Consider the following 72089-nt stretch of genomic DNA (forward strand, 5'->3'; position numbering starts at 1 on the left):
GGAAGCCCAGGAGCCATGGAGAGCTTTAGAACTTGTTGTGCGTCGAGGTCATTTGATAGTATTTTTGCTTGTTTGGTTAAAAGATTCGATTTCGCTTCAATGGGCAGCGAAATTGACCATATGTCCTTTGCTTTAAGGGATTCAAGGGAGAAGGTCAAATATTTATTCCACGATGTTTTGGGGTTGCTGAGTAATGACCATATGCAGCTCTTTAAAGTGTGGGGGCTAGCTTGTTTTGTTTTTAGGCAGTAGGCGATGTATCTTGCGCTCATGATCCATCCCTGGTAAAATAAGGAAAATTATTTTTTCGGATTTGGTCAAGGGAGGTCGAATTTGGCAATTGGAAGACCATACAGAAGCAAGATGATTGCGCTATATCTAACCAATTAATCATTTTGTCTTTAAAGATTATAGCGCCGAAAGAGATTGTAGGAAGGAATTTTGCACTAATCAATTTTATTAGCGGGGCAAAGTCCTGGGAGTGAAGAGCACTCTTTGTTCTTATGAAAGCCCCCTCCAAGCTACGAGCAACTGCCTGCCTTTCAGTTGTATGCACAGATGGTCTCCCTTTATGATCGATCCAAACACCCAAATACTTATATGCGGTAACAGTTTCCAATGGCTTCCCTTCAATAAACCATGTGTTCTTTTTTGTTTTCCAGGAAGATATTACCATTACTTTGGACTTAGAGGCATTTATCTCTAACATATTGATGTTGCAGTACGAGGCAAGGGAGTCAAGCAGTCTTTGGAGGCCGATCTGGGTTTGGTCTAGGAGAATGGTGTCGTCTGCGTATTGCAGGGTTTGGATTTTTCTTTGGTCAATTCCTGGGGGAAAGGCTCGAGAGCGGGACAGCCATTCAGGGAGGTCTGCGAGGTACAAGTTGAAGAGTAGAGGTGCAAGAACGCAACCTTGCTTTTGATCTCTGCTGGTATAGATTTCATTAGAAGAGGACCATCTCGATGTAACTCTTACCTTGACCCAAGTGTCTGTATGTAGGGCTATTAGTGCTTTCAGTAACGTCCGAGGAATACCCCATCGTGCCAATTTTTCCCAGAGTTTAGCCCGGATCACGCTATTGAAAGCTTTGCGAAAGTCTATGAATCCCAGGTGTAGCGCTTTACCTTTTGCGGCTAAGGTGGTTTCCATCAAGTGGGCTGTGCAGATCAAGTTGTCTTCAATATGACAGCCTCTTGATGATGATGAGGATGATTGATGATTCATGTGGTGGCAGACGCAGAGTGAGTTTGTTGAAATGTAATGTGGGTACATGCTTGATTTGCTGTGGTTGGACCTGAGTGATGGGCGATAATATTTTCCCTGGAGTTGATTTGCCTGCACAAACTTAATTAGCAAAAATGAATTAACCTGTATGGTCCATTTCTATGGCCCTTCTTTTTTTTCATGGTTGGCTGCCCCAGACAATTGTTTGATTTCCAAGACTGCCAAATTCTTTTCTGTTGCTTGTATTAAAGAGAAGCTAGTGTACCTTACCTACCACTCTGCTTGGATTGGAACAGGTAACCATTGCACCAATAAGTGATTATATTATCGTGTGACTGTGAGTGATGATTGATGTGGAGGCTGACAGTGAGGGAGGGTGTGTTGAACTTTAATATGGGAAATTTCTTGAGATGATTATTAATTTGCAATGTTTGGGGCGTTAGTGGTGGGTAATCCTTTTTTTTCTGGGGTGATTGTCTTTTTCACTCTTAGCCAGATTTATTTGCAGGTTCCTCTCCTTTTTTTCTGGTTCTTCAGAGACCAGAACAGTCACTTTAGCTAACAAACAAAAACCTATGCAAAATACTGCAATTCTGTTTCTCTACTTGTTCTTCAACAGCAGTGTACTACACATCTATCTTGCGCAGGTCATGATGATGAATGATCTGGGATGGAGCTGATCGGAGTCAGGACTCAGGAGGAGGATGGAAAAACTCAGGTCAGAAGCTTCAGGACTACCTCATCAACAGCTATAAGCAAGATGTTAACAAATTCAGTTCAAATTGAAACCGAGAGTATGATCCCTTGTACGTAGCTATGTGTGACATGTTGCTCAGTGTGTGTGTTGGACTTGTGGCAAAAGTTAAACCCTGACTCCCCCTCTTGATTTTTTTGCTCTGACTGGGTCTTCTTGATACACTCCTCATGAAGCTTACCTTCCTACTGTCCTTCTCCTTGACTCTAAAATACAGTTTCTCTTTCACAATCCACAGGCCTTCTTCTAGTCTCCATCACAAAAGAAAGATGAAAGCTGAGCTCAACAGCACTCCTGCTTACCTACTGGACCAGTCAAGACTGGCGCCCAAAGAGTGAATGTTTCCCAAGCAGAAGGCAGATGCACCACCTAAATTTGAAATACAGTATAATTTTTCATTTAACAATCATATTTGAAGAACTGGATGGATGGGTTCACTCCCCAACCTAGAAGAAAGAACATTTAGATATCTGATAACTTGGGTCTTGGAGGTAGAAGGACTATTTGCAATGCATTTATCCGTACTTTGTCATACTCATGCCTTTGTTTTCTTTCACAACAGATTGATGATACATGTTTGCTGCTCATTTCCCAGATGGATGTTGTCCTTGTGTATTGTTTGTCTTTGTCAAACCTTTCTCAAATCCCCCTTCCTACCATTCATCAAACCCCTAACACTCTTTCTCCGGGCTGTGTGATTTATTGAGATGTGGCTTTGTTTACACCATCAATGGATCACAAATTCAGTGGGACAGATATTTTAAAAGCAACAGCATCTCTCTGAAGATCTTCTAAGCAATAGCTCACACTGTCCCCATTTACCCACTCGTACATGAAAAGTTATCCATATTTTAGATATAGAATAAAGAACATCAGTCATCAGCATCATCATTAAGGCCTTGTATTGCAAAACCCTAAACGCTTAACCTAAGCTTGTCCACTCCAAACTTTGAGTCAATTTTTTACAACTGGAGGATTTCATTAATAATAATACTACTAGCACCCCATTAGCCCAAGCTTACTAGTATTGCTATTTTTTTGTATTGAGGCGCTATCAAGCATTCTTGTTCTGTCATCATGTAGTACTCAGGTGTAATGTGTTGATAAAATATACCCAACTAACTCAGTCTTTTTAATTCCATTTTGTTGCCTATAATGGATAATCAATCATTCAGATTAATCCTGCAGTTGGAGCTTATCTGGGGAAACTGGGAGTGGGATCTCACTTGTAATTCCTTTCCTGTCATTGCTTCATCTATATTCAGGAAAGACAAATAGTATGGAGTGAACTGAACTAGTTAACTTAGTAAGTAAGTGAGTAACTGCTACTATTGATTATCTAGGTTGTTGTAGACAATATAGGTCATGGTGGCATTCACTCCAATAGTCAAGATAGATAGTGAAATATAACTCTATAAGTGATACATTCTCTCTTTCAAGCATATAAACAGGCTGTGCAAAAGCTGAAGGCAGTGGTGTAAAGTAAAACTAAAACAAACTCCAAAGAAACCCACCATCTCCTCTCACACAGCATGCCCATTTCTCACCCAAAACAAAACTAAAACTGACTGAAGCCTTGAAGTTCCAAAAGTCAAAAGGTTCAAAGAAAGTCACTCCCAACTCCCTTCCTACCCTCTCCACCCAGCTCTAACAAACAAGTCCCTCCCACCAAAACAAAATGTTTTAAAAAGTGCTAGTAGAGGGCATTGTGAATGTCGGTCCGGAGCTGGTCCATGATCTGCTTCATTGTGGTAAGCCGGCTCTCAATGGTGTCCATCTGTTGTAGGATGCAGTGCAGCAGTTGACTGGTGGTGGTGTTAGTATGGGAGGCAGCAGTTGATGGAGGCTGGTGCCGGCGATGGGGTAGCCCGGAAGCTGGATGCTAAGGGGTACCATCTGCACTTAGGCCCGGCTGGGAGGCATTTCTTTACTCCTCCTCTTCCAGGACCACCAGCCACAGGTACTGTTGCTGGATATGCTTCAGCTTCTCCTGCCGCAAATGGGCCACTATCTCCTGCCTTTTTGGTGGACTGGCTGGAACAACAGGAGTAGCTATAATGAGAAAAACGAAAAGGACAAATCGTAAATAATGCTCTGTGCCCCAAAAATTTTAATTACCGGGTGGCGCAATAGCAGTAGATTGCTGGTCCCCTAGGGCCATTGAAATTTGATGTTATTATGATTAGGTGTGTCACAAGGCCACTTTTATAATTATCCACATATGCCTTTCATAAAAAGCACTGACTGTGTGGCAGAAAAATATTATAAGGTAGAATAACATGGATAAAAAACAACCTGCATGTTCCCTCTGGAGCAAACCCTTTTGAAAATTCAATACCGTCTAGTCATTTTTACTTTCTCTCACCAGTTGACATGAAAATAAAATGCATTGTGAATAAGACTACTGATTTGTTGCACTTTGTTATATTTGTTTGAATAACGTATTAAGTACTGGGAACTTATTAATCAGAATCAGAATCAGAAAAACTTTATTCGATTTTAACAGTAGATAAAAATCATAAGGGAGATGGTGGGATTGCAAAGAACCTAGGAGTCTGGTTTGGTGCCGATCTATGTTACCGTGACCAGATTTCCAGACTGGCGGGGACCTGTTTTGGCTCCCTGACTATCCTTCGAAGATTCTTTCCCCTTCTCCCCCAATCGGCCAAAGAAACGGTAGCCAGAGCACTCGTGCTCTCCCGCCTGGACTATGCGAATGCCCTTTACATCGGGGCGCCTGACTTTCTGATTAGAAAGCTACAGGTAGTCCAGAATGCGACGGTGAGACTCCTTTATACCATTCCCAGGAGGCTCAGCGTTCGTAAGCAACTGAGAGAGCTACACTGGCTTCCAGTGGCCCAAAGAGTGTGTTTTAAGGCTCTGGTACTCGTTCATAAAGCCCTGCATGAACCTTGTCCGCCCTACCTCGCAAAAATATTTGCCTTTTACCAACCGACCCGTCAGCTGCGATCTGCCTCCCGAAGGCAGGGGGTTGTCCCCAGATTTAAGAGAGTTAGCCTGGGGGGGCAATCTCGGACGGTACGGGGAGCTCAGATGTGGAACACCCTTCCTGATGCTCTAAGATATTCCCCCAACCTGACCAATTTAAAAAAATTGTTAAAAACCCACCTTTTCACACATTCTGAATACCTGTCTCGTCGCTCACTCTGAGACCGTTTCCTCACCGCGCCAGGACAGTCCCGACAAACAGAGCGCGATACAAATCAACATATAACATAACATAACATAAAAGCGGCAAATATATGAACACAACATTACACAATTAATGACAACCATATTATTTTAAGAACATTTAAAATATTATTAAATTGATACACTGTTAAACTGAAATATTTAAAAGAATTAATTGATCATAGAATTCCGTTTCCTCAGGATACTTTTTTAAAAAAACAATCATGATCATAATGCATTTTTCGTTTTCCAATTGCTGTAGGTTTAAATACGCTGGTTGGCATTGCTGTCAATAACCCTGTCTCAAGTAATTTGTAATCCACTTTTTACGTTTGTTCTCATAGTGCTTACAGAATAGAATTACATGAAATTTACATTTTGTTGATAAATTATCACATGGGCATAATTCCCGATTCCTAGTCCAATCGTTTTTTATCGGGAAAGTTACTAGGCGATGGAATAAATTGAATCTGAACCTAGTTAAAATAAAACGATCAAAACCTACAGTACAAAGAGATAAATAAGGTTGGATCACATAACAGACCAGGGACATTTGGTGTTGGATTACTGTTTTTTTGTTTAGTTCGCCTGAACATCTTAACATCTCAAAGTGGTTCATACACAACCTTTTTAATTCTTTTCTGGACATCCTAATAATTAGTTCTGGTTTATTAAACAAATCCGGCTTTTGCAGATCCATAAACGTTTTCCTAATATACTCTAGCCATGGAATTTGTTTTACATTGTCCAGGGCCATAGCGTCCTTAATAATTTCCCTATTTAGGGACAACGCTTCTGAAGCCCATACTCTCTGCCAGAGTAGGATTGGTTGCAATTTTATGATATCGTAAAGGAAGTCAATACATAACTCTGCGTAGCAGTTAAAAACTGCCGTGCCCTGAGGAAGCGTTAACAAATATCTTAAAAAGCAGTTTTCTGCTATTTGAATCGGCGCTACGTTATAAAAAACCCATATACCCGCCCCATGAAGTGCAATACTTCTACATTTTGCTATATATATTTTTAAGAGAATATCAGGAGGTCTTTTCCCTAGTTTTTTAGCAAAATTCATTAGTGCCGCAATGGAACGTTTGAACAATAGAGTCCTATTCTTAATCGCTGGGCCCCACGAGCCAGAGCCATCTAGTAGGACCCCCAAAATAAGAGAAAGTTTTGGTATGTTCAATAGAGAGGCCATCCACCTTAATGGCCCTACATTTCGCCCGCCCTTTCCCACACACCATCCCAAAAGATTTTTTTGCATTCATTTTTAGACCCCTTGCTTCCATGAATTCTGTATATTTAACGAGTGCCTTCTGGGCACCCATCCTAGTTCGGGCCATTAGCACTGCGTCGTCCGCATAGAGAAGGGAGACAGCCTACTTTTTTCCGTACCTTGGGGAATCAACTATGCTGGCCTCCAGTTCCCCCTCCAAAGCGTTCGTATATATGGAGAAGAGGAATGGAGCCAAGACACAGCCCTGTCTAACGCCCTTCTCTATGCGGAAATATCCAGTGCATTCTCCCCTCAGGCCATATCTCACCTTTGCAGTTGCACCCGAGTACAACTGTCAAAGGAAGTGCACTATAGGAGGTTCCACCCTGATTTCTTCCAATATTTGCCACAGCTTACCATGGTCCACACAGTCGAAAGCGGCTGTGAGGTCGACAAATATGGCATAAAGGCATCCTCTTTTTGCTCGGGTGTATTTCCCTTGTATTATCACAAAGTTAAGAACCTGCTCCAGAGTACCCATCCCCTCCCTGAATCCATACTGGACCTGGCTAAGGATGTTATTTTCACTTGCCCAAGTTTGTAATTTATTTAAGATCACCCTGCCTGCAATCTTCATGAGAGAGTCCAAAACAGATATAGGCCTGTAATTTGCTGGACTCACACTGTCCCCTTTTTTATAAATAGGTACAATTACCGATTCGGACCAGGTTTTAATAAATCCTTTAGCACAACAAGCCACAAGGACACGTGTGCAAATTGGGGCCCAAAGTTCAGTGGTCATCTTAAAAATATCATGTGGGATCCCATCCAGGCCCGGAGCTTTACCTCCTTTACTATTATTTATTGCAAGTAAGACTTCCTCATATAGGATTTCTATGGGTATCGGAAAGTGATCCTGCTCTTGTATGCCCAGAATTTTAGCCTCTACATGCGTCCCCACTTCCCCTTTCTCTTTTTTGAATACATTAGAAAAGAAGTCTATCCACGTGGTTTCATCAATGGCGACATCTATTCTTGCAATATCTTTTTTAGTGAAGTAGGGAGCATTTACGGCCTGCCAGAACAATTTACAGTCTTTGAGTTGCGAAGCCTTTAGCAGATTTTGCCAAGCCATCTCTTTTATTTCCTTTTTCCGAAGGGTCCGTGCTAAACTATAAGTCTTTCTACAGGCTCTAATTAACCCATAATCCTTAGGTTTAGTTGTGTGCAACTTTAAGGTATGTATAAGCTTTTGTACATTGGCAATCAATCCAACCATTGCTCTTCTCATGTTTCTTTGTGTTTGGTTTGGTAAGGGAATCTTGAATGACAGCGGTGACCTGTCCAAAGGCATCCAAGATTTCATTATTAGTGGATTCCTCATCTAAGCAGACCAGGATAGGTGACAGGGCTTTAGATATAATATCCGCATTCATTTTCGTTAGGTCCATTTTACACCATTTTAATGCGAAACCATTTTGGCCGGCCAGTACTATTTCTTGCGACCATACCAGAGACTCAATGGTAGCAGAGTTATTGTAGTCAGGTAGATTTATATTCAAACTTATGGACAAATAATCGCTAAGGCCATTTGGGTGAATCATACATTTTTCCACCCAATTGGCGTATCTGGTAGGTACAATAATAAAGTTGATAACAGATTGGAAACCCCTTGCTATAAAGGTGGAGCTAAACTTAACTTTCGGGGAGCACATCATGTTAGCGAAGCGAAGATCAAATGTGGCCATTATATCTTTTATTTTTTCCCCTCTATGTGTGTGTACAAGGTGGTTCATGTCACTCCTCTCTTCCCAATCATTTTCCAGTGATCTACATACGTTCGAATTGCATATACTAATATTAAAATTCCCTACCCATACCAAAATTACATCTCTTCCTTTTGCTTCATTTAAGTAGTTCAAATTGTCCACAAACTTTTTCATCTCTTCTGTAAAATCAGCATTTTTGATATTATTATATAAATTTACTACCAGTAATTCTATGCCCCAGTATAATTTAATAGATACCAGCTGATAATAAGGGGAATATTTAATCATTTTGACTCTCTGGACCTTCAGCAAGTTTGACACATATAAACAGATACCCCCTGTATGTCTACCATGTATAGAGCGCACCGCTCGGATATGAAAGGTCTTATAGCCATCCAGGTGTTTTTCATTCAAAAGCCAGGTTTCCTGAATGCATAATATATCAAAGTTCTGTAGGAACTCCCCCCAGATAGTATTTGAAACTTTGCTCTCCAGGCCACAGACATTCCAAAAGACTATCCTTACAAGTCCTCGGGATGATAGTGGTTTAGCCAACGGAGCAGAAACATTATCAATATGGGGCAAAGATATTTCCCTTTTATCAAGAGCTTCCACACGTGCTACATCATTCTCATCTATACGATCATCGGCTTCAATGCTTATTTGAGTAGAACTGGGGCTTATCAAATATACATGAATATTTCTATCTGTCTCACAGTCTAGAGTTTTACTAAAGAGCAAGGAAACTTTCTCCGGCACTGAGTTAGGCGCAATTTGGGCTTCAATTGGGGCATTTTCTACCTGATTATCTCGTTCTATTTTCACTTTCTGTGTTATGCTCTGGTTTTGCAATGGACCAAATTTAATATTATGAGCTTTGGCAACTACATTATTATTACCATGAAGTCAGTCACACTCATTAAGACCAGAAAGTGCTGCAAATCTATTTGGCCCTTCCAACAATGTGTGTAGTGAGTGTGAACCCTGTCCACCCCAGGTGGGTTCACCTGTTGGCCTCGACCATGATCTTCCCAGGCCAGGCTGTCTTCTATGATAAGATGTCCTAACGTGTTGCAAACCATTCCAATTCTCAGGTCGTACTCGGTTTGGTGCCCCATAGAAAAAACCCAATGGTAAAATCTCAATGTCCGATCCCCTAACCCCCCCCGCCATACAGAGCTTCCTTCAATATCCTTTCGACTGGCACTGGATTATTGAAATTAATCACAATACAATCGCCAGTTTTAGTTTTTCCCGACCTGCATAGCCAAGACAGCCGGCGGGCCATTATAACACTATGCCCTAACATGTTACCTTCTAAAGTGTTAGATGACAGCCAGTGTACAACCTTGTTTCTTAATTGGTTGTACTCCTCCTTAACTTCTTCAATGAGGGGCGGCACATTTCCTAATACCAGCACCAAAGGTGAGGATTGGGGAGGTAAATCAATAACAGGGTGAATAACCACCTTATTGGTGAATTCGACCGGTTGTCTTACCCCTTCAGCCTGTATTGGTGGTGGAATTAACGAGGGGGTATTCTGTCTAAAAGTTATATTATTGTTCCCGGTGACAACTTTGTTGTATAAGCCTCTCTTTATCGCATCCTCATTACTTTTTTGCGGCCTCAGTTCATCAGGTATGCTAGTTAAATGCGTGCAAGAGGTGATTGGAATAGTTTCTGCCTGTTGGGATAAATCTTTGGAGATACCCCCAGTTTTTGAGCTAGATGCAAAGTTTGCCAAAATGTGGGTATTCTCTGCAGTTACTTTGTAGAGTTTATCCATTTTATCGTTTATTACTATTAGTCTCTCAATAAGAGGGAGCGTGAATGACTTAGGCAACTGCTCCACTTGAGATATAGTGCATGCTGCATCCCTGGGTGCAGCTATAGTGTTAATTCAGGGCTTGGGTCTAATACTGGGTATAGGATTAGTTGGTTTAAACAAACATGTGGCAGGGATTTTAGTTGTTACATTTACTTCTTTACAATTAGGCTTTATTGATTTTTTGGTTAGTTTTGGTACTTTCGGTTTCTTTCCTAATTGATGATCCCCAGCCCTCTTTCTTTTACCCATTTGCTTATGACATATATCTTTATCTTTAGATGTAACAACAGTTTGAGCATTTTTAGTAGTCAGTACAATAGGATGAAAGTCCTCCGAAGATAGGCTGCCACAAGATGAAATGTTTACAAAAGTATTCTCAAGAGTTGTTGGAAAACACCCATCTAGACCTTTACCCAATATGCTTGAGTTATTTGCACTTGTCTTAAGCTATCGGTGCGATCTGGTGTAACAGCGTTCTTTATGTTGCCCAGGGAAGATCGCTTGTAGAGTTTAAGTTCCGTGGATAGCCGCTTCTCTGTTAAAGCGATTTCTCGTTCCACCACAACAGCTACTCTTGTGATAAAGTTATCAAGAGTGCCTGTGATACTCCCCCCCGTTATGCTGGTAGCAGGTTTCCTCCCTTTCCCAGATTGAAGGGCCATTTCCAAACACAATTTATATATAGGGCGGTAGAATTATTAAGGCACCCTGAGTCAAGCGATTAAATTCCGAGTTCCGCTATAGTCTTACCAGATTGAAGTACGACGTTAGGGGGGTGGCCCAGTCCAGTCTTATCCGGTCTTGGACGGCCGTAGACGGGCTTCTCCCGGGACGCTCCCTCAACGCGGGGAATGGTGCGGATATTAATGCGCCTCCTAGCGCGATTTCCCGGTGTGCGGCTTCCGGCCGCGGGTGCTGCTGGGGAGTGTAGTTTCCCAGGCTCTAGGGTTGCGGCGGCGGGGGGTGAGCGGGCATGGCAGCACTGGACAGCGGGCAGCGGGTCCTGAAAAAGGGATGCAAGCTCAAGGTACGGGCTCCAATATTCGCCCAAAGTTTCTATGTTAACTCCGCTCTGCCGGGAATGGTGTGGATATTAATGCGCCTCCTGGCACGATTTCCCGGTGTGCAGCTTCCGGCCGCAGGTGCTGCTGGGGAGTGTAGTTTCCCAGGCTCTCCCCCACACAGCGGCCGCAACGGTGACTCTAGGGATGCGATCTCAAGGTACGGGCTCCAATGTTCGCCCAAAGTTTCTATGTTAACCTATTAATCATTTCTCTTCATGAAGCTCAGGAATCTATTTACTAAATGAACTAAATAGGAATCTCTGATTTATCTTGTGTATGATTAAGGTCTAGGACCATTGTTTTTTGTATCGCAGCTGGTAATGCTGGCGGGGGTTCAGGGTCACGTGTAAGCATGAGCGGAAAATTTGTTCTGCTCGCGGAATTTGCGGATTTTGACAATTTCGCAGTCCGCGAATCGCGCGAAATTGGCCAAAAATCTGCAATTCGCTAGTTGGTGAATTTTTTTTGCTTAGTCGCGCTTCAAAAATACAATCGCGCGTGTGGCGTTGACTTACCGTGATTCTGAGTTTGCCGAGTTGTTTTCCTCCTGGTTTGCGTACGCTGCGCCATTTTGGATCTGGCTGCGTGATCGCGCGAGACTTTTCTACCGCGAGTACGTCATGGAGTCCCGCCATTTTGCACTGCGAGACTTTGAGAACGCGAATACGTCCTAGGGGCCCGCGATCACGCATCGCGAGAGTAAACAATTGCGAATACATAGATGCAACGTGCAGCTGACATCCGGCGGGAGATTTGAACAGCTCACTTTCCCGAAGTCACAAAAATTTAAATTCTGCACAAGAAATCTATCGCTGGCAGCATTTAACCTTCTGAAAATTATGATTTGGATCAGTATAACTCCTCAGATTGACATTTGGCTGCACTTTTTTGTGCAAGGAGTCTATTTCTAGGGGGGTGGGAAGAAGGAAGTGCCCCAGAGTCTCCAACTTCCTGTTCCTGTCCAGCAGGCTCCTCCCAGTGCTTTGTCCATGTCCTGGTCACTTTTCATTTGGATCTGGAGCTGGAAGGATTACTCTTTGTGGCTGCTGCTGGATATTTGTATTGGAGGACTTTTAGGGGGTCATTAGGATGGCGTATTTCCCGCATACTCCGGGCCGGCGGAAGCCACCGCCGGCCCGGAGTATGCGGGAAATCCGCAGAGGAGGCCTGAAAGACCCACCGCCAAATCAGGATGGCTGGTGGGTCTCCCAATCCGTCCGCTGCTTTTCCGCCGCGGTCGGAAGGCGACCACGGCGGAAAAGCAATAACATGGCTGGCGGTGTCTATCAGACACCGCCAGCCATATTAGGATGCAGGGTGAGTCATGCTTTTCCGCGGCGGCTTTACGGCCGTGGAAAAGCATACGGACAGTCACTTTGGGGGCCTGAAAAAGGTGCCTGCCTCTTTGTGCATGCAAATGCACACCTTTCGTTTTTTGCATTGCGGCGGATGCTGCTTCAAGCAGCATCCGCCGCAATGTAAAACATACAGGATGTGACCGCCAGGGTGGCGGTCACATCCTAATTGCTATGGAGGGACCGCCGCTGCCCATGCGGACGGTCCCTCCAACTCAGGGGTGGCGGACGGATGCAAGTCCGTCCGCCATCCTAATCGGCCCCAAGTTTGGATCACTTTTGGATTTGAGATTTTACAAGTAAGTTGGTGTTGTTTGTTTGGGGCATTGCAGTTGCTGCAACTACAATTTATAAACGTTTTCACAACTTTAAAAAAATATATTGTGGGTTGCCACAGTATCCAGTAGGCCCAGGGTTAGTCATGGGTGCATGATTTCTGTGAGTTTTGTTCAACTTAAATATCATTTACGGCAGGTATGGCATGGAATTGAATAGCTCACTGTTATATGTGGAGGTTTTTTTTAATTTTGGGGTGCGTGTTAAAGCGACACTAGCCAGTAGGCCCAGGGGTAGTCAGTGGTGCATGGACCAAATCTTTCTGTGGGGTCTCTTGAATTTAAACATCATTTAGGGCATGGATGGCATTGGATTGTGGTGATTTGTGTGTGTATTTCGATTTGTTGGGTGTTGTTGGGGCCTGGTCCAGGGCCTGGCCATGTGGGTGGGGGGCCATTTTGATGCCTGGTCCAGGGCCTGGCCATGTGGGTGGGGGTATAGGGGCCATTTTGAAACCAGGCAGTGTACTTTGTGTCATAGGCCTGCACCCAGTCTGCCTTGCTTTCATCCATTATGCCCAGGCGTACTTAGTGGTGCATGGACCAAGTCTTTCTGTGGGGTCTCTTGACATCATTTAGGGCATGGATGGCATTGGATTGGGGTGATTTTTGTGTGTATTTCGATTTATTTGGGTGTTGTTGGGGCCTGCTCCAGGGCTTGGCCATGTAGGTGGGGGGGCATATTGAGGCCAGGCAGTTTTTCCCATAGGCCGGCAAGCTTGCGGTTGCGGGCCAGTAGGCCTAGGCTTATATGATGAATGGGTGCATGAAACAATTCTCTCTGTGTGGTATCTCTTCTATTAATTTAAACATCCATTTTTGATTAGAATTTCAATTTTTATTTTGGGTCTTTCTGTTTCTGGGTGTGTTGTGTTAATAATAATAAATGCCTAGTTACAATAGTATTAATTGAAGCACGACATATGCAACATTTATTTAACTGATGTTCCTCTGGCTTCTTTGCTTTAAGTGCACAAAGACTGAGAACCAGGAATCATCCTCATCATCATCACTTGTTGTAGTGCCAGGAAGAAGTCCTGCTGCGGTGTGTGCACAACGTCATGTGATGTCACATGTGGCCACAGACAACTCTGCAACTCGTGCAACTGCGTTCTGCAGTTCTGACATCTGAAGAAGATGGGCCCAAAGAAAGGTGGCCGTAGCTCCTCTGCCAAGAAAGTTGCCAGTGCCACTGCCAGTAGGAAGGAGCAGAAGAAGCGAGTGGTGCCACTTACCAAGGAGACTGGTGTGCCGACAACATTTTTTTGGGGAAAAATAAACTACGCCTGCAGCAGCGGTGTCCGCCGGGGACCAAGCTTGGAGCTGCACCTCCGCTTCATTGGTTTCAGTGCCACCATGCCAAGTTAGGCCCAAGCCCATGAGTGCGGCAGAGGCAGCCACTTTAATTGCCCTTTCACCATCGACCAGTGATGTTGGCGTTGACTCATCGCAAAGTAGCATCCAATCAATGCAGGGTGTAACTCATCTGACGAGTGTTCAACCACAGCCGCAACGACAACCACAGGTGCAACAAGGAGAGGCGCAAGGAAAGGCGCAAGGAGAGGCGCAAGGAGAGGCGCAAGTACAGGCACAAGGGGAGGCACAAGGAGAGGCACAAGGAGAGGTGCAAGGAGAGGCCCAAGGAGAGGCATACCTGCCCACAATGCTTGTTCCTCCAGAAATAGCGGCACATGAGGAAATCGAGATTCATGCAGAGGTATCAGCCGAGCAAGCCACTCCTGATGATCCATTGTCTTCCAGATCCCCAGCAAGGAAAAGGAGGGCTACTAGTACAACTGCTTCTTCAATCCCCATTCCTTCTGATGATCTAGATCTTGATTGGCACCCACCAATTCAGGCTGAGAGGGGGGCACGCCATGAGCCGACAAAGCTAGGTAAAAGGAAGGCTTTCAGTTATGGGTGATGACGAAGAAGAAGTTGAAGTGGTGTATTCTGCTGCTGATGAAGAGTCTGACGATGACGACCCTGTCATCACAGTCGTTACTCCAGCCCCAGCGGGCATGCAGCAGACAGACATTTTTACCCTATCCCGAAATGCTGCGCGGGATGTCGGCGGCGTGGCACTGGTACCACCACCAACACAGGTAACTACTACACCAACACAACCTACAGCTTCCATATTTTCTCTTCAGGAGGGCCGGCAGGGACCTCCATCCAGCTCGACCTCAATTACCTCAAGTAGTGGTGCTGTAAGTGCACAACAGAGACAAATTCCGCCACGCCCATCATCCACTTCATCTTGCATTGAAAGTGGCCTCTCCACCACCACCACCAGAAATCTCAACTCCCCAGTTTGGGACTTCTTTAGTATTAGCAAAAAGCAGAAAACCACGTGTTTTGTTCAATTTGTAAACAAGTAGTTAGTCGGGGTAATCTTAGTACCAACTATGGTACCGGAGGCCAGAGAGGCGATCTCCAAAAACACCACAGCATCCAGTGGGAGGCACACCTAAGTAACATCCGGAAAGCTAAAAGTAAAATCCAAATGTAGCCATTGATATTGCATCTGATGACGAGGAGCTGATCGTGCTGGGGGGAGGTGAAGAAGCAAGAGACATTTTTTCTGGTACACATATTACCCCTGGCAGCAGCACTGCAGTGGTAGCGCCCACACCCTCTACCCCAGCAACATCTAGGAGGCACAGTAAGAGTCTGGTAGAGACACCAGTGCAAAAAACTACATCAATGAGCCTAACTTGGTTAAAGAAGTCTGGATCATCATCACATATGAAAACGGTCCAGACCACCATTAAAAGCATGTTTTGGTCAGAGGCGCCATTTGAACGCAAACACCCAACGGCACGTCTATATAATGCAATGCTGGCTAAAATGTTAGCGCTGGACCTTCTCCCTTTTTCTTTCGTGGAAGGGGTGGGTTTTCTAGAATTTGTGGCAACAGTCTGCCCTGAATGGAAGGTTCCTAGCCGGTCCTATTTTGCCAGAGTTGCGGTTCCAGCACTACATCTAGACGTGATTGGGGCAGCTTTGCAGAAGAGTGCTGTTCACACTATCTACCTCACAACAGACATGTGGACCAGTTGCCAAGCTGTTGATTACATGTGCATCACTGCACACTGGGTCTATTTTGCGGGAGATAGAGAGCAGATAGCTACAGGTGTTGACAGTGTCACAATTTTTCAAGCTTCTCGGAAACATGCAACAGTAGCCATGTTTGCCATGGAGAAATCTCATACTGCAGTAAACATTTTGGAGGAGTTTAACAGTAAGGTCTTTGAATGGCTGCATCCAAGAAAACGCATGATTGGTTATGTTTCCACGGATAATGGCAGTAATATAGTTAAGGCCATGGCTGATGATGGCTATTTCAGAGTGCCGTGTTTGGCGCACAGCATTAAAATTATTGTTCAAGATTTCTTGAAAAAAGTAAACACAGTCAGCCAGTTACTGACCACCTGCCGAAAAATATGCACACATTTCAGCCATTCTTTTAAGGCCCGGAAGTAGCTGAGGATCATTCATCATGACCGTAGAGTGCCAGTCAGAGGACTCATCCAGGAGGTGGCAACACGTTGGAACTCAACCTTCTACATGCTTGAGCGTCTGTTTGAGCAGTACTTGGTAATCAATGAGTGTGTCTTTCACGCACGGGCTGCATCTATGAAAGACATGAGGCTAGAGGTGGAGGAAGGGGACCTAGTTATAAGGCTGACAGACATGCTTCGTCCTTTTGAGGTCTTCACCCGTGAAGTCAGCAGGGAGTACTGTATTTTGGGCAAAGCTATCCCATTGTTGCGCATGCTAGAGCACCAACTGAAGGCGGTGTCTTCAACGTTCCGAGTTGATGCTGAAAAACAAGACGCATATCGGTTGGCGGAGAGATTATTAAGCCGCCTAGTTGACAATACAAGGCTTAAAGCAATACATTCAGAACAACATTACATTTGTGCCACTATTCTGGATCCACGGTGCAAAAAGGCACTGGCCAGCAATACATTCATTCCTTTTTCTGAAGCAGATGTTTCCAAGTACAAACATTGGCTAGCTCTGTCAGCCACTTGGTTCGAAAAAGAGCGGCAGGAAATTGAAGGAACCACCACAAGTACTACTGAAGCAGCAGGCCATCCGCCGTCAAGGTCCACTTCTGTGGCCGAAGGCAGTCACTTTCCCTCAGAGCCGTTAACGACACCAGCAACCGTATCATCGCCTGCACCTGGCACAGTCATAATATTGTCGGAAGCGAATTGGATAACTCATCAAGGATTTGCTCATTCCAGTGTTGATCCAAAGGCAACAGATGGTACACAAAGTAGAGCACCCCTGGAGGACCTTGAGTGGATGTGTAGGCCTATCTGGATGACCCAACAGAGGTCTCCTTTGATCAGAACCCATTGGTGTATTGGTATGGGAAAAGGCCTCAATGGCCACTGATCACCAAGCTGGCTATAAATTATTTGTCTTTCCCACTCGCAAGTGTGTCTTCTGAACGTGTTTTCAGTGCTGCTGGTGCCATTGTAACTTCACCCAAAAATGTGGAGAGGTTATCAATGATCAAGATGAATCAGTACTTCATACCACCAGGTTACAAAATACGTGAATCCATGCAGTAAGAAGAGGACACCGACTTAGGTGACGGAAGTTCTTCTCTGTTAGCTGACCTACTCCCAGTGCAATTCACAGAGTTTGAGGACGAGCTCTACTTCCCTGACACATAGGGGCCCATTAGGATGGCGGGCAGATTGCCCCCGCCATCCGCACCTAAATTCCCCCCCGCCATATTAGGATGGCGGGGGGGACCGCGGCGGACGGAAAGACCGTCCACCGGTTTTCCGCCCCAGTCGCCTTGCGGCCGGGGTGGAAAAGGTTTAATATGGTGGCGGTGTCTATGAGACACTGCCAACCATATTAGCATGGGCATGTACAAATGCCTTTCCGTGGCGGGCATGCGGAGACACCCTGCGGGGGCCCGTTGCGGGCCCCCAGGGACTCCGGGGAAGTGGGGGGTACACATGGGGGGTACCTATGGTACCCACCAGCATTACAAAGTATGACGTGGCAGGCACTGCGCGGTGCCTGTCACGTTGTGCTTTGTAATGCATTGCATGTATCTTCAGCATTGCGGCGGGCAGTGAATTCAGCACCGCCCGCCGCAATGCTGAAGACACAGGATGCGCCCGCCACTGTGGCGGGCGGATCCTAATGCCCCCAACGGGACCCCCTCCCTTATTGGCGGGCAATCCCTAGACACGACAGGATGATGGACGGACAAAGTCCGCCCATCATCCTAATGGGCCCCCTAGACTTGAAATACTTCATTTTTTTGTCCTTATTCACTTTTATTTCTGTGTGTATTTCTTTGTTTTGCAACTTTTAGCACAACAAAACTCGAATCACAACAAATCCATCAGCAGCACTGTCTTCGTCTTATTTCATATTGAAGGTGCCGATGTCTGCATTCCTGAAGTTCACAAGTTCACAACTCAGTCATGCTCCTCTATCCTCCTCCTCCAGACTCCCCCTATCCATTTCCCTCAAGGTAGATGGCCGGATTACGCAGAATCAAGAAACTGTCGCTTCGTAGACGAGTCCCCTCAAAAGCAGTGGGACTGGAATTACTGACTATGCTGACTGTTACTTCTGAAATTGACCCAAGAGGCTGCCCTGTGGCCCTTCACTTTAGAATAACATGCTGCCAAAAAGTGGAACAGGTAATGAATGATGAGATGGCATGCAGTGGACCACACTGGCTGTCTGGCCCTGATGAAAGCAATTGTTGTTTGTTTGTTGTGCATGAAATGAAACCTATGTCTTCTGTATTATTTAATCTTTTACACACTAAATGTAACTCAAGTCTACTCTGTTTACCTTGTTTAATGCAAATTGTACTTCTACTGCAGGGGCCACTACGTTGCATTTTTTAATATGGAAAATGTCTTTGGACTCACTGTGTGTAGACTGTGACTGCATGAACAACATTGAGTTTGCCAACACCATGATGATGATGAGTCATGATGACCAAAGTTACATAATATCTTCACAGTCACTCCCTGGGATGGATGGATCATCATCGTCGATTTACGGATGAACTATGGCCATTTCGTGAGTGGCAAACAGGTAAACAAGTCAATAACAACCACAGAAGAACTACATGTCTGTCTAGTTGTGGTATGGAGTGGTCGATCCAGTGCAGTGTTATGACAGAGTCCAGACAGCGGTTCATGTAAAATTGCGGCTATGTGGCTTGCTGTATAAAATTAGATCTGCTTTGTCAGTCTGTGTCAAAGAGGTATGCTACATGGAGGTTGGTTCACTCAGTGGAGCCTGCCTTGACCGTCTGCATGGCCCTGGCCTGCTGTGTGCTAATTATTATCCTGGAAACAGAGACTCAGAGTAGGCACTTTAGAAATGATGCATGTATGTAATACTGTCGCCTCTGAAAGTGAAAGTGTTATTTTTGCACTACACACCGTACCTTATATTTTTCCTCTGGGGTGTTTTAATATCCCTTTCCGTCACTTACCCTGTGTGATGGGAAAAACATTAACTCAGGCTTATCATAGCAATACACAATTCCGCATCCGCCAGGCAGGCATTGGACAGTGTGGTCATCAAGATTGAGCGACGGAGCGCCCGATGGAATGGAGGAGTACCGCGAATAAGAGGAATGGCTGGATGCATGCAACTTCCCAATTTGACCAGGACAACTACAACATACAGTTACAGTATCCACTTCACTTGTCCTTATCTTTTAAATAATGTTATTGTTGTGAAATTCTATGAGTGAGACTCTGTGCGTTTGCTCTCTGCTTCAAATTCCTCCCTACAGCTACTTGATAAGTTTCTTTGCTATTTTAAAGCTAATGACTGTACTACTAAGTGTTTATTCTCTCTGAGGGCAGATAGGCAAGTGAAATTGCGTAATTACTTCAGCCCTGTACTGTCTAATTGTTTAGTACTAGTTAGTAAGTTGTAGTATAAGTACTACTTTTCAGTAACCTAACCATCCATTTAGCAAACAACTTCATGCATGCACTTCCTTTATGTCCCTTAAAAGATTTATGGATATGTTCGTATCCAAAGATTTGTTTTTCTTCATTTGTTGTTTGTCCATGCTGTTTTTTTTCTCTCCAAAAAACTTTCCCAAAAACCCCCATCCCCATCCATTTTTCAAACCCTAACCCTCTTCCCCTGGGCTGTGTGGTTTTCATTGAGGTGTGACTAAATGACACCAATAATTCCACACGCTTGCTGGGTAGGATAAGGTCAAAAGCAACAGAAAATCAATGTCAAGGCTGTTCAAGGATCCGAGGATATATTCTTATTCTGCTTGACACACACCCATGAGTTTTTGCAAATCAATTCAGAACTTTTATGTCCACCATTGAGTGGATTCATCAACAACAACATCCTTCTACACGTGACAAAAGTTACGCTGCTGTGTCCTTCAGTACTAATTCTTGTAGTAGCCATAATCCACGCAACTAGTAGTTAACTTTTGATTGAATACTTTAGCATTGCTTAGGCAACAATTTATGGCACTGTTCTTGTGTACTGTACTATGTACTATCGTACTGTTCTAATGCTCCTCAGGCCACTCAATGTCTCATTTCCTTTTTTTTCATATGCTGCTACTGCCAGTATGTACCACTACTACTACCACCACAGCGATGCCATTTCATCCGTACCGGTTTCCATAGCCAACCTTAATCGCCATTTGCCAAGCAGCCAGCCCTGTGCCTAGTCCAATTCTCAAACACGAATCATAAGTAAGATAAGCATTTGGGGGGAGGAAGAATAATGGAGTAGGAGGAGAGGAGAGACTGACGGTAGTACTAGTAAAGTAGTAGGACAATTGAATTCACTAACTCCGTCAGTAGCACTTTTGTACAAATTTGGGCGATTACTTAGACAATTTGAATCAACCAGCCAGTTAAGTTTCAGGAAAACAAACGTACAGTTAACCCCCCCTGCCTCCCCCACAAAACAGTAAAAACGCGCATGCTATGTTTAAGTGGAAAATAAATAATTATTTCGACCCTAACAGAAATAAACTATCCCACAAGACCCGACACGCCCCCCTCCCTAACCCCAACCAATGTCCATGAAATGTCCCCAAAAGTTCAAAACCCCCAACACCCAATTCCCACCCCCCCAAAAGTCTTTAAAAACGGGGCAAGGGACAGTCTCTCTCTACTTTGGCCTGCGGTGTCCTGTGGCCAGGTGGTCACGCAGCTCTCTCCGGAGGGCCTTGAACAGGGCTTTCTGCCTCTCTACCTCATGCTCAAGGTAGGCCACTCGCACGGTTAGTCAGTGCACATGAGCCTTGCAGGTACTGTGGGGGGCAGCTGTTGGTTTCGCTGCTCAGCGGCGGCGGGGGGCTGCGGGACCACGGCGCCGTACCGCTGGAGGACTGCGCTGGCTGTATGACCCAGGGGCAGCGGAGGAGGATGCAGCTGTTGTTGTTGATGTTGACTGAGAGTCATCCTCCTCCTCCTGAGCCACCAGTCACCGATATTCGGCGACAATTGCCTCCAGCTTCAGTTGCCTGGCCCGGATAGCCAACTCCTTCCTTGATAGTTTAGAAGGAGTATCTATATGAAGAAAGAAAAAAAATCCTGTAACCAATACTCTTTAAGATTAACACAAAATAATTCAACAGAAAGTTGTGTCATAGTAGCACTAGCAACTTGCAAGCACAGTGCATAACATTTGTGGCATGTATCTATCTAACCTCCCACTTCGTCGGCCTCTGCTCTAACATTAGTGGGAGTTTTAGGAATTCTACTAGCACTATATGGACTCACTACATTAGACTCAGACAGTACACCATTCTTCTGCTTCTCTCTTGTTTAGCGAAATTAGTACGTAAACTTGTGGAAGCCTGCATAATGCCAGCGCAGTCAGCTGGCACCCAAGAAAAACAGACGCAAGCCATGATGACGCAGACTCGCGTTACTGTTACCAGTCCAGTACATGCAGGTGGGAAAGCTCTTACTTTTCTATTACGGGTGGCACTGGCCATACTCTGTTACAAGGGCTACTGCTTAATTAATTTAACTTTCACCCTGCCCTGCCACTGACTACTACAAAAGGAAAATGAAGAAGATAATATGATCATCTATCCCTTCACAGGATATTTGCTTATATAAGGGATGACTTTAGGTGCTTGGGGCCTCATTTATGAGGCCTTGCGTGAGTTTTGCGCTTCCGATGCATCACTTTTAGTGATGCATCGGCGGCGTAAAACATGCCTCCTGATGCGCACTATTTACAAAGTGACGCATCTAAGCAGATGCGTCACTTTGTAAACCCCTGCGCTACATTATACCTGCGTCAGGTATAATGTATGCAGAGGGGGCGTTCACCCGCAAAAAGCCTCGTAATAGTGACGCAGTGAAATCTGTGAGATTTCACTGCGTCACTTTTAGGACGCTGTTGCGTCAAAATCTTGCGCCTGCCTCACAGCAGGCGTAAGACTGACGCAAGCCCTTTCACATGGGGCTTTCCCCATGTGAAAGGAAGCATTGCTGCAGTTGCGTCACTTTTGTGACACACTCCAGCAATGCGTCACTTTTGCGCCTACAGATACGTCAGAAATACTGACGTATCTGTAACTCCTTGCGACATGATGCGTCATATTATAAATATGACGCATCAATCCTGTCGCAGGGAGAGCGCAGTGAAAAGTGACACATCGCTGTTTTCACGCAGCGATGCGTCACTTTTCATAAATGAGGCCCTTTGTTTTTATTGATTGAGTGAACACCCATAGACCACACATGATTGACAGAGGTAAAAAAAAATTATTAGCATTGGGAGTGAGTGGTCCCCGTAATCGCCGGAGGAAAGCACTTGTGACTTGACTTGATAATGTGAACTATACAATACAGATACGCAATATATGCTGTTCTTGCAAACTACTGTTAGTCAAGGGAGTATTCTGAAAAATTACAACTTCTACTTTCCTCGGCTTTGCTACTCTGGCACAGACGTGCGGTGTTACATGCTCTTCAAAGTAACACTCTTCATCCAGTGACCATTTACTCTGTCTACTCTACATACACCTATGCTATCTATGAGGAAGATACCATCCAGGCATCCATCCATTCAAAGTAAATGTCAATCATTCTTCTTAATGTCTCAACTGGACAAATATTACTTTTTCTCACCAAAAAACATCCTTTTTATTTTATTTTGTAAACCGCCACCCATGCATCCGTGCTTGACTTGCATTTGAACTTGATCCAAAGGATATATTGCGCACACATACAGTTTCTGTTTCACCTACGCAAGTACTCCTCCTCTCTTTCTCCTTCTACACATCCTTGCTTCAACCTTCAACCGGCCATGCATCAGATTCACAGCCACCAGTGTCCACATTCAAAAACACGTATCATTCTTTGCCAGTCATTAATTTAACTCGCTCGTCCTTCACAGCTGAGTTGAAGTCAAATTTAGAGGAGGCCATTGGTTACTCATCAACTCCCGCCGCTAATGCTATTGCTAATGCAAAGTCAAGGGTGACTGTCTTCTACCTGGTTGACAAAAACTTAGTTCTAAATTTGTAAGTCTTCTTAACAGTAAAGTGTACTTGTACTGTACAACATATATACCCCTGTAGCGAGCCTACTATGCAATCTCAATTAGTAAGGAATATAATAGCTTACCACTGCCCGCCACTACCGAGGCATCCCCTACAGCAGTTCCTGCTGGCCCCGCATCTGCCCCTGGAGTGGTCACCTCCACACTGGCTCCAGCACTGGTGGGGGGCTGTGCCAATGGTGTTCCGCCTAGAAAATACATTTCATATTTTTATATGCCATATACACCACTCCCTATTTTGTCTAGGAATGAAAAAAAAATGTTACTACATAAACAAATTTAATTATTTGTGACTCTCTAGTCTAAACTAAAAATTCCCCTTTCGGAAGGGGAGGGTGTTTTTATTTATGCCATAACATGCTACACTTTTTGGCACAACTGATGAATGCTTGCTTTTTAACGGGCACCTTTTTTCTCTTAACAGACAGAAGATTCCCTTCTACGAACAATAGCAATATGTTACTCATCATCATCACCACTAGTACTTTAAGTTCCAACCAGGTGAGGGGTCACCCACAATTAATGTGTAAATCAGCCACTGTTCAGTTTTCATGAGTTCACCGTTTCTCTTCTATGAAGTTGATTTTAATAAATGTTTTTATATCATGCACAATTGAAAATTATTATACAGAGTACACACAGAGCTAGTTGTTTTACTTTTAATAAAGCTTTGAAACTTACATAGACTCTGTGGTTTTTGGTCATGAGTGAGTGAGCGAAAGGGTTTGCAATTTGCAAGCATGATTCCGTGACTCTGAGAGGTTGGGACTCTGACTCCGTAGTCTTATGTTCTGGGTTGGCTAATCATTGGGGATCATTGCTGCATTCGGGAGCTAAATAATGACTCTGACACACTAGCTAGTCAGTAAGGAGATTGGGGGTTCAACTTCTGTTATGACTGAGGTATGTGGAAAGTCTAACTGCGCCTTTTATCACCAATGCCCTGTTTCTTGTCCATAGTTCTGTATGTGCAGAATAGTCCCTGCAACTGTAGTAGTATGTCCTCCTATCGAATCAAAAAGTAAACTAGTATCTTATTCTTGGTGGCCATTGACATTTTATTGTTGGGAATTGTCAAAGCATAAACATTAAGAAGACTTCAATAGACATTATGGACAACCTGGAGGACTGCAGTCAGTGCCTAGAGCTATTGCTGAATAGGAGTTTTGTTTAACACCTTTTGCCAACTGTGCAAGCTTAGCTAGCTACATAGACAGACAAATAATAATAAATAGTAGTAGCACAGAGAGTCATAGTAGAGGCAGGATAAGAATTTAGAAACAGTCTACAAGAAGATCAAAGACGATTTAGGAAAAAATGGAATTATGATGTACATTTGGAATAAATAGTTGCTGTAAAAGTTAGGGAAGTATAATTATTAATATTAACAGGAAAACTTACTGGGGCCAGCAGAAGAGCCCTTGGCGGACTGATCCTGGCCTTCCTGCCCCGCCGGCACCGCCACCGCCACCTCTGTCCTCTTGCCCCTGGGAGGAGCTGATGTACATGAAAGAAAGACACAAACATGGATGATTGTTGTCAACGAAATCAAACATTTCAAAAAAACAACAACAAATTATTTCGGGGAAATAAACAAAAATTGCACTAAATTTTTTGACCTATCTGATGTGGTCTACTAGGATATTAGTATTGCTGGATTCGCGGACCGTCTACTTGGAAAGTTACGTAACTCACTAAACTAACTACAAAAAGGTTCTACTAGGACTGGCAGCACTCAGCAGCACGCGAAGTGACAGACACAGTCGATCATGATTGCAGACCTATCCTCTGAGCAGTTGCCAATGATGTTGGTAAATCTGTTGATTGGAAGGCCACTACCACCGGAGCCTCACAGGATTGTGGCCATCTTGGTGGCGGATGTGGCCACGACTCCACAATATATATTTTTTATAAAATAAAACCGGTGGGTCTTTCCCAGACTAGCATCAGCCCCACCCTCACCCCTAAAATCTCAACAATCTATTTTCTCCCCTGTGGTCTAAAGCATTCCATCCTGATGGCAAGCAAAAGAACATTTAATTATTTTGGGTGTTGTTTTTACAAATGGGCCAGGAGAGTTTGGCTAACTACCAGTATCATCACACTTGCAATGGTGAATGGCTGCACTTTTTGGTCTTTTGTAGGCTGCCAATTGGAAAAATCTACTAGATTAGGCAGTTCTGAAGACTTGACATCTGAGGCAGTTCAGTGTAGTGTGCTTTGCATGCATTCCACACCTGTTTCTTACCCACAATGCACTGCAAACCTCTAACTTTGACTAAAAACATATATATCCTCCGAATCGACTATATCCTTCTGGATACCCAGTCATGGGTTAGCCTAGTTGACATGAAGGTTAGGCAATCAACAGATAGTGACCATAATCCATTATGTATGGAAATCCACTGGGCAAATGGGATCAGCAAAAGTGGAAATCCAGAGTTTATCACTAAAGAGGTTTCCCCCTCCAATTGTAACCGGAAGTTAAAGTGGAATGTGGTTAGGTACGAAGAGGGGAAACTTAATAGTATTAAAGAGCTAGTTTTGGCTGAAACCCGCAGCTTAGCAACTGTTGCTCTAGCAGCACCTCATCCTCCTGGATCAAACTTGCCTGTTATGTATAAGAACCTAACAGATAAAATAGGAGAGTTCTTTTCCAAGAGGTCACAGGGGACGTCCACGGTTCACCAAAAACCTATTAAGGGTAACCCCTGGTACACGGTAAACTGCAGGAATAAGAGGAAAGCTATTACGCTAGCCATAAAAAGTAAGGATCCCACAGCAGTGAGACTAGCCAGAAAAGAGTACCATAGAAGCATAACATCAGCTAAGAAGGATTGGGAGGAGGAGCACTGGCAGCAGCTTAAGGCTGCCGCCTGTTGGAAAAATTCCATCATTATTTGGAAACTGATCAATGCTCTTGACAGAAGGGGGGCAGAGCAGATCTTAAATCACATTAATGAACACCAATGGTACTCCCATTTTTTAAGTTTGTATTGAGAGGTCAGTGCCGAAGGTCACCGAAAATCCCCAGTTATGGTAATCGAGAGTGAGCCCAGCATAGAGGTAGGCATCAAGGAAGAGTCTTTCTCCCCCCGAGAAGTCCAGGACGCAATCTTAAAAATACTTCCAGGGAAGGCGGCTGGCCCAGATGGCCTGCCGGGGGACCTACTACTGCATGACCCCAAACTATGGGCAGACCTTATAGCCTGTTTAATGAATCTAATCCAGTCCGGCCACCCTGTACCTGAATCCTGGAAGGGTGCGGAGGTCATCACCATATACAAGAAAGGCGACAGAGAGGACCCTGCCAACTACAGACCAATAAGTCTAATTGACACCATCCAAAAAGTAGTTGGCAGGGTCATCATAAACCGGACAGAGATATGGTTAATGGAAGAGGACATCTTGACCCACTTCCAGGCGGGGTTTAGGCGCAATGTAGGCGCCATGGACCAGGTTTTTCGGTTCTGTGCAGTCTATTGGAAGTCAGTGTCTATTACCAAGGGTAGTCTGTACCTGGCTTTCATAGACTTGAAAACAGCTTTCGATTTCATCCCACGTGCTAAACTTTGGGAGGTCCTCGTGGATATGGGTGTCCCTAGTTATCTGTTGCAGTTTATTATTAAACTCCATGAATAAAATTATGCAAGGATTCAGTGGGGGAATCAGGGTCAACTGACATGGAGGGTCCCAGTCAATAGAGGGGTGCGGCAGGGATGTGTGATGGCTCCAACTCTGTTCTCCCTCTTTATAAATGGGGTGGTGGACCATTTGAGGGAGGACCCAGCGGATGCCCCTGTCCTTGCCGGGGAGAAAACCCCCACACTCCTCTTTGCGGATGATACCCTCCTGATGTCTAAAACCCCTAAGGGCCTGCAAAAATTGCTTGATCGCTTCAGTGTTTTCTGTTAAGACCGTTGGCTAACGGTCAACACTGTGAAAACGAAGCAGATGGTATTGTCTGCCAAAAGAAACCGTAGGAAGGCGTATCTCTCTTTGAATGGGTCCCCTCTAGAGGTAGTGGACGAATTTGATTATCGTGGGGTTAAGCTCTGTAACAACATGAGCTAGGACTCCCATTTGTCCAAAATGGTTTTAAATCTCAAAAGGGTCTCTGGAGCAATACTAAAGAATCAGCGCCTTTCCATTAGTAGACCAATAGCCCCTGCCCTGGCAGTTTATGAGGGGAAAGCTTTAGCTTCGGCAGTTTACGGCTCTGAATTATGGGGCGCTGAGAACATCAAGGCATTGGTAGTGACAGAGAATAAGTTCATGAGAGGCATAGTCTCGCTTCCTCCCTCGACCCATCTGAAACCACTATTTCTCGACATGGGCAAAAGATCGATCTCTGATATAGTTCAACTCCGACCCTTGCTATTCTGGGTGCGCCTCAGAAGAACCCCTGAACTAGCAAAATATTCTTTAGTGTTGGATGAGCTAATTAGTTTGAATGTTTCCAATAAAATAAAGTGGCTCAACAATCTAAAGAAGCTTGTGTCATCTATAGGTTTGGGCGGATCCTGGGCCTCACAATCCCCCCCACCCAAACAATCTGTTAAAAAACTATATTGGGATTTGGTAGAGGCCAAGGCCCTGCACAATCCAAACTGGGGTCCCTTAACGAACACATTTCTTGAACACAAGCTCCTTGGAAAGTTAGAGCCATTCTTGGACTTCATCCAGACTCCTCGAGATAGAACTTTGTTCCTGAAATTCAGATATGGTATCCTTCCCCTCAAAAAATATATGGAAGGGTGGAAGGTCAGGAGGGGACATGATCTAAAATGCCCAGGTTGCCCATGTCTGGAAGAATCACTTTTTGTTTGCATGTAAAGCTTACAAGCAGGCTAGAGTAAAATGGTTGAAACCACTGTGTAGGGAGTTAGGAGTCAGGGACCATAGATCAGCTCTCTGCATTATTTTAACCAACACTACCTCCATGTTCATTGCTTGTGGGGTCGCTAAGTACTTGGCGAGTGCCTGGATTATTCGGTCAAAGCTGTTATCCAATGCCTGTACAGATCCCTTCCAAGAATGAATTTTAAATATGTTGAGACCCCCCCTCATCTTTTTAACTGTTTGTAATGATGATATGTTTTTAGAAGAAATTGTAATACTCGACAATTTTTTTTATGTATTTTGTATGTTTGCACTTTTATGATACATCTATCGAATAAAGTATTACCATAGACATAGATATATTTTCCTCTCATTTCTGTGAGGAACATTTCTGTAATTCTTTGGGAGCTACACATTCCGTATCACATAGCATTCCCCAAGTCTCCTGATAAAAACTGTACTTCACTTGTGCGGATGGGCCAGGAGACCTTGACACAAAAGGCCCTAAATTGCTATGTGGAGAAAACATCAGTAGGGGTAGATGGGGGATTTGGGGCCATGCTTAGCCATCACCCATGGAAACTTACCAACCACAAATATTTTTTTTAAGTAGACAACCAGGGAATTCCATTTTCCTTGTTTTCTGTAATGAAAACTTCCAGTTTTCACAGGAATGCACAAAATTCCTGCCACCCAGCATTACCCCACTTGTGCCAATAAAAATGCTCTGCCTACTTGTGTGGTTGGACCTAGTGCCAGCGACAGGAATAGATGTTGAAGTTATTCCCAGGATCAAAAGATGTGTGGAATGTGTGAGTTATTTCAATTTCCAGGTGGAACATATTTCTGGGAGGGAAAATAGTGCTGTGGACTGTCTTTCCAGACTTCCCATTGATAGTCAGGTTGATGTTCCGGGTTGTTTGGAGATGAACCAGGTGTGCTGGGTTTGTCAGGATGCTATTCAGAAAGAGGAGTGGAGAAAGGCAAGGGAGGAAGACACTGAAGGGGATTTCTCAGAGAGTTTATTATGAAAGGGTGGCCTGCATATAAGTCAATTCCAGAAATTATATTTTGGGTTACTGGAATGTTTTAGAGGAACTGAACTGAACTAGTAATTAGATTTTCAGGGGTGAAAGGGTTATACCTTGCAGGACCTTGAGAGAGAAGGTTGTAAACTTGAAGCGTGAGGGTCACCTAGGCTGGGAGCCTCACTAAAGCCGGAATAAGGAAGATGTATTTGTGGCCAGGTTTAGACCAACAGGTCAAGGAAGTGCACCCTCATCCCCAGTAACGGTTCTTAACGAACCTTGTAAATAACTGGGATTAGATATTGCGGGTCCTTTGCATCTCTTGCCAGACAATGAATGGTGTGTCATATTGTTGGTGGACTGTTAGAATTGAAATTGTTTATGCTTACGCAGTTTTTATTGAAAGTTAGTATACGCTGTGTCATTTTGTATTTGGGTGCTATTTTAGGCTGTTTGAAACTGAACTAGTTAAATTCTGAGAAATGCTCCTCTCTGAGTTTTATTTCCTCACGTGGGTTTCGTTTCAGTAATGAGCACACTGTTCATGTTAGCACATAGCTTTCTCACTAGATAGAGGCCCTCTCCCCCTTGTCTGGTGGCAGGCTCTGGATGGAACAACCTTACACTATGTTACTTTGTGTAAGATATGAGCTCTGAAACCTTTTTTTTCGGTATTCCTGTTTAATTTCACCTTCTTGGAAAATTCCACTGTAGGCGTGTTTTCGCCCGGTTACGAAATGTACATAATTTATCTTTATGATTGTCGATTTCGATTCCCTCTTCTGCACTCCTAGCGACTGGGCAGATGGGGCTCCACTCTGAGTGTATATGAATAAACAGTTTTGGTTAGTATTCTCTATTGTCTGACCGACTCTTCATTTAGCACAGAAGGCTGAGAGGTGGTCATTAGTGACACAGTGGCCCTAAACAGGTTACTTCCTTCAGGACTACATGGCTAAATGGGTGGTCATGAAATGTGTGTGAAGGCAGTTGATACCAGGGTTGTGATTGAGTACCTGAACGCAGAATTCACAAGTGAAGGAATACCTAATTACTTGATAACTGAAAATGGGGTTCAATTAACCTCACAACAAATTCAATAATGTTTTAGGGGACTTTCCATTGTATATCTCAAAACAGCATTATAATCACCACAGGCCAATGATTTGGTGGAAAGGATGTATGGTTTTGTGATGTCATTTGTTCAGAAAGAGGTTGATTACAGAATGCCTTTACCAAGAGTTTTGGATGAATTGTGGTGGGCTCATCACAATGCTTCCAATTTCGTCAATTCGAAATCTCCCTTTTTTTGGATGAATGGTAAAGTAGAGAACATGAAATGGAACCCTGCTTGAAATAATAGGGGACTCCATGAACCTGTATGACCACATGATGAGGCATATCTCAGTGGGTGCATGGCTCAAAGTGAGATTTTGAGGAAGACTTTGAACAAGTTTGGTAAAATGATTTGATGAAATGTGCAAAAAGGGTACCATGGATTGTTGGTGAATTAGCTCTGGAAAAGGAACTGGGGATTGTGACGAAAGGTATTTCAAAATTCATGGGACCTTTTGTAATAAAAAGAAAGTGAGGAAGTATATGGTAGAATTTGAGAATGGTGATGCTTGGAGGATGTCTAGATTGGCCGAGTAGAGAGCTTCCAGTGGTAACTTGGCAATGAACAGTGGAAATTTGGCCAGTGGGCATTCTACCAATGACATATCTGATAAGAATCCACCCTTGCATACAGATGTCTGAGCTCCGAGGAAGTATGGTTGCGATGCTAGAGTCCTGCATAGGCCAGGGTGATAGAGGGATTATCAAATTGGGATACATTGATTTGTTCAGTTCAAAAACCTTTATTTCGGTCATTAAGACCATAATATACAAATACAATCCAAAATCTTGACAAAATATTATTTTTAAAAATGCATCCATCGATGATATGAAAGTCAATGTGCATCATCTTTGCGTGCCAAGGAAATTAGCTGCAATGGCCTATAGGCAGAGCCGGTAGGCTCAGGAAAGTGCAAGTGCATTAATAACAAGAAAAGAAAAGCACAACCTGGGTCCAATAAACAACAGATCAATTGCAGGGACCAAACAGTTCACAACGAAGAACATGAAATCTATAGATCCAGTGAAATCAGTACAGGTAAAAGTACACATACAAAGGATTACACATGTGCTGTAAGAATAATCATCTTCATTAATTAAAATTGAAAACAATAAAAAGATTAGAACTAGTTTTTCTCTCTTTTTTGTTTAAAGAGTAAAAACAGTCTATGCATTAGCATCTGGTGTAGTTATTTTTTTAAGAGAACCCAGCATGTATGCCACACTGAATTTAACAATCCTAAGTGCCTCCTGGCAGTGCATAAACCCTTAGTTCCTGCACAATTGTATGAGCCAGCGCTGTCTTGCAGATTTGTAGCCTGGACAAAAAAATGGAACATGGAGCTCTGACTCCTCCTGAAGGTTACAGGCTGGGCACCCACGTTGGGAAGTTCCAGACCATTTGCAAGTGAAGGCTAAATCTAAACTGAAAATATAGTTTTCTTGCTGGGATAGGTAGAATGTCATCCAGCGTTCAAATTTATACTCATCTTTTACAGTAATGTATACAGCTGTCAGATGGACTGGATCCGGATTCCCATGAATGACTGCCAATTTATATGTTCGCTAAATTCTCACCAGTTCAGCACGTGAGACTGCAAAACACGTTTCTTCAGGGTTACTCCAGAGGTTTGGTTTGCCTATCCTACTGCACTCTTCCCTTATGTGTGCAAACCAAGCAATTTATTCTACCCCTGGGAGACCCAGCAACTCTTTTGTTTCTATATGATATTCTGCCAAACAGAGTGCTGGAAGGGAGACCCAGATTCTGTCTTAAGAAGCTGTTGCTTACATGACTGCAAGAACAATGTCCCCAGAGTTTGGCCCCATACATTGTAGCACCCCTAGCTTGTGCCTTGTAAATTTCAATGATAGGCCCAGTAGGTTTATCGGAGGAACCCCTAAGTAATTTAGCAATTCCTTCAGTACTCTGTGGCAACTTGAGCTTGGCTTTGGCAGTTTGTGGCCCCCTCTCCATATTTTCTGAGGGTAACACCCAAATAGTCAAATACAGAGACCCTTTCTAGGACATTGTCATCTAAATGTAAATTAGGGTGTGTTTTCTTGGCTGGGTTGAAGATCATAAACTTGGTCTTCAAGGTATTTATCTCTAGCCCCCTAATACTGCAAAAGATGGCAAAGCTGTCCAGTACCCTATGTATTCTCATCGGTGACTTGGACATTAAAAGGGTGTCATCCAGAAACATCTATGCTGGGACCTTTGAGTTTGCTAATTTGGGGCATAATTATCCTTAACCTCAGTGAGTTGGGCAATCAATGCATTGACAAAGAGGCAGAACAGGATTGGTGCGAGCACACACTCCTGCCTCACTCCTCTGTCAACTGAGAGTCGTGGGGTTAGTTCTCCCCTTTCCCACATCTTTTTTGAGCATAGTTGGCATCATGCAGTTGATAAGCATGCTTAGGAGGTAGTAAGGGATCCCCACATCTCCTAGTACCCCCTATAGTTTGTCTCTAGGCACAAGGTCAACGGCCGTTTTCAAGTCCACGAAAATTAGGAAGAGGCTGCCACCCTCCATTCTCACCATTTTCCAAAATATTGGAGTCTATATATTTGAAGTGAAGGTGTTCTTCCTAAATCTGGCTTGGTATGGGCTTAAAATGTCATTATCTTCCATCCACCCCTGAATTCGGTCTAGAAGTACCCGTGCAAACAGTTTATGTGTGACATCGATCAAACTGATCGGTCTGTAGTGTGCAGAGAGTAGTGGAGAACCCTTTTTAAAAACTTGGACAATTTCTGCCCCCGCCCAAGTGTCCGTTATTGGCGTACCATTCCTTACAGCATTAAATAGTACCCACAGATAAGGGCCCCATATTGGTTCTTCCCGAAAAAGATCCCCTGAAATCTTATCTAAACCCGGTGCTTTGCCTGCGGGAAGTTTCTTGATTGCATTTGAAACTTTGAGACGAGTGATCCCAACAACATCTTCATCAGTGTACCTTGAGGAGGAAGTAGTTACCTCAGCTACCAGGCCGGTGTCTGCACACGAGACCCTTTGGGTAGCAGTGTGGCTGTCATTGTGGGGGCCAGATGCTACCTTCATTGTGTATAGCGCCTGAAAATGGTCTGCCCGCTTTTCTGCTGGTATATTCGGCTCTATGGCTGTATTACCTTCCCTGCTACCTGTTCTGACTATGGCCCACAATTTCTTCATATCTCTATTCAGTAGGGCGGTTTTTATGTCCTCCTATGTATTCAATTCCCAGCACTGCTTTGCTTGGCAAATAGCCTCTTTGTATAAAGCCCACTTACAACTTGTTAATAATTTGTTTTTGGCTTTGATGGCTACTATCAGGGCCCATTTTGCCTTTCGGCAGTTGTCATTAAACCACGACTGAGTAGCCAATTTTTTTTTCTTAAGGTGCATTTTTGGGTAGAATAAATCTGCCAGTTCGGATGTCAAGCTTGCATGGAGTTCTGTGCCTTTATTGATAGGAGCTAGGTTGCTCCCTTCAGCAGGAACACAGCTGAGTTCTAGAAGGACTGGGACTACAACTGCATAGAGTGCACTCAACTTCTTAGGTGATTGCTTTATTACCCCCCATTTTATTCTTCTACTGTTATTGGTAAGTGTTAGCCTGTTCTCGTAAGGGGGACTACTAGCCGGGGCAATACCTGAGTCTGTAACTTTCAGTACCAGTGCCAAGGCGTTATGGTCACTATCGTGCCGTGGTACAGTGGCAAAATCAAGAACCCTGATCTAGTCTCCACTAAGATGTAGTCCAAGAGAGAAGCGTGGCCGATTCTAATAAATGTTGGTTTCCCTGGCGTATCTGAGATTGTGCGGGCATTCACGCTCTCAGTGGTTGGGTTAGCAGAATGGCATTAATTTGGAGTGCCAAGGGGGACCAGGCCTTTATCGGCTGAATTTGTGGGTCAGGGATTGACCATTGGGAGTCCTCTTCATTGGAGATTGGATCAGGAATGCCTGGGAGAGGCTCAAATTGACAGTTAAAATATTCCCCAACAATAAACCTCATGTGGGGGGGAACAGTAGGAATAAAGGAGTTTAGTACATCCAGGGTTGACGTTTCCTTACTCAAACTTACAGGTCGAGAATAGACATTAATAAGAGCGAGCTTCAGCTTAGTTGGAAAGCTAAGCGTTACACATTGAATGTCACTGGATGAAGTGTTCAGGGAACTACCGATATAGCCCACGTGTGAGCCAACCCAAATAGATAAACCCCCAGATGGTCTGCCGCTCTCTCTTGTGGTGGCTGGTTTATTAAATTACGCAAATCCCACCCTTGTGCACTCATCCCTTGCCCACGTTTCTTGGAATATGCAGCTGTTATACAGGTCCACAAAAAGCCCCCATTCAGGGCAAGACAGTTTACTTTTGAGGCCAGCAATGTTCCAGGACAGGATCTTCAACTTACTTCCAGTATACAGCAATTCTCTGGGGGCATCAGGGCAGTGTGCATCAGGGGAGGGAGCGCCATCTGGTTGAATCAAGATGGGGCCATCAGATGTTACGATGAGTGGTTTTGCTCTAGGAGTATTAATATTGGGAGAGGCAGAAGAACTGGAAAGTATCGGTCCGGGGAGATCTCATGGACCTTCAGGCCTCTTGGTCGCCTGCGAGGTAGCTATGGCCCGGGCCTTTGTTTCTGGCCCTGCCCCTGGGTAGGAGGGCTGGCCTATATACCCGTGGCCAAGCTCCACTCATCCTCCCGGCGGCATTGAGGGGTTCTTTCCTTGGCCCAGTCCCACTATCCCTAGTTGTCATTCTACTTCTTCCAGAACCCCATATCTGTTAGTTACAGGTAGATTATAGAATAGAGGTCTAGTGAGAGGGTACCTGTAGCCAGTGTTATGATGTTCTATAGACTGCCTGTCTTAATCTGAGATTGCATTTGCCTTACTAGAGTTGTAGCAGTGGGAATAGAAATGGTCAAGCAGAAGGGCTCTCAACTCTGTGTGGGACTCTAGGGGGTTACATTTCTGGGTTGATAGCCTGCAAACAGTCTGGGGATGTTTAACATTAATAACCACACAATCCCCTTGGATTGTATTTTTGCTGGATCCCACCCAAGCGACTCTCCGGACCATTAAAATGTCCCCAGCCCTTTCATAGGGAAACTGCCTATGCCTTGCCAGCCAAAACAAATTTGTATTCCTCGTCTAGTGGTGACTCCCTCTGGGTATTATTGAGTACTGGTACCCCTTCCAAGATGATAACGTAGGGGGATGAGGCTGGTGGAAGGGTTATAATTGGCTGGGTGACTGTTTCTAACCCAACCACTGCCCACTCTTCCCTCCCCGACTCTTCTCTACTTGTGATTGGACCTGATGCACTATTAGTACTTTGATGGATACTCCGCATGGTATGGGTTGTAGCATCATTCCCAGCCTCGCTATAAGGTTTCCTCGTAGTCAAATGCCCTGTCCGATCTTGTCCCCGTTGCGCACCAGAGCACAGGTGGGTGCGACTGGTGTCTTGGCTAGTGATCGTGTGGATAATCGGGTCTTGAGTCCTGGATGTCACTAGATTGTCTAGGGGAGTACAACTGGCAAGATCTACTTGGCAACTGGAACCACCCCCCCTCAGTGCAGTTTGTATTGTGTTATCACTGGAGTGCGTTTGCCTTGGATCCCCCATGGTAGTCAGGTTATGTATTTGATCAACTAAAGAGGCAACTTCTTCCTTTACGATAACTCTGAATTGGGTCAGCAGGTCTGCTAGTAGGGTCAGAGCCCTGGATGGATAATTTGAGTCTGTAACGGTGTTAACAGTGGATTCTGCTATTGCATTTGGCTTGGGCGTATGTTCTGCACTTGCCTCGGACCCCCCTTTCGCTTTCTTGCTTTTAGGTGCCCCCCACATGCTTGCTTATGTTTCCCATTCTTGCGAGTACCTACAACAGTGTCCCCCTTTCGGGTTACAATTGCCGGTGCATTTGCTTGTTGTGGTGTGGACGGGGGGACATTTCCCATGGATGAGGGGGCTGCACAGGTAATATGAAGAGTAGGCGATACTGTTAGCAGGAGAGAGTGATCTGGAGTTATTGACAGACACCGTTCAGTGCGTTCTATTTCTGCTGTGTCAGCGCCTGTAGCCCTTTGTAGCACTGTGTCAATAGAAGTTGGGAGGGGCGGGGAGGAAGGGTTTACTTGGGCCCAGGACTGTTCAGTAACACAACTACGTTTCCCCATTGTTCAACTTAAGAAGGAACCAGAATAAAACCGCCCTTTATGCAAGTCGAACAATCCAATGGGCAATCGACAAGCACACAAGCCTATAAGCAACATAATTAATAGATGGACCAAACTGATTGGTTAGGCCTGTAAGTGAAGGTAACCGTTAGTCCCTAAACCTTGAGATCACAGTGGGTGGGGTCGAGCAACCACAGTCATGCAGCGATTGATGTTATGATGATAAGGGGGGCGCTAAGAGTGCCCAGTCTACTTGCAGTGGGAAAGTGCTTGTCAAACTGGTCCTGCGCTGTGAGCTGAAGTACAGCACTGTCATATACTCCAGAACATATGTTCTTCCTCAAGCACAGTTCTTCAAACTCTGCTACAGAATGACCATTTAGCAAACACTACAAGATAATTGGTGGTAGGCAAGCTGGATAGCCTCAGTGCGACAAAGGAAGTCTTACCCTTGGTCTACATCAAAGGTTGGAATCAAGGGGGTTGGTCCTGCCCTGCCTGTTCCTGGCAATGACGGGTAAGGATGAGCCCGCCCTTGGCCCGGGATTCGCTCGGGAGCATCCTGTGCCACAGGTGATCCTGGCGGTATACAGTCACAATATCGAGTTTTTAATATCGATTTACATTGATATCGATTAAAAAATAAAGAATGGCCAAAATATCGACTGGACAGAATATAGACTACAAAAATATCGAATAGGATAGCATTATTATCGAATTAAAAAATATAGAATGGACATAATATCGAATGGACAGAATATAGACTACAAAAATATAGAATGGACAGAATATAGACTACAAAAATATCGAATTTGAGGTAAGTAAGCTAATATCAATTTTTAAAGTGTTTTTTATGTTAGTATATGCTTGAAAAGTGTATATTTATTTTATTATTTATATTAATTAATTATTTTTATGGTATTTAATTTTTGCGTAATATAATTCTGTAGCGGGTTGTGGGTTTATAAGGGAATAGGGTGGGAAGTAATTTAATTATAATTAATTAAATATGTTAATTTATTTATTGGTATTTAATTTGAATTAATTGTTAATTAATTATTAATTGGTAATTAATTAAAATATAATTGGTAATTAATTTAAATTAATTTATTAATTGATAATTATGTTAATTTAATTAATTTAGTTTCTGTAGTGGGTTATGAGTTTATAGGGGAATAGGGTGGGGAGTAATTTAATTGTAAATATTTCTATTTTTAAATTATTTTTTTATTTTATCAATTTTTTTATTGTTTTTAAATTGTTAATTAATTTATTGTAAATAATTTGTATTAGTACATAATGATTTTTATTAATGATTTTTGTATTAATATATTACATAAAAGTGTTAAGTATGTTAATTAATTTGCAATTGGTTTTAATATTGATTTTATTTTTATTTATATATGAAGTATTTACTTTCCCTACTGTTGCACTCACTGGAGTGGGAATAGTAATTGTTACCCTCCTGCTATCCAATGCTTTCCCTACTAATGCACTCACTGGAGTGGGAATAGTAATTTTTCCCCTACGCTATCCAACGCTTTCCCTCTGTTGCACTCTCTGCAGTGGGAACAGTAATTTTTACCCCTACGCTATCCAGCGCTTTCCCTACTGTTGCACTCTCTGGAGTTGGAATAGTAATTTTTACCCCTACGCTATCCAACGCTTTCCCTACTGTTGCACTCTCTGGAGTGGGAATACTAATTTTTAACCCTACGCTATCCAACGCTTTCCCTACTGTTGCACTCTCTGGAGTGGGAATAGTAATTTTTACCCTTACGCTATCCAGCGCTTTCCCTACTGTTGCACTCTCTGGAGTTGGAATAGTAATTTTTACCCCTACGCTATTCAACGCTTTCCCTACTGTTGCACTCTCTGGAGTTGGAATAGTAACTTTTACCCCTACGCTATCCAACGCTTTCCCTACTGTTGCACTCTCTGGAGTGGGAATAGTGATTTTTACCTCTACGCTATCCAATGATTTCCCTACTGTTGCACTCTCTTGAGTGGGAATAGTCATTTTTACCCTCACGCTATCCAACGCTTTCCCTACTGTTGCACTCTCTGGAGTGTGAATAGAAATGTTTACCCCTACGCTATCCAACGCTTTCCCTACTGTTGCACTCACTGGAGTGGTAATAGTAAATTTTACCCTTTCCGCTATCCTACGGTAAAAATATTGTAAATTTTTTATTAGGTCGAGGACCTAAAGGCTGCGCTTGCGTAGTCTGGGGTCGGAGATTTAATGTCCTTTAGTAGCGCTTTGGAACCCGCCTCCCTGCCCTGTATCTCCTCCATTGGCTGGCTTCCTAAACGGAGGCCAGCCATTGGAGGAGAGATGCGTCACTCCGATTTAGCCCCATCTTTTTCGGATTTGGGGGCGTAAGTTTTGCTGTTCTTTAGACAGTGACGTTGTCTGTCACTCAAAACAGCAAAACCACGCCCCCGAATCCGAAAAATTCGGAAGCTGTCGGGAGCCATTTTTTCTCACCTGCGGTGAGGTGAGGATCGATCGTCTTATGCCGCAGGACCCTGCCGCCGCCTCTTCTACCCAGTCCCCCACCCTCCTGTCCCCTGGGGGCCCGGAGATCACTGCTGCCGCCGGCTCCGTTTGACCTTTGTCCCAAGAGGGCCGGGCCAGAGCAGTGAATCAACCTTGAGGTGAGTCTGGGTCCCGGTTCTGACTCTGTAGTAGCTGGAGGCACACGCGAGAGAGAAGGGCTTCTCCCCCCTTTAACACCGCGTGGCAGGAAGCCCTCCTTCTACACGCCCGCAAACCCACCCCAAACAGCAGTGGGGCCTCGCACCATCACCCCAGTGCACCCGCGTCGCTCTCAGTGTGCTGGTCGTGGTTCCGGTGCTGACCGGTTCTCCAGGTACTCCACAGGCTGTCGGACGGATCAGCTGGGCTCACCACTTGCTCGCCGTCGCTCAGGAGTTCCTGCTCTGCCTGGCCTCACACCAGCAGGAATTCTGCTTGCCTTCCTGGGCTGTCTCCTCTGCTAGGCCACCTTCAGTCGTGTTGGTCGCGGACCTGGTTCCTTTATTTTGTGAAAAACGGCCAGAATTATCAACGCCTCCCAGTGCATGATTATAAATATGGATACATCGGTTCAGGAGCTAACCTCGTTTTCTGAGCTGCTTCAGAGGAGCACGAGAGTCCAAACAATATTTGAAAGCGGGGTTAGAGTGTACCCATGTGCCGCAATTGATTCAGTATACATTCCCACTTGTACAAACACCTCTTTTGAACAGTGCGTTTACCTACACATTCATCTCTTGTTACCTCAGGAGGAGGAGCGTTGCTTAACATCACTGTGGTTTCAATTGCGCCCGCCCGAACAGCAGCGTCGGGGAGGGGGGGCGCTAGACTGGAGTGCGGGTAGCAGCTGGTATCCGGCGCTCTGCCAACATACATTGCCCCCTGCCTACCTCCTCCACTCCTGGCTCAGCTCCCTCTCGCCTCAGGGCTCCTATGCAGTGCCCTCAGTTTTCTCTTCTGCAGAATGCCTTTCTGTACCTGAGCTATTTAACATAAGTGATGAAAGTACTGTCCGAACACCTGTCCCTCCCTTGTGTCCCGAGGGACTTGGGTTACGGCTTGCTCATGGTTCGTGGTATTGTTCCCCCCCCGCGCGAGTCCCGCAGTGTGTATTCACAGCACGACTCCCAGTTTCTCTTGAAGTGCTCTATATGACTTTCATAGGGAACCGTTCTACATGAATGAGATTCGTAGCCCTGTATTCTCTTTGCCGTGCATCACCCGAGTAAAAAACAAAACCTGGCTTCGGTAACTGTCTATCCTTCACTTCCTGTGTCTGTCCTTCACTTCGGAGCATATCCGTAGGTACGGGGGGAGCCTGGGGGTGACAGGGCGCGCTATAATTATGTATGACTCACTCAGATGGCCGAATTAGACCGACATACATTCAACATTGTGCCCAGAGCACAGAGTGAGCGTCTGCTTTTGTACGTGTGATGCAACAAATATAAACCGGTCCTGCTGTAACTTCCGCTTCCTCCTTTTGTCTTCTTTTCCCCTTCCCATCTCCTGCATTACTCTGCTAGCTTCCCCAATTCCCTCTGCTCTTCCTTTTCTCTGTGGCTTTCCTCAGTCTTTGTCCTGCTTTCTCACCCTACTTACTTTCTTGTCTCTCCTTCCTTCTTTCTCTGTTTGTTTCGTGCACACCAGCTCTCTTAGTTAGTTAACCGGCTCTCAGGTTACACAAGCACGTTTCTTTTTTCTCCCACTTTATTTCAATGTTTTGTGAATAACATGACAAACATTACTAATGTGCCGACCCAGTGCGCCCTCGAGAAATAAGTCCTAATAGCATAAATGCATAAGGAGGAGAGTGAAAAGATGAGCCTCGTTTGTGGGGTGTGTGAATGTGTGTGTGTGGGGGGGGAATCTCGAGCTCCATTTGTGCAATTGAGGAAAAGAAGAAAATAGGCATAGGAAATAGGAGTAATAATCTATTAATGTTTCTTAGGGCGTTTGAACCGCCCCTCTTGGCATTGTAAATGACAAAGCCATTTATTTAACGATTAAGCTATTGGCAATGTAAATGACAATGCCATTTATTGTAAATGCTTGTTAATATTACGTTTATATATATATGTATTAACAAATCAATTTGTATGGTTTTTTTTACTTACATTAATTATTTATTAATTTTAAAGTTATTTAAGTATTTTAAGTATGTTTAAGTTAATTATATTTATTATGTCATTAATTTTGAATTAATTTAAAGCATTTTAAAAAATTCTATATTTTGACTAACTATATTTTTTACATCGATATTTTTGTTTCGATATTTTTGTACTTACCTGTTTGGAGATAGGAGGTCGATATTTTGGTATTCTATATTTTTGCCACGATATTTTGGTAGGTCGATATTTTGGCATTCTATATTATGTCAGTGATCCGATCCTGCTCTTCTAGTAGCACGTGGGTAGTTTGGCGCTCCTCTCTCCTGGGAGAGCACAGATCCCTTGGACTTGGAGTCCCCAAAACCAGCAAACACAGCAGCGTCCCTCACCACGGGTGATCCTGGCGCTTCTTGTAGCGCATGGGTGGTTTGGCGCTCTGCCCTTCTGGGTGAGCACAGATTCCTGGGACTTGGACTCCCCAAAACCGGCAAACACAGCAGCATCCCACGCCGCAGGTAGCGTGTGGGTGGTTTGGCGCTCCTCCCTCCTGGGAGAGAACAGATCCCTGGGACTTGGAGTCCCTAAAACCGGCAAACACAGCAGTGCCACGTGCTGTGGGTGATCCCGGGGCTTCTTGTAGCACGTGGGTGGTTTGGTGCTCCTCCCTCCTGGGAGAGCACAGATCCCTGGGACTTGGAGTCTCCAAAACTGTCAAACACAGCAGAGTCATTGATTTGAGTTGATCATCATTTCAGAATGCAACTGTGAGCTCATGTCACTAATATAATATCTTACTTTGTGCTGGTAAATGATATTTAGTTGTCAAACTTTATTATGCTATGTTGTGACTTAATTTTGCATAATTCTAATGTGCTGCCCCTTGTTTAGTTTTTTGTTAATGTATGCTTCATTATTGCTAGTGTAAGGGGGATATGTTGTTGCATGTCATCAACATAGAATACTATTCAACTTTCTAGAAGGGCAAGCCAAGTGTAGGGAATGTTGTCGGTGCTATTACTTTAGAGTCGGCAGTTAAAGGAAGATGCTGTGATGAAAGGACTGCTCTAATCGGTTGGTGTGATATGGATGAATAAACCTGTTAACCCTGCATGTACTGTAGTCTTTGTTATTCAGGGTCGAACTTTACACATTTTTATTGGAAGACGAAGGGGAATGCTGAGTGGTAGGACGTTTGTGGCTCTCCCATATATTCCAGAACTTTCCTTACAGAAATGTGAAGAAAATGTGTTTTTTTAGTCTAAGTTTGAGGTTTTGCAAGGGATTCAGGATAAAACAACCTGGTGGAGCGATGCAAATTACCCCATCCCTTGGGAGTCTAGAGTTAAAAAGGTACAGGTTTGCTTAGGTTTATCCATGTGCCAGCTGAGCTATGGCCTCAAAACAACAGTTACCCAATTTGCAAAAAAACGGTCAGTTTTGAGTGGAAAATGTGATGTATCCATGTTGTGTTTTGCGCTGTTTCCTGTTGCGGGCACTAGGTCTACCCACACAAGTGAGGTATGATTTTCATCAGAAGGCTTAGGGGAATGCTAGGAAGAAGGAATGTTGCGACTCCTTGCAGATTCCAAATCTTTCAATCACAGAAATTTGATAAAAAGGTTTTTTAGTCAAAGTTTGAGGTTTGCAAGTGATTCTGGCAAAAACAACCTGGTAATAGCCACACAAGTCACCCCATCCTGGATTCCCCTAAATGCCTAGTTTTCAAAAATGCACAGGTGTGCTGGTGTGCATAGGTGCCAGCAGAGCTAGGGCCCTATATCCACATCTACCTACTTTGCAAAAAAAGGGTCAGTTTTGAGTGGGCAAATGTGATGTATCTGTGTTGCATTTTGGGCCATTTCCTGTCACGGGCACCAGGCCAAACCACACAAGTGAGTAACAATTCTTATCAGAAGACATGTGGGAGCATAGAATAGTAGAATATTTGTTATTCATAATTGGATTTCACTACATTTGTGCTTTCCAAATTTAAACCAATGTGTGAGAAAGACGACATTTAAAAAAATATCCTCTATATTATATGCTAGTACTGGTACTCACAAATTCAAAGATGTAGGAAATGACACTGCTCCTAAACTCCATATCTTGTGCCCATTTCAAAAATACATCGGGTTCCTTGATACCCAATGTCACTCTACATATTTCACTATTTCATCTGTACTTGGTACACAATTAAAGAAATTGTACAGTGCAGGTCAGTTGTTGGCTCAGAGTACCTTGGATTCTTGGAAAACCTACAAACCTTATATATCACCACAGCCAGAATGTCCTAGTTGATGCAGTGGTATATTTCATTTGTAAATCAGTCATTGTGACAAAACGTTACAGGAGAAAACATTGTCACAAATGTCCATTCTTTCCAACTCATTCTAAGTAGTTCTTTATTTTAACAGTTAATTTCTTCAGAAGAACCTTAAGGGATTTATTCAGCTCTGTCTGCTCATGAAAGTTGGGAAGAGAGTGACCTTGCACAGCAATCCATTTGCTGATGCCATTTATATGAAAAAACAGACATTTTTATCCAGACAGCTTTTTCCAATTGTTCCCCCAAAACTCAAAATGTAGATACATTTTTGATATTTTCTTGGGCCCCTTCAGGAGAATTCACAAACCCTGGGTGCCTTTAAAATCCATTGGTTGTTGGAAAAAAAGGACACAAATGTAGTGTAGATAGCTTATGTGGACAAAAAGTTATAGAAGTCTAAGCGCAAAGTACCCCACATATCCCAAAACAAAGACGTAGCACGGGGGTCGGGGTGGGGGGATAAGGCCTTGCAGCGACAGTGTTAACTCTTTGAAATTGCATAGCTCTAATTTTACAGATTGGATTTTTGTTGTTTTGGTGTCAAATAGGTTATTAAAATGTACTCTATTTCACTAAATTGGTGTGAGAGTTTTCTTATGTGGTGTTTTCACTTTATTACTGCTTGTGTACTGCATAAATACTTTAGACATTGCCTCTAAGTTAAGCCTGAATGCTTTTCTGCCAAGCTACCAGAGGGTTAAGTGCAGGTAGATCTAGTGACATTGTGGTTCACCCTGACACGAATTGCGATTGTTGCTTGAGTACCAGTGCTCAACCAGTAACACAATTTCTCACAGAGACTTCACCATGAAGAAGTAATCTGCTGGGGAAAACATCTAGACATGTACCAGTTGTGAGGAAGCCCCAACAAATTTTCCAAGACTACTAGGCTCACAACTGTCCAACTTCAGAAATCACTTCAATACTTTTGCCCAAATAATTCGAACTCATTGGATTTGGTGCAACAAAATAATCAAAAAACCATGGGGCATATTATCAAGGGGGTTTATCTCCGCTTTTTTGGCTTTAAAAGCCAAGAAAGCGGAGATAAAATTATCTCCCTATTACCAAGCTGTCGCTAACACCAGTTAGTGACAGCTAATAGGAGATAGCGACCATCTTGGGCCCCGCTTTGCATGTCAGTGATATTTATCACTAATGACATGCAAAGTGGGCGTGCCAAGATGTTAGCGACTGGAAACAGTCGCTAACATCGCTATCTCCTATTACCAACTTTTGGAGATATTCGCGCTAAGCGCAAATATCTCCAAAAGCTAACACCTGCCCTGAGCAGTTCTTCACCATGTTATCCAATGGGAGGTGGATAACATGGCAAAGAGCATTTGCTCGATAATGCATGAATATCGCGGACTTTTCAGCGATATTCATGCATTGCGGCCGTTTTTTATCGCATTTGCGATAAACCTTGCTAATAGCAAGGTTTATCTGCGATAAAAATCGCCGATATGCGGCGATAATTTTTGTCTCTAAACAAGTTAGAGACAAAAATTATCGCTAGTTGTTGGTAATATGCCCCCATGTTAGAGAAGTTTGAGAAACTGACAAAAACCCAGAGCATGCTTTTGAACAAGGTGCAGCTCTTTATACTCTGCACCTTTTCCATCAGGAAATGTCACCACCTTTCAGCTGGTGAAACATCAGTGTGGAAAGAACCGAGAATTATATCATTTCAGAATTCATGTAATTCCTGAATCGATTTTCTGTTTCTTGCTGCATTGGGAATTATAGACAACTCAGACTCAGACGTAAAGGCCACCACAGCAGAGAGACCCTTGCAGCATATCTGTGAAACAAAAACACATTTTAAATGTGGATTTTGTCTTATCCCATATAGACTGGTTTTTACTGTAAGCATTTATTAATGAACATAGAAACATTGACTGGGCCAAACAACTTCATTGATTTATGAATATTCACAAATGAATCTCTCTCATTCTCTAGGTTGCTCTAATGCTTCTATGAAGATATTTTGTTCAGTTTTAGTTACTTTTCTCATAGATTAACATGTATTGGCATTTACAATTGAATTAATTGCTTTCTTGCCACATGGTGTTATCTATATAATGTATATTCTGATAAAAATGTATTTTTAATTTGGCTGATGCAGGAATCGAGTAGGCTGAGCACTTACAGAGTAAACAATGTAAGGTAAGAATTCAGATACAATGGGGTATATTTACTGTTTTGTTGAAGCAAAGTCATAAAAATCTTACTGCTGTGGTACAATGGATCCTAATGCATGTTATTTACAAGACGGCGCTTCTTGGCATTACGAAGAGACAGGCGTCGGAATAACTGACGCTGATGTGTGCCCAGAGTCAGTAAAAAATTTCATGTCAATGCAGAAAAAGTGAAGTTCAGCCAATTAGCAGCCAGAAAATAGGTTCTAGCTGTCCTAACATTATTTTTTTTAGCCTAGCGGGAAAACCCCCCACAAAAACCCAGCTATTTGTGAAAAAAAGTTACACACCTGAAAGCAGCAATTGAGCAGGCAAAAGTGAGTACAGCAAAGTACAACAACCCCAGCAACCCCACTACCAGTAAGGATGACCAGCCAGAACCCCAGGGGAAGAGAAGAAGGAAGTGCTAGTTCAGTCAGGAGGAGAATGAGATCTTAATCATGGAGGTGATGTAGTTCTAACACCAGCTCATTGTCTCCTCCAAAGTGTCATTAGGAAGGAAAAATACCATATGGCAGTCCATAGTGGACAAGGTGAACAGCTTTGCTGAGGCCAAGGGGACAGTGAGTGACTGTAAGAAGCACTGGCACGACAAAGGAGTAACTTGCAACCAATCTCAATGCAGCATTGCAGTCCGGAGGTGGTAGTCCAGCGCCCCAGGAGGAGCTGGATCCCTTGGAGGAGCAGGTGTCCATAGTCATCTCTGAGGAGTCAGTAGTTGGAGTTGCTGGACAGGACAGTGCTGGCTATGACACATTATATCAGTAAAAGGGTAAGTTGCAACAAGGGCTAATGTGGGTAACTACATGATGTAGTGCAGTCCCGGCAGATAGGTCCCAGCGCTCTGTGGCACTGTCTGCTGGCCAAAGGGTAGGCTCCTGACTCATCGATGGTTAGACATGACATCAATAGAAGGGTCATGGGCATTTTGATAGTATGTTGGCATAGGGCAGCACAACAAGCCTTCTAGCTGGTCTGACCTACTTCAAAAGAAAAGGGCAGGATTGCTACTAATTTACAAGAGACAGCACATTCCTGTCCTTTCTGCCAGCATGGGCGCACAAACAGCAGGTGTCTGCCAAGCATATGTGAGCCATGAGTAGTACCTACACATAGGAACATTTCAAGAGTCATGTCCATACTTGCCTAGATTAAACTACATGGTACGCATCTGTGCTGGCATGCAGGCTCAGACCAAACAGGTGTCAGCTGCCATGGTAGGGACTACCTGACCACCCCTCATCTAGTAAATATGACTGGATGTACTGGGGAATGCAAATTATGTACTTCAGAGGACTAGGGGGCATATAAACAGTGAAGTGATGCAGTGCATTGATGCAAACATATCTGCAGCGTCGAGCAGAATAATTACAAAAATGGATGGGTGGGCTGTATTTACAAGAATATGTGCCTCCCCAGTGCACACTCCTGTGCAGCTGCAAAAAGAACAGCTGTGCGTTAATGCAGGCACCCTTGCACCATGGCAAAAGGGTGTCTGTGTTGGTGCTCAGCGTTTTTTATCCATGCCAGTGCAAGGAATAACACTTGGGGTGCGTCATGACCCTGTGAATACTTTGCTTTCATGTGTTCAAGGAATAATGCAGGGTGATGCAGCTAAAGTGCTTGCAATGCAATGTTGTACCATTTCAATGTGAATATTCCCCTCGGGAGGTATAAGTCACCATTTCCAGCACTACTACCATCTTGGGTGCTGCCTGACACATGTCATTCTATAACAGGATGCCATGTCAGTCCATCAGATATGGTCACGCATAATGTAGGTGTCATAGTAACATGATAGTAAATGTAGGATCAGGGTGCCATCACTGTGTGGCAGAAAACTGGCTGCCAGGACCAAATTTGGAACAGCCAGAGGAGGAATATACACATACATGTGCATTGGTCTGATGAAAATAATGTGTGACACCCTTCAGTTAACCAACTCTGGTCCTGGTGAAATGGCTTGAATATCAGTGGTCGTAATTAGACTAGTATGACAATGCCCATCCACTCAAAGTAGGCACCCAGTGGTAGTGCAAACACTGCTGAGATTCACCTGAAAGGGAAATACTATGCTATTTGCAATCCATACTCTTGTGTAATAGCTGTCCTATGCATCAGTGCAGAACTGAAAGTGCAATTTATTATTGCACCTTGATTGTCAACTGTATTACTGATGTCAACATCTAAGAGAGATCAACAGTATCTTTTCCCCATCTCATTGCAGGGGATGAACCCTCACCTCCTGGCCAGCACAATGTCTTGGACTGCAGCAATAATTGGGATGATGACAACATCACAAACTCATGAACTCCATTGGGACACCATTTCTGGACACAAGGAGGATCAACAGCTTTGTGCCATCTCCACATACCCCCGAACAATCATCAGGCATCACCTTCCACCCCACCCAGACCCCTAGACTACGAGGACCAGCAGATTACCTTCCAACATACTGCAAAAAGAGTTCAGCTGGAGTTGGTAGAGCAGGTGCGGGTGGGTTTCGAGACTATGCCGACCACCCTAGAGGGAGTCCGTAGGTGCCTCAGTCCAAATAGGGACAACACAGCCACCACTCTCCGCTCCACTCTGTGGCCTCCAGCAGTCCCTGGCTGACATCACTGGTGCCATGAGGCAGAGGCATCAACAACTGGCTTGCCAAAGCGATAGCAGCAATGTGGTCAAAGAGCTGAGGGCTATCAGAACCATCTTGGAGTCCATAGAGTAGAAACAAGACTCCCACATGACTGCCATGGATGCCTGCCACTGCAAATTTCTGCTGAGTTGCAAAACCAACAGATCCTCCTCGCTACTGTGCTGCCTCCAAAGAATGATGCAGCAGGCAGGGGATCCACATCTTCCACCCCTGATGTGAGTTTGCTTACCTCAGCTGCCTCACCTACAACACCATCATCACTGGAGACATCACACACATCAGAGGAGGAAGATATGGATGGTACCTCTTTCCAATGATGAAGTCTCAGGTAGCATTCATCTGTGCCATATACCCAGTTTCTCCTTTTTCCTTTGCTTATGAACATGCCAGGGAACATCTGCTGCCATTATCCACATTTTAACTTCACACTGTTCACCTTGACTATTTGTGGACTGTCAATGTGGCCTGCCCGCCCTAATGATATTGTTGTCATCCTCCTGACTGAAGCACTCCTCTCGTCCACATGTCCCAAAACATGTTCTCCACATATACTGTGTCTGGGCAGCTATGGGCTCTAAACATCTTTTGCGATTGCTGTACAAAGAAGTTTACCTATGAGCCACTTCACCATTTGCACATGTAAATAAATGTACTTAGAACTACCTGTGTGTTGTCTGTCTGTAGGAGTCCGGACCAGGTTGACCATTGGCAATTCGGTGAGGCAAATACACCAACTACTTGCCAGAAGGACATTTTTTTTTGTGGAGTCAGTCATAATGCTAGGCAGTGAGAGTGTAACATATTTAGTAAACAGTATTTGCGTGTTGACTAGCAAGTGCTTACTCAATATGTCGCAAGCATGAAGTTCAACTGGTATCATACAGTCAGTTCTAATTGTGAATTAAGTCATCCCACAAGTGCTCGGTCCACCCATAACTACTAGCAAGCATACAACATTGGGCTGACAAGTAAACGCTGCAAGTATGAGTGGGTACGGGTAGCAATCAGTGTGTGAGTCCAAAAACCTACTAATTGGGCAAATGCTTTTGACCACAACATCCTTCTAAGGCATGTTTGCATGACATACTCACACAGAGATATTGTATGAGATGACATGATTACTGTGTACAATATCCATTATGATTGCCACGTCCACTGCTCAAAAATGTCTGATAGGTAGATGTCATGGCCAATCAGACAGATCCCTGTCCATAGGTAAGACACCTACCTGCTCACACATGCTGCCAAACACTGCTATCAAAGACATACGCATGTACATTACATTTCTTGAGCACAAATGCCAACTCTCACACAGGTAATCATGACATAGACCTGTATGTAGAAAACAGTAACATTTAATGCCAATATAATGGTAAAAAACATGTAAAACTACCTACCCTATGCGAACTAACAATTCTAACCTAACCTACATAATATTATGATATTTACTATCTAAAACTATGTTAACCTAACCTACCATACTCTTCAAATTTAGCTCAACGTGATACACATCAACCCCTAATTCCCTTAAGACAAATCTTCACACAAGGACAACAGTAACTGCACCTAAACATCTACTACCTACACAAAGAGTCCTAAGCAATCACATATTTTTTGCATTTTTGTAAATTTATATCTATATAAAGAATTTTAGTGGGTAGGATTACTTTTTCTTTTTTGGGAGTGGGGGGTTGATATGTATAAAAACAAATATATAAATATATATATATTACCTACTGGCGGTCGCCAGTAGGTAGTTATAGTTAGGATTGATTTCCATAGGGAAATTGCAACATTCTATTGGGAATAACTTTGGCGCCGGTTGAGGAATATGCCTGAATTTTTCAGCAACTTTGCCTCGCGGCGCTCCGCTCCTTCTCTGAAATTTTGGGGGGGATTCGTCAAGCGGGGGCTAAGATAAAAGGGGGGTCCCAAACAGTGTTTTCCCCATGTTAATTTCCATAGGGCGGTCGGTCGCACTTTTAGCTCGAACGGCTGAATGGATTTTCACCAAACTTGGCAAAATTGTAGGGACTGGTAGCCCGATGTGCCTCTGCTATGTCTCAAGATATGTGCTCCAGAGGATTTTGAGTAATTTAGGTTCAAAAAAATTTATATATCTATAGCCGTGCCCCGGTACGCGCACCAGGGAGCGCTCCGGGCGCGCCACGCGACTTGCGTACGGAAATCTGATTGGCTCTCGGGTGTCTGTAAACATTCGAAACAGTCCGCAGCGACCGCCATCTTGTGTCTCGGTAGGATCGAGACACAAGAGGTGGCAAAAAACAAAGGGGGAAATGACCAAAAGGGGGCAGGGTATAACCCCCCTGACTTCGTAGGTTTGATGTGGGGGCCATAAAAGGGGCCCGCGGGGCGGAAAAAATATATATAATTTTTTTCGATTTTCACGGGGGGAGCACCCGGTACGTGCACCGGGGAGCGCAGCGAAAAGCGCACAAAAGAGAAAAAAGAATGCCAGAGTTTAAAATTTTTAGCAACTTTTTATAAATGTGAGGTAGTTCTGAAAAGAACTTTTTTTTAAATTCTTTTTGTTGTTTTATATTTTTTTTATTATTTTACTGAACATTTATTTTTGTATTTTTGTATTTTTGAACAATTTTATATATTTTTGTGTTTTTTAAGGGAACAAACAAAAAACAGGGAATTGGAAATGGCTCAACAGGAGCAAAAAAAAGAAAAGAATTAGTGCTTCCTTTTCTTGTTGCATTGGTGGTTGTCCACAGCATTATTATTAAGGTGACACTAATTTCACCATAACATAACGTTTTGCGACAGAAAATGCAAACAATTTTTATAGTGCCAAATTTTTGTTGTATATTTGGCACCATTTGGCGTCCTTCAGGACCAGAAAGTGAGTCTTCAGTAGAGGAGGTGCTGGCCACAGGGGGTGGGTTGTTCTGAAGTTCCTGTACTTCAGCCTGGACTAAGTTATTGGGATGCAACCTCTGCATGTGGCGGATCATGGTAAAATTACCAAATGAATATTTTTTGGGGGGATTGCCCCTGGAGAGGACTGAGCCACAAATTAGACAGGTGACTTTGGGAGCGTTCACCTTTTTTTTGTCTTCAGGGATTGAAAAGAATTGCCAAATAAAGTGCTTTAACGTGCCTTTGCCTTGGTTCTTCATGCAGGAAGCGCCTTGATTGTTCCTCCTCCTCCTCTTCTTCCTCCTCTTCTTCTTCTCGTCCAAGGAACTGTGGTGGTGGACCTTCTTTTCTTGGTGGTGGTGGTGGTGGTGGGGGTGCACCAGCTGCAGCTACAAGTGATGCCATTGCACTGATCAAAAATAGCTCTTGCTCTCTCAATGAAGAAAGTTAGAATGAGGAAAAAAGCAGGGGGCTTTCATCATTTGGAGAAAAAAAATGATGAGAACCAATGAAAAGTGTTATTTTCAGGTCACATGACCCGATGCGCTTACGTTACGTGCTCCGGCGCACTTACGCTATGCGCACCGGGCCGCGCCGCGGAGCACTTCCGGGTGCGTTTATGCAGCGCGTCATAAGACACATCGCGTGGCAACGCGATACGTCACGCTTACGCGACGCGTCACGATGTGGTTTTTCGATCGCGGCAATAGCGCTAACCGGGCGCTCACCGGAGCGCGCACCGGGACGCTCCACGAAACTTCGCTTACCGGTGCACTCCCCAGTGTGCGCACCGGGGCAAAAAAAAAAAAAAAGAATATTAAACATAAAAAAAATGTATTACATACATAGAAAATATAGTATACATTATAAAGAAGAATATATATTACGGCTATAGATATTTGCTATTAAAAAAACATTGAAATTCACTGCACTCTTGAACCCATCTTGTGGATCATCTGCTCACACATCTATGCACAGAATCACACACCTCCCAGCCACCCACACACACACTCATTCTCTCATACAAATACTTGGGCAACCAATCAATAACACATATAGCCACTCATATAGCTACTGATCAACAAATGCAACAGGTTATACAACAACAAACATAATGATACACACATTCAGACAGTTTAGTCACTAACCCATGCATTCAGAAAGACACATTTAATCACTCACTCCTACAGTCAGTCACGCACCTACTTAATGTTTCATCCAGACACTTATACATCCACTCATTCTTCAATATGTAAAACATATTTAAACTTCACAGAAACATACGGTCAAACTGTTCCGCACCAATAGAAAGTGTTAGTTTCAGGTCACATGACCGGACGCGCTTACGCTACGCGCCCCGGGGCGCGCCCGTAGTCACGCTCCGGGGTGCGCCCGCGGGCGCGCGGTGTAAGCGCGTCGAGAGTTGCGCGATCGTATGCACACGCGTGCTTCCGGGTGCGCTCACGCTGTGCGTCATATGATGCATCACGCGTCTACGCGATACGTCACGATGTTGTTTTCGTTCGCGAGAATAGCGCTAACGGGACGCTCCCCGGTACGCGCCCCAGGGCACGCCGCAATATTGCGCTTACACGTGCGTTCACCGGTACGCGCCACGGGAGCGCCCCGGGGTTAAAAATAAAAAAATAAATAAAAATTGACATAATTATACAATATAAAATTCGCTTTAAAATTTATTAATTTTTATACTTATAAAGATTTGCTATTAAAAAAACATTGAAATTCACTGAAAATCCCATAGGTTTCACACCAGTTATAGTTAGGAATTAGCATTAAAAAAACGATTACATTCATTTAAAAAAAACCATAGGTTTCACATCAGTTATAGTTAGCTGGAAGTTTTACTCGCATAAAACCAATGAAATTCCCACGTTATAGTTAGTTGGACTCACTATAACTTGCGCGTGCAATGCACTGCTGATGACGTCACATATTACATCACTCATGACATGGTCAGTGACATCACTCATGACATCACTGATGACACCATCTTTGTGACAGTGTGACAGACCTCCTTTCACTGAAATGTAACCCTTGAAACACATATTCAAAAATAAAAACTAACATTTTTAAAAAAATGGAGATACCCATACCAGTTACTACAACCAATTGAATAATTCCACCATCTATATACACATGCACTGATTCACCAACAGTTCTATATAGTCACTCCTACATATACTCACTCATCATATGTAGTGATACACCTATACATCCTGTTACACACCGACAGTCATCCAAAAGTTACTCACACACATACTCACACATGCAAATAAACTATTGAACATCCATTTATTTGCATATACAGCTATACACACACTACCACTTTACTTCAAAGAAAACTTACACATACTTACTCTCTTAAACAATCACTTATATAAACACATACTAATTTAAATAGGAACTCTTACAATCTCTTACTCTCAGATATACTCACTTATATACATCAATATTCATATACACTAGATTAAAACATATGTAGTTACTGATAAAGAAATTAGTGAGACACTCATTTACTCAGTAACACACACATATACACAGTCATCCAGCTATACAGTCCTGCACATATGCTGTCTTCAAAACACATACAACGAGAGAGTCAGTCATTCATGCATCAATGTGCTAAGTAATACCTCTACCAAACCATACAAACACTCATACTGATACTAATAAAAACATCTAATAACCCATATACATACACATGTAGCTACTCACCAACACATGCAGCCACTTATACACAAAGTGAAACACTAATACATATATTTAAATATTTAAACATTACTCTCATATATATGTATTCACTAAGATAGACTTAATAAACCAGTTAACCAATCAATTAAAAAAAAAACATCCATGTAAACACTTATTTAAACATTTCTTCTTCCATCAACTTTTACATATACATATATAACACATAATTATTTTTCAGAAATACGCACATTCACTGGATGGTGTCATCGGTGATGTCATGAGTGATGTCACTGACCATGTCATGAGTGATGTAATATGTGACGTCATCAGCAGTGCATTGCACGCGCAAGTTATAGTGAGTCCAACTAACTATAACGTGGGAATTTCATTGGTTTTATGCGAGTAAAACTTCCAGCTAACTATAACTGATGTGAAACCTATGGTTTTTTCAGTGAATATATATATATATATATATTTATATATATATATATATATATATATATATTTGTTTTATACATATAAAACATATCAACCCCCACTCCCTAAAAAGAAAAAGTAATCCTACCCACAAAAATTCTGACCCACCCCTACAAACCGCCTAAAACATCAACCCCTATACTATCACTACACTAACCTAAATTAAGCTATAACACTTGATGACCTACATTGAAACTATTTACACAGGGAAGGGCAGAGAGTCTCTCTTTGACTCATGTGGCTTGGGTCTTCCCACTGACTGCTTCAGTTCTCAGAAGAGTATCAATGCCTGGTCCATTTTGTTTTCCAAGACAATCACCCCCAATTTTAGGTCTGAAAGGTCCTTTATGAGTTCTGACTCAAATAAGCTAATCCCTCCTGTGGCCTGAGGTGTGGGGCAAGGTGACTGCGATGGCCCACTGGTGGATAGCTTGCGTACGGTTGCCTTGGAGGGACCTTGGCCTCTTTGTCCATTTCTGCTTGAGCTCCTCTGCTCCCGAAATGGTGGACCTAGAGGAAAGCTTCTCCACTTCCTTAGAGCCTTCTCCTCCTTGTACCTTTCCTTAGTGGCACTGTGCGCCTTAGCAACTTGTCTCAAGTGATGGTAGCACTCCTTTTGGCTGTTATGCTGCCTCAGCTGCTTGGGGTCATGTTGTCTACTGTTGACAAGGATAACTGTCTGTCAAAGGGTGACTAGGAACAGTTACCAACATCATGAAACAACTTTTTTTACACAACATCTAAGGTATTAGCCCCTACAGCCTAAACTGATCTTGCATCTTAGAGTGAGCATACACATGTCTATTATCTGTCATATCAGATGTTCGAAGCCCAAATTTCAAAGCCAGGCCAATTGTTGCACAATGCAGTTGCAACACCATGGCACATCTAGGTATGGCCATGTAAGTACTTAGAATGCTTGGGAACAATATTCTTTGGTATCCAAAAAATGGTACACGTCACCTTTACTAAACATTAGTGTGCCTTCTGTATTCTTCAATGGCCTTTATACCATAGGCATTTGCAACAGTAAGATTTGCAATGTCTGCAAAGTACATGTATTGTCTCACAACGTAGTCTAATTGACATAGCAAGGACCCATATTAGAACACCTTGCTAACCATACTGAACACTTGCAAGGTAGGACATGTAACAATGGATGCTTGATGAGTACCCCATATCACACAGAGGCATATGAAACCTCTCCTACCTGAACTGTTGTAAGTCCATGGTGGACCATGCCACTGTTTATCATATGCTCCCAATATCATAGTATGTGCAACTGGCATGCATTCCGAATAATTCACAACCATGGACATGTTCAGATGTGTATCCACTACCACATATATTTACATAGTCTGTGTGTCTGATGGGGGTCCAGCTACAAGACATAACATGTAAAATACATCAGGAAACTTAGCACACATATTTGATATGCAACAGAAGCACAATACATATGCATAGGTATTGGCTACGTACCCCTTCAGGTTGTAAGTAATAAAATTACATTGTTGACATGCCTGAATGATATACATTGGTAATGACAGCTGAAGTGTACATACATATGGAGAGCAAAATATGTAAGTGTTGGCCAATTTGCTTAAAGAGGTCATGAACCTCATCACTACCAAATTCAATATGGTAGCTGACTTTGATGATTCTCTGTACCTGCATTAATTACATACCATACTCAGCAAGGTATTGCAATACCCGGCCCTCTTAAATTCTGACTCCAAGAGTAGGCTATGTACATCTCACATGATGCGTACTTCTTCCCTAAGTTAGGTGAGTCCTGTACCTGCCAGTACTGCTGAGTAGATGATATTTTCACACATGTTCCATGCATCCCTAAGTTTTAAATAGCATAATTGATCACTTACACATATGGAATAGGTTGAGGTGTGTTATATTCAGGTAAGTATACCTTTGGATACAGTACCAAATGAGTGGGTTCCCATCTGATATACATTGGGCCTCTCATACTAAATGCATATACTATGTGAGTCTCATATGTGAGGGCTGCTCCAGTGGTTCTGACCTGGCTCTGACCTAAAAAAACACTTCCATGAGGCCATGAAAGGCAGCATCTGGAATTTTCTGTGCATTCAGAGGTATATAGTCAGGCAAGCAGGTGCAAAGCACAGCGAAGCCATACTGGACATCAAGGAGCCATACCTTTTACATTAGAAATGTGGTTCAAGACCACTGATATTTGTTTTGCAACATTCAGAGGTAAGCCATGGCAGACCTTTTTAATGCTTGTAAACTCAGGGGTGGAATGCCAAGGAGGATCATCAGCATATCATTATGGGGCTATTTGCAAGGCCCTTGTGCAGCCAGTGCTTCACTTTTGAAAGAGTGAAAAGTGACATCCCAGCAGTGCAAGGGGTTTTTAAATAATCCCTGTTATGTGTAACGTATGTTCTGTAATGACCCATCTCAACTGTACCTGACAAATACTTGCTAAATAAGCAGCAGTGAAACAGACGTGCAGTAGCTGGTCTGTCATCATATGAGTTGTTGTGATGGGCTATGTCCATGTAGACCAGCTCAATGCTTGCCTGGGACTCATTTGTATCACCTACTGCAACATCAAAATACTTGCGTGGCCTGCTCAGTGTCAAAGATTGCCCGGGTGCACAGATGGTGCCAGCACTAGAGAAACAGCATTTCCAGCTTTGGCATGAGGGCATGGCTATTTTGTGCCAAACGGCATGTGAGCCATACTTATTGTTACCTCAAATCATCAATAAGGACATGAGACAAATAGGGTAAAAGACAAATAATGTGTACTTAACAACTAATCCACCATCTTGTATGTCACATAGTCCAGGAGGTCTGACTCCATTCCAACCACATCAGACCAGTAATGTTTTAGCTGATGGGTGTTACGGTCCATTCCAAGTAGTCTTTGAGTATGAAGGTGTATACTCTCCCACCATTGTTTGTAGATCTTCATGGGGTAGCCCTGGATGACACATCCCCCACTGGCATCCATGGGAGGCAGGTCATGTGTGACGAGACACAGGAAGCTCCCAAACTCCTGCTCAGTCAATGGACAAGACCAACTCTTCCCCAGCATGATCCCACCCAAACATACCTGAACCCCAAAAAACCCACTACTACACTTTTAATAAATATATTCCAAACGATGAACCCACAACAGCACACTGGAGAAAAAATCAACAATATACAACAATTAAGCACAAAAAGGGCTTGATGGACACAACAGGAATAGTAGACATGACGAATCGGCTCCAACCACACCAAATGCATTCTCCATGAACAATCATAACACAACCACTCCCAAGCTCGGACAGTAAAATTGTTACTTAAAGTGAAAATTTAGGTCACTTCACAGTTCCTGGCTTGCAGCATGCAGGATCCATTGCATCACTTCTCTTTACCCATTACTTCACTTCCTGGGTGGATGTGTCACAGTTTCAGCTGATGTATTGTTGTATTTTTTTATGCCATCAGTCAATGCGTTGATTTCAAACAAGATCTGACAAGGCACAATGTGTTTTTTTAAGACACAGCATCTGGGAAGCGTCATTTTCCATTGATGCAGTGGCTGAAGAAATCACACGTAATGCATATGCATCATTCATTTTTGATGCGATAGGGAAATGTGTGTTTCTTTGTTGTTTTTGGATGTGCAATGCATGTAGTAATGCACAAGGATTTGCAGTGTTGGGTATGAATAGTGGAGTTGGCCTGTGTACAGTCTTTGCATGTATGTACTATGTGTGCTGACAATGAACATATGTGTGAGTTAATGCTGTTCAGGGATCATACAACGCATAGTGGCCAAACACTGTGGTTGCACAAGAGCGCACCTTACCAGAGGTGCCCCGTGTGCTAAATTCGTCTTAGAATCTATTGACATTGTATTAGCTTACCCCAGGGATGTGACAAATTAGAACTGCCATGGAGTCAGTGCACTCACATCTTCAACAGCGCAGCCTACTGTCGAACTGCGCCGTGTCCCAAAGTAGAGCCATCGGGCTGTGGAGAAATGTAGGTGTGTGCAGTGATTGGCTGCACTCACCTGGCAGTGGATATATGGTTGACACCATTTGATTGTTTGTGTATTTGCCATTCATATCCAAGGGACATACCCCTTAGGAAAGTAACAGTGCTGATGATGCTATAGTAGATTGCCATGCATGCCTTGGACAGACCTGCAGCATACTGCTGATAATAAGCCTGCATAACTCACACAATAACAACATTCTGCATCAAGGTGGTGTTGTTTGTATGTTGAAATGGGTGTTCATATGCTACACAGTTGCACTGGCAAAGTATAGTATGTATCATTTGTATGTGTGATTTGTGATTACCTAATGGATTTAACATGTGGATACAGTTATTGATGCAGCATATGTAGACTGTAGTTTTGGGACTGGTTCCCATGCATGTACTATGTGGAACTATTCACAGTCATACTATGAGTGGCATCTACTATCGATCATAAGTATGAAGCCACAAATATGACTAGCAGCAGGAGAGACACCCACACACACAGTCATTGTGACTGGCACTCCATGCTAATTGTGGCCTGCAATGGAGGACTATTTGCTACAGGTAGTGGGCATGCACACTGTTTCATTGGTACCAGATGATGTTCAGTGCTGTTTGTTACACATAGCTACATACATTTTCTGTGTGATAATTAGTAGCTGGTCAAATGTGAATGTTTAGGTGTTTACTGTGACTATGATATCAAAATGCATACACAGTGGTATTCCTCAAGCATTTATTTACATATAGATTAACAAACTTACATCTGTCACCATTGTGTGATGTCATGTACATCACTCCTGCTTCTGTGGAGAAATTGTTGATGGTGCTGCAGCAACTGTTGATTGTTGATGATCCTGCGGCAACTGATGGTACAGTTTAATGAGGCTCCTCAACTTCCTCCTCCTCGTCATCCGGCAGTTCCTGCTCTCCATTATCATCATCCCACGGCACATTTGTCCTAACAAATATGTTGTGCAATATGCAGCACACCAATATTAGTTTGCACAACAAAGGTGGTGAGTATAGAAATCAGCCCCCAGATATTTCAAGCCTCCTGAAGCGGTATTTAAAAACTCCAAATGTTAGCTCAATGATGGATCTGGTGCTGCACAGGGGATAATTGTAGCTCCGCTGGGCTTCTGTTTGTGCTTTTTATTAGAGGAGTCATGACCCACAGCAACAGATCGTATCCTTGTTCCACTGCAAAGACAGGAGGTGTACACTTAGTTAAGAGTCATGACAAGGGATGTCCCAACGTTCATGTCCATTCTGTTTTGCATCCTGATTGACTCATACACCTTGCTTACTGTAAAAAACATGCTATGATATTGTGTGGCATACACACAAGTAGGAATTAGAAATGACTGACACTGTACTACACATACAGGTGTGCTGTCATCTGTAATGCACTTGCTACTTGTCATACTGGTGAGTGTCAATGCCATGCAGGTGAAAATGTGTTACCAGTAAGGAGAGTCAGTTTGCCATTAAGGAGACACATTCTCACATTTACCTATTGTGTCTATTATGGGCAACTATAGCTATTTCTGACCTGATACCTGTCTGATTTTACAGCATGTAACTGTAGCAGGTGATGCGGCGTACTTCAGTCAGACATATATGGCATTTAGAGTTAGAGTAAATGTAATTCAATGAGTACTGCCATGGAAAGGATAGTGAGTGGATATCACCTTGTGACAAGATAGTGTGCACATGGCAGTGCACAGGGTCCACTACAGCGACAGTACACACAGAGGGTTAGAAATGTGTGTTAATTGTGCACTGTACAATGCTACAGGTAAACTAACTATACTTCAGTGCCACACTGCTTGTGGACAGTGTAGGCTAAATTTTCCAGATGATTCAGCATCCAGAGTTATATGGCTGCACCAGTCAGAACCTGTGCCACATTACTCCAAGACAGACACATTATTACCATGGCAACTGTGTTGTTGGTTGTCATGGGAGATGTAGTTTGTGCAGGATGCTGCTCCTTGCTGCTGACTATGGGGCTTTGGATGAGAGATATAGTGATTGGTTTGCAACAAACGGGATGCCCATAGGATGTGATCTGTGTATACGATGAGTGATATGATGTATCCTGGTAGACATGATCTTGTGAGGTTCCTATATGACAATATTGTTCAGTTTCACAGTTCTGGGATGTATCTCATGCCTCAGGACCATGGGATATACATGTGGACACAGACTAGAGACAGGGATTGTCTTGCTCCAACATTGTGTTTGGACGCATCATTTTACAAGGTGTTGCATTTGTGAGGGTCTCATTTAGCAGTTGTTTCTAATGAGCACCAATGGATGTAATATGGCTGCGCTGACCTGCATCCAAAGTGGAGGGGTGAAATGCAGCTTTTTTCCAACATACAGCACATCCACTGTTTGCCCACATATGTGCCATCACATGGTAGTGACTAGTGCCAACAACACCCCTTGCAGCATGGAGCACGTGTATCAGCTTGGTGTCCTCACAGTCACCCTTCGAGGGACACATTCCAGCACCAAAAACACACAATCTGTGCAATTCCCTCCTTCTATGTGTCCTTCAGAATTCAGAACACATAGTAATTGGACATGACAAAGAGATAACTAATTATCTATCCTCACCCCTTGGGTAGTACACTATTTGCACATAGTCCAAGGGTCCCCGAACATAGGATGTGTGGTGATGTTTGATATCTTCATTAGAGTTGCATGAGAATGGCCATCGTAAGGCCCATGGTACACATCCTTTTCAAAGAGTGAATGAATGCACCACTTTGCTGTGAATTGCCTTACTGCATACCTATGAGTCTATGCAATGTCATGCAGACAGACTTTTCATTGCAACATTGATATGATTTGGGGATCTCCATTACCAGAGTATCAGGAAAAGTGATGCTCTATCAGCACAGTTCTTGTGTACATGTGGCCCATAGTTGCGTAATCGGTCTTGACATTTTGGACTTGTAGGATTGAGCTGCACTTCTGCCATGTAGTATGGCGCAAGTGTGTAGGTCCACAACAGCTACTTATGCACTGTCTCATCCAAACCAAGACTGACATTTCAATGCATTCCTACATAATTGACTGCCATTTGGTCTGTCATCTGCTTGAGAAGTAGTTACCAACCGGTAGCCAGTAGGCTGTGCCAATGGGTCCCATTCTGGAAGTGCTCATTGATGGTGGAATGCCGGAAGATGAAGGATTCATGAGCACTGCCAGGGTACTTTGCAAGGACATTTATGAAGAGGCCCAGATTGCCCACGATTGTTAGCACGTTCATGGAATTGGTGTGCTTCCTACTGCAGTAGGTATGTGATTTTGCCGCTGAAGGAAGAAGTTGCACATGGGTGCAATCCATTGCCCAAACACTTGTAGAAATACTGCAATGGCATAAAAGCCTAGCTGGTTCTCCTGTTGTTATTGTGCTGTGTTGGGGAAGTAGAAGTACTGTGGTGTGAGGCTTATGATGGAATCCAGTACGGAGGGGAGGAATATTGAAAAGGATGCCTGGGATACTCCTGCCACTCTGGTTGTTGCGAGTTGGAAAATTCCAGATGCCAGCTTGTGCAGGACAGCCAGTAGCTGTTCCAGAAGGTATGTTGGTGGAGTGCTGTAAAGTTGTCTACAGCCTTGGTGCTATCTGGTGTAGGAGGCAGACAATGGACTCCATCCAGAGCCTGTAATGGGCAATGACCTCCTCCTCCCTGAGGTCCATGAGGGTAATACTCTGGTGGTATGTCCGCTACCTCCTCCTGCATTACCTCTGTGGTGGTGGTGTGTTAGAAATGGGTTTTCTGGTTAGCTAGGGTTTGCATCTAAGCCAGGCAGAATCCACCACTCTAGTCAGAATAAAGGGATTACAAGTCTAAAATAACCCCTGCTCACCCGCTTGGTAGCTTAGCATGAGCAGTCAGGTTTATCCCAGAGGCAGTGTGTAAAGCATTTGCAAATAACAAACAGTAATACAATGAAAACACTACAAAAGGACAGTGCACTAGTTTTAGAAAGGTATCCAATATGAATCTGTGTAAAACAAGACCAAAACAATAACAAAAATCCACCATACATTAATCCACAATACCAATAAAGCAAAAACAGACTTTATATACAGTTCCTTGAAGTCCATAGCTCCATCCGGGGCAATCACGGCATCATGTATAACAAATCCAACAATTCCGGCAGACCGTGGCGTTGCTGGCCAGCTATGGTGTCAGGGAGACTAGTAAAACAGTACCTTTGGAGATGCAGGGCATCGGACCTTACAGTGAGCTCCCGGGAAAAGACGTTGGCCAGCGTTTGTTCTGGGTGTCGGTGCAGGAGTCGTCAGGCCCTTGAAGTCAAATGTGTTTCAGGTCAAGTTCCTTGAGTTTGAAGTCAGAAGAGCCGGTGGGCATCGGGGCTGCAGTGTGAAGCGGTGTCCACATGTCACAGTGCAGGCAGTGGCATCGGAGAAGGTGTTGTGATGTCATTGGGGATACCAGGGCGGCAGTGTGAAGAGAGGCGGTGTCCACAGGTCACAATGCAAGCAGCAGCTCTATTGCGGTGGCAGACAGCGTGGACGGTGAGACCAGGGTTGCGGTGCAAAGTGCAGCAGTGCCCTCTGCAGTGCCTTCAGGTCACAGGAAGCGGCATCATTGACTGCATTGGGTTGCTAAAATACCCAGTTTCAGTATCCAGTATCCAGAAGAAGTTGAAGTCTTTGATTTCCCTGAGACTTCCAACAGGAGGCAAGCTCTACATCAAGTCCTTGGAGATACTTGAAATGCAGAAAGAACAGTCCAGTCCTTTCCCGGCCTAAGACCAAAGCAACAACTTCAGGCAAAATCAGCAAAGCACACAGCAAAGTGGTAGTCTCTTCTCACAGCTCTTTCAGCTCTTATTCCTGATGGGTCCCTAAGTCCAACAGTAGTCTAATGTTTTGGGGTCAGGCCCCCATATTTATACCATATTTTCCTTTGAAGTTGGTACAAACAACATTCCTCTGCAACACATAAATCAGTTGAGCCTGGCTCAGGTCAGGTTCACCACAGGAGGTGAAGAGGCAGCCACAGTCCGTTCAGGTACAAGTGACAACTCACCCCACTACTCTAAATGCAGCCAGGCCTATTCAGCCAGGCCATGAGTCACCAGGGAATGGCAGGAGACACCTCAACCCCCCCCTGTGTGTGTCTAATATGAATGCACATCCCCTTCCCCTTTCACTCTAAACCCAGACAGGGAATACACAAACGGCAGAGTCACACAGAATGGTTAAGCAAGAAAATACCCACGTTCTAAAAGGGGCATTTTCAAACACACAACATAAAAATCATCTTTACTAAAAGATGTCTTTTTAAATTTTGAATTCAGGCATACTAAACGCCATTTTTCTATCAGCTCCCACTGGCAAGCTCTATCAGTAAAGTGTTGCAAAACAGCTCTCTCGTTAACCTATGGGAGAGATTGCATTTCAACGCTGAAAATGAAATACCCAGTATTTCACTATTAGGACATGTAAAAATACACCACTACATGTCCTACCTTTTAAATAGACTGCACTCTGCCCATGGGGCTATCTTGGGCCTACCTAAGGAGTGACTTATATGTAAGATAAGGGAAGGGAAGGGCCTGGCAAGTGGGTGCAGTTGCCAGGTCAACATAGCAGTTAAAAACTGCATGCAGACACTGCAGTGGCAGGTCTGAGGTACTTTGAAAAGCTTGTGTGGGCGGCAAACAAGTGCTGCAGGCCCATTAGTAGCATTTGATTTACAGGCCCTAGGCGCACACTGTGCACTGTACTGGGTACTTAGTAGTAAATCAAATAAGCCAATGGTAGAAACACCAATACATAAACACAGTTTACATGGACAGCATATGCACTTTAGCACTGAATAGCAGTAGAAAGTGTGGCTGCGTCACTTTTGCAATGCTTTTTCCGGGGGAATGCCTAATTTGCATATTATTACTGAAAGTTGCTGCTAGTGGATGTGGGGCTGAATAAAATAGGCACCAGCAGTGAAAAAGTGATGCTAAAGGGTCCTAGCATCACTTTGTAAATATGGCACCAAAAATAGGCTGCAGTAGCGTCAAAGAAGTGATGCTGCAGCGGCATTAGCCCCTTATAAATACACCTCAGACACCTTCAGGCACAAAAAACAATCATTAATGGCATTTTGCACTTTCTATGTGTGCTGCAGAATGCAGCTCATATAGAAAAAGCAAAAACGAGGAGAAATAAAAGTATTTCTCTTTGTTGCGCCAATCTAATGCCTGCTTTTGCATGGCCTTAGTTTTAGGCTCTGCCTCAGATTTACAGATCCTTGTAAATCTGGGGCAGCATCAAAAAGCAATGGCTATTGCGGTGCAAAGCCCCCAGCAACACCCATTGCAGGCCCCGCTGACGCAGATACCTGCGTGAAAGGGTACCATAATTTCAAAGTGGCATTAAGCCACAAATATGGAGCAGGGCATTGCATCACCTGGATGTCAGTAAGAGTGACATTCCGGTGGTGCAATACCCTTGTACATATGCCCCTGAATGAATAATATTTAGAATCATGGATAAGACTCATCAATCAATTCTGTATAAAAGAACATCGGAATACAATTCTAACAATGTTGCCAGTTGTTCGGCACCTTGTTCAGCATTTTGACATCGGTGTTAGTAGTCATCTTAGTGAAGTGCCAGGTCAAGGCAATAGTACAGGATTGTGAGAATGAATTGTTTTTTTTCCGGTCATGCTTCAACAGTCTTCCACCAAAATATCAACTACATGCTATTGTGGGGCAAAATATTATGGCAAAAAATATTCAGGACCATAATATCCCGAAGGTAAGTTCATATAGATAAGCATAGGTTTACTATATATGTACCTTGAGTATATTTATATATGCATCTTCAAGATACCTAGATGTGTAGTTAAGAATAGCAAATCTATACTTACCTATATTCAGTTATCTTCTCTATATTTTGGTCTTCTGGTATTTTGGCCTTGATACTTTGGTCCTGCTATATTTTTGTCATGCAACCTGTTTCAGCACACACATGTTTATTTGGGGATATGGCAGGTGGATTGGTGTCTGCCAGAAGCGAGGAGGTCAAAACCATTGCCTCCCAATCGATTACCACCCATCATAATGCGCGATATCCACCAGACTGGTGAAGATCTCTACACCCCTACAACCAACATAGCAGAGCTTCGGAAGGCGCTGAGGGATTGCTGAGAGGACGACATGCTTCATACAGACAATTGCAATTCTTTTTGTTCTTCAACAACAAACTCCTAAACCTGGTGTTTGTTTCTGAAAAACTAAATCTAATGCCCCTTTCGCCCTGGGGTTTACTCCTAAGGTGTGACAGTATTTTTTTCTTTCAGGGCTGCAAGTCTTTTCCTAGTGACCCAGAAAAGACAAAAAATGCATCAGACCATCCACACTAAGTAGGAGGAATAGTCTGAGGCACTTACACCTATAGCCTGATGTTCACTATTGTAGGGTTTAGGCCAACGGAGCCAGCAGCCAATTTGCAATCAGAAACGTGATGTTACACCTTATTCTAAAGCATGCTGGCGGACTGTCAATTTGGCTGTATAGTCCACTCTCTTTATGGTGGAGCATTCTGCCGCCAAAATGTAAATAACCCCTATGGTCGTCTACTAGTCGCAACAGCCAAAAGATGGTGAATAGCTATTTGTTTTTAAAATTCAGCGGATTTTGTTGAGGGAATACCCCTTTTTTTTTTTTTACATATTCTGTAGTTGCTTTTAATAAACTCTGGATATTTTATCTGATCACATTTGAATCCTTTTTCAACTATCTCCATTTTTACTCTAGTAGATATTTTTTCCCAACATCATTTACTTAAACATATGCATTCTAAAACTGTTATGTCTGCAAAAACAAGAAATGTTCAAAATTCTGTAGACCCAACATTCCATTGACATGTTGGAGTTTTTATCTGTCTATGGGGCGATATTTCTGTCAGACTTTGGTTATGAAACTCTGGTGCCATACCTTAGAGAGGCAATCTAATATGAAACCACTGTCACATACACTTGCACAAAAACTACACATCACTAGCATAACAATATCCATAAACCTATAATGAGCTACGAGTTCCTTCAATTCAGACTTCACTTTTTCTGCCACGGAACAGCTCTTTTTCACAATCTAACTCTCTATCTTCATCCAGCAACTCATTCTTCTCTCCAGACATGTCATTCTTCACACCTGAACCTGTGAGTCTGCCTTGAACCTAGAGCCATCATCCCTCAAGTCAGAGACTTTAATCCCCGCTTCCTCTGATTCAGGAAACAATGCCCACTTGTCTGTTCCTTTGAAGATTGTAGAAAGATGGGGTTTGATGCTTCCAATAGTACTCCTTCAAATATCAACAGACCGCAGCAGACACTTTTCTATCCCATTGTTTATAAGCTCAATGTCTCACAAAGGCAACCACAAATCACATTGATCAAAACTGAAACATTACTAATACATACCTAATCCTCATGGCAACCATGAAATAGACAGCTCGACTATCTGGCAATTCCTCTATCACCACGAGTTCAGTACTTGTCCTCATTCCACAATTGTCCCTTCTGTATTTTTGCAGTCCATACCCATTCATTTAATTTGATCATCTCCACTTAGACACAAATAAAAACTCTTTATTAGCAGAATTTTAGTAGTAGACATAATACCATGACCACTAACTTATTTCTGACTCCGGTTTGTAACAAATCTGTAACGTATGTAAAGAAAAATGACTGTTAAAAGAATTGTCAGCCACTTCGAAACACAATGGAAAAGGGCAGGAGCATGACATAGTTAAGGAGTATGGTGCATTCCTGACTTTTCCCCCTGCGCTATCGCCCTTTTGGCATCCTAGCACCATTGCAGGCACCCTTGAACCATGTTGCATGGGTGCCTGTGTTGCATGCAGGATTGTTTTTGTGCAGGGAGGGACACCTTCCTGCAAAAAAATAATCCAGAGAGGCATTTTCCTGCTTCAGCACACATAGAAAGAGGAAGTAACGGGAGAAAAAAAAGATATTTCTCCTCATTATGCCTCTCCTGTTCAGGCGTTTCTTTTTGCTGCATTCCTAGGTTTATAAGGTCTTCCACCTGCTTTCTGTTCCACCAACCCACATAAAGACTTTTTTTAAACCTTCAGTTTTTTTTAACCACTTGTACACATGACAAGCAATTTTCTGCACCATTTATATAACTTTCAGTATACTCTACACTCAACTAATGGTCTTGTACTTTCAAGTTAAGGCATGCTCTCCTTGAAGCTTATTTGTATTTCCATGTGATAAAATGTGTAAAACATATTTGTGATCAATTATACTATAAATGAGCACTCACAAACAAAACATTGGCTGTGTCATGATGTACGTTTCAGGTGCAGCGCAGAGCTGAATTACTGTTTTATGCACCTGAAGGGTGTACAGTGAATGCATTCAAACAGATATTTCACTGAGTTAGTGTTTTACTTTCAGTCACAGCACAGATCGAAACAGAAAGAAACAAACATTTCTCACTGTTTCCGAGCTGCAGTATCTTACTGGTAAATCACATACTCGGTAAATGCATTCTCTTTACAGTCTGGAGGCATAAAAAACAGGTGCACAGCAATGTGCTGCACCAAAAGTTCATCCTGCTAGGGACCCGAAAGATCTACAAAACTCACATAATGCTCAGTTATAGAGTACCACATTTCCATTACAGAAAACACAGAAAATTCACTGTATCTTAACCACAACCGTAGGACAAAATTGCACCCAAACTATACCCACTCACATCTACCACAATCACACTTTTATTTTATGCCAAAATATAACATGATTCCATTGTAATTTTATCTCACTTTTGTATCTTTGTATGTGGTATTCCCTCTCTTGACTTCACCAAAATGTTCCTAGATCTGACGCTGTTGATATTTTTTTATCTGTATATTTGCAAGGCACAGAGCTAGGACGGGATGTATGTCGTTACAACTCATGCTATTACAACGCATGCCTTTACGACGCAAGTTTTACAACTCAAGTCGTTACAACGACTTGCGTTGGGGGGTGCTGGATAGTGAATAGTTTAATTTACTATTCCAACTCCAGTCCCCGTGGATGGTAGGGAAGGTGTTGGATAGTAAATTAAAACTATTCCCTATCCTAGAGCGCCCCCCAGTGCAATGCGTTGTAATGACTTGCGTTATAATGGTTGTGTCGTAATGGTAGTGCGTTGTAACAGTTGCGTTGTAAAGGATGTTTCCCGCTAGGACGATCACATGAGAGAGGAAGAGGAAAGAAAGGGGAATGAAAAACAAACAGAACATCTAAAGCACATAAGCACAACAGGTCTTTTTTCAGCTTTTTACAAAAGGTAATACAAATAGAGGTCGGTTGCAGGGCTACAGAAAGTGCATTTCAAAGTGTGGGGCTGAGTATCCTAAAAGGTGTTCTGCACCTTTCCTTGTTTGGGTGATCTTAAGCAGAAATATAGAACCTGTAAATGAAAGAACGCATTGGGCCCAGTATGATAGTTAGCTTGTTGCAGGAGCCAGTAAAGTACACCACAAGCAGAAGAAATAGGGTCAAATTTGTAAAGTCGATTTCCAGCGGCATCAACATATTCTGCATCTTCTGTAAGTAATTTGCTCCTCGAAAAGCCAGAGATAAAGCATATTGCTATAATCCAGAAATGACAAAATCGGGAAACCCATCACTGTACCATGCTTCTCTTTAGGAAGACTAACTAAAACCTTTTTCAGAACGCTTCTCTGTCAAACACAAGAGGAACACAACTTCTGAAACCGGTTTTTCCCAAGGATAACTCCTGTCAAACCACACCCCAAGGTTCTTACAATTGGCAGCTGTGCATGGGAGATGTCCCAGACATTCAGGAAACAGTCCATTTCGCCAGACAGAGTGAGCACTATCAGTAATCAAAGCTCTAATTACATTTTAGGAGATTAAAAGCCATCCAGCCCTGGACTACAAATAAGTAGTGTTTGGCCTGTCATCCTTAGGGTGGTCTTCCCCCAAACAATTCCCCTGCTCACCTCCAATTTTTGCTTTATGTTTTTGTTGGCCTTAGGACTCTGAGCACTTTACCACTGCTGGCCAGTGATCAAGTGCATGTGCTTCTCTCCTAAACATGGTGACCTTGATGTATACACAATTGACCTATTTAGTTTACTTATAAGTCCCTTGAAAAATCATATACCATATAACTAGGGCCTGTAATCTAAAAGCTACCATGTTGCCTGCAGCACTGGTTGTTCCACCCACACAAGTAGCCTTTCAAACCTGTTTCAAGCCTGCCATTGCAAGGCTGGTGTGTGCAGTTTACTGCTATATGCCAAGCATTAAACTATCCTTTTATTACACATACATCATCCCTAAGGTAGGCTCTAGGTAGCCCAAGGGGCAGGGTGCTGTGTAAGTAAAAGGTCGGACATGTTCTATTAAGGTTTAAATGTCCCGGTAGTGACAAACAGCTAAAGTGATGTTTCACTACTATGAGCCCTACTCCTCTCATAGGCTAACAGTGGGAATTCCTGACAACACTTTAAAGCTGTAATTCCTTATTAGAAAGAAGTAGTTGCATCATGTTTGATATTGTTGGAATAGAAATGATAAATCCTCTTTGGTGGTGAAGTTGGATTTAACATTACTGTTTTAGAAATGCCACTTTAAGAAAGTGGACATTTCTTTGTTTTTACTGCTCCTTGTGCTTGCTGCCTGTCTCCAATACACGTCTGGGATTGGTGACACCTATGCTTTGTGCATTCCCTCTAGACTGCCAGAAAAACAGGAAGGGTGGGTGCGACAAAGACGTTATCTGCGTTCATCTACATTTTGATAGATCTTCCTGGGCACGAAGAGGGAGGTGGAGCTGACACGTACACCTGAAAAGGCAGGGTTCTGTGCTCCCCTTGCAGACAGTGGTACAAAAGGGTGTGGTGATGGACGGAGCTTCTGACGCTTGCTGCTTACTACAGACCACGTTGGAATTGTGTTCTATTTTTAATTCTATTTACCTCTCGCGGAACCCGCTTCGCGGGTCCCGCTTCGTGGGGGGTACCTTGCTGATTGCCAACGGACTCTGCCGGTATCCTTGGAGGTGTGTGTGTCAACCAGGGCTGCGAGCGAGTGCAAGCGCTGCACTGGGACTACACTTCCCAGGAGCGCTGCCAGCCTGGATTTCCAGCACCTGGGCCGCTCTCCCTGACTGCCCCTCCCCACCTCGAACAGTTTAAAAACCACAAGCCTTTGGATTTCAGTGGGACGCTTGCTGCTTACTACAGACCACGTTGGAATTGTGTTCTATTTTTAATTCTATTTACCTCTCGCGGAACCCGCTTTGCGGGTCCCGCTTCGTGGGGGGTACCTTGCTGATTGCCAACGGACTCTGCCGGTATCCTTGGAGGCGTGTGTGTCAACCAGGGCTGCGAGCGAGTGCAAGCGCTGCACTGGGACTACACTTCCCAGGAGCGCTGCCAGCCCGGATTTCCAGCACCTGGGCCGCTCTCCCTGACTGCCCCTCCCTTTTACCCATAGTCCCTATATCCATCTCACTTTGTCCCGCTGCGCTGGAGCGCGCAGGAGCGACCGGGAGAAGCCCGGGACAAGGGCGGGACCATCTGTGGCCGTCCGGGGCCGAGGGAGGCCGGGCTGGGCCAGCCCTCTGACACTGACCATACTTGTTTATATTGCACTAAGAAAGGGTTCTGTCGAATAAGTGCTAGACTTGGAACTCTGTAAAAGGGTTGGTGACTTTAAAACATGTCTGTATATCCAGGTAGTATTGTCCTGATGACCCAAACGGATGAGCCTGGACGAGCAGTTATTGGTCCCCTAGATAAATACTTTAATCGGCCCACACAGGACATTGATAAAGAGATAACGCTTGCAGAGAGGCGGGCAGAGCGTAGATTGTCTATTGAACTTCTTAAAAATCCTGGAGACAAATGCTCAGTTCAAATATATCCTGCATTGGTAACGCCTTTGTCATCTTTAAACCTGCCTGTTGTAGCTGAAATATGTCACGATGTAACTATTAATAAGGGGAACCAGGGTATTGTAGCAGAACCAACATCGTCCTGTGTGAGTCATATTGACCCTATAATATGCTCATCTGAAATACGTGCCCCGGTTCCTGTGCCCCAATTAAATCAGGCTCAAAAAGAAAAAGGAGTACCGCACCTAGAAAATGTAATACTGCTAAACCCCCACGCAAACTTAGGAAAGTGAGCAAAAAAATGTGCCCCAGTAAGGCTGTCACTGAAGTAAGTCGTAGTGGGGAAAGTATACAAGAGGGTGATGTTGTTGTACTGGATAAGCTGGATTCTAGTATTGCTAATTCCCCGGACACTGGCTTGGTAATGGCCGGTACATCACAACTTCCTAGCAACCTGCTACTAGATCTAGAAAGGCTGCTAAGGTCAATTTTACTTCCAATAGAGGAACGAATTAGCAAATTATCTGACTGGCTAGACCGTTTTGAGCAGGCAACATTAGATAATTTCTTTTCAACAAAGGCACTCATAAAAACCCAAGTAAGGCTAGTTGAAAGTAGCAAGTCCAAGAACAATACCCAATGCATACCGGAGGACAAGGGACGAAGGTTACAAACTAATTCCCCAGTGCCACCTAAGTCGGGTAGTGCAGCAGGGAAGA

This window comes from Lissotriton helveticus, chromosome 5_1, assembly GCF_964261635.1.
Source record: "Lissotriton helveticus chromosome 5_1, aLisHel1.1, whole genome shotgun sequence".
In the NCBI taxonomy this organism is placed as follows: Eukaryota; Metazoa; Chordata; class Amphibia; order Caudata; family Salamandridae; genus Lissotriton; species Lissotriton helveticus.